Raw genomic sequence first — 60,948 nt, 5'->3', positions numbered from 1 at the left:
TAATGTTTTCTCTGTCCTTGCCAGCATGCATCTCGCTGGTCCCGATGACTCACCGCAGTTATTGTACGCTCAGAAACAAACTAAAGATTATTCCCTAACTTTTATTATTTTTCTTGCCAAATGGTATCTACTAATCTTGGCAGCAGCAAAACAGGATACATTCTCCAAAATTACACTTAAATTATTAAAATACGATTACCCATGTAATAAAAAAATGAAGAGACTTTTCCAATTATTTCTTTTGTTTATTCTTGAAATGAACTAACTGTGTAGAGATCGCATGTACCAATCAAAACACAGGTGACTTTGAGAACGAGAAAATAAATCTATGGATTGTCTTGTAATAAATACTGTATATTCTGAGTCCTTTAATATTTTACACATCTTCAATATAAAATGGACAGACATTTCCTTCATTTACAGATCATACTGTATTTGGAGCCAGCAAATCGGAAGACATTCAGTGTCAGCTGCCCTTAAGAGCTGGAAGTGCTTTTTCAGTGTGCCATAAATGTATGTGTATGACAAGGTAAGGGGGCAGTTTACTTTATAAGGTTTGTTCAGTTGAAAACTATTCATGGTCTATCCTCGGGATAGGTAAGCAATAGTAGATCCATGCGGGTCTGCCATGAAGGATCTCCAGACTGATTTACTTGTGCACTTTGCTTCCTACAGAAATCAGCTGACAACTCCATTCTTACTGCAGTGGTAACATTTGGTATTACAGGCAATGTTCCCATTGATGTGAATGGCTGCAATACCAACATTGGCCACTGCAGTGAGAACAGAGCTGTCTGCTTCCTGTAGAAATCAGCTCAGTGCATGAGCACACCAGCCCACAAACAGCTGATCAGAGAGTATCTTGGGCAGCAGACCACCACTACATCTAGTATTGATGGCCTATCCTGAGGATAGACCATAAATGGTTTACAACTGGATACCCACTTTATGGCCTCTTTCACATGGCAGTATTCTGGTCAGTATTTATACGCCAAGAATGGAACAAACACACACACACATATTATATCTATCTATCTATCTATCTATCTATCTATCTATATATATATATATATATATATATAATATGGAAATATATGCTCCTCTCCTGTGTTTTGGAACCACTCTAGAGTTTGGTCAATGTAAAATAGTGACTCAAATACTACTGTGTGAAAGATCTAAGGCTTTCTTCATACAATAGGGCAGATTTATGAAAATGGTCTGTGCTATGATTGGTTGTCCATAGCAACCAATCACGGCACAGCTTTCATTTTCCAAGAGAAAAATATGTAATGAAAATTGTGCTGTGATTGGTTGCAATGGGCATCATTGCATAGTAAATCTGCCCCTATAAGCCTCATTTATTGAAGCAGTCTAAAACGAGGAACTGTTACCCACAGCATCCAGAGCTTCGCTTTAATTTCTTAAATTGCTTAGATTAAAGTTAAAGCTGCACTGTGATTGGTAGCTGCAAGCAACAAAGTTTCATATTTTATACAGTGTTGATAAATCTGTCTCTATATTCCTTTTGTGGCATAATTGTGAGGCTTGTATAAAAAGTGGTTTTGGGGTGCTTTCTTTAAAAAATATAATATATATATATATATATATATATATATATATATATATATATATACATAAATGCAGTGGATATAAAAACATGTCTACACACCCCTGTTAAAATGCCATGTTTTTGTTATGTAAAAAAAACAGCAAAAATGAATCATTTCAGATCTCCACCTTCAACGTGCCCCGTTATCTGTACAATTCCAATGAAAAACAAACTGAAATCTTTTAAGGTGGAAAAAATAAAAAATTACAAAACTAAAATAATGTTGTTGCATATTTGTTATCACTCTCTTATATTGGGGGATGTGGTTGTGTTTAGTATTCGCCAATCATATTTAAACTCATAGTAGTTAAATAGTCAGCACTCCGCTGCCATTATGTGCAGTGATTCTGATTTCCCCCATATAAAGTTCAGCTCTTCTAGTTGGATTTACTGACATTTTCTTAGTTGCATTTTGCAGCAAAAGCCATAAAGATCTTACAGCATATCAAAGGGATCTGATTGTTGGAAGGTATCAGTCAGGAGAAGGGGGACAAAACATTTCCAAGGCATTACATATACCATAGAACACAGTGAAGATGGGCATCAAGAAGTGGATTAAATTCGGCACAACAGTGATAATACCAAGAACCGGACATCCCTCAAAAATTGATGAAAACCACGAAGAAAATTGGTCTGAAAGGCTGCTAAGGGGCCTACAGCAATATTAAGGGAACTGCAGTAATTCCTGGCAAGTACTGGTTGTGACAACCATCTCCCGTGTTCTTCATACGTCTGATTTATGAGGTGGGGGGGCAAGACAGAAGCCTTTTTTAACAAAGAAAAACATCCAAACCCGGCTATGTTTTGCCAAAACCTACATCAAGTCTGCCATAAGTGTGTGGGAGAACGTGTTCTGGTCTGATGAGACATAGGTGGAACTTTTTGGACATAATTCCAAAAGGTATGTTTGGTGCAAAGCCAACACTGAGCATCACCAGAAGACCACCATACCCGCAGTGAAGATGGTGGAGGCAGTATTATGCTTTGGGGCTGTTTTTCTGCTGCTGGAACTGGGGCTTTAGTGAAAGTGGAGGAAATTATGAACAGTTCCAAACATCACAGTCCATCCAGAATTGCAACACGTCCCTAGCGGCACTCCGCTGTCTGGTTATAAAAAACCAAAAAGTCTAATTCATCAGCCATAAAAAGATGTAACGCCTCACCTTGGGTTGGATCTGCACCCTCCGCAGTAAATCCAAATGTGTGAGAACAGAGGCAGCATCCACGGCAATATCTTTAATAAAAGGACACTTTATTCCACCGTGGTCCGTACATCGGTAAAAGTAGCAACGTTTTGATCCACTCAGGGATCTTTGTCACGCTTTGTCAAGATGCTTGACAAAGATCCCGGAGTGGATCGAAATGTTGCTGCTTTTACGTATGTACGGACCACGATGGAATAAAAAGTGTCCTTTTATTAAAGATATTGCCGTGGATGCTGCCTCTGTTCTCATACAGTTCCAAACATCAGTTCATTTTGGCACAAAACCTCCAGGCCTCTGCTAAGAAGATGAAGAGGAATTTCACTTTTCAGCATGAAAACCAAGCACCTCCAAATCAACAAAAGAATGGCTTCGCCAGAAGATGTTCAAAGTTTTGGAATGGCTCAGCCAGAGTCCACACCTGAATCCCTGTAGAGAAATCTATCGGAAAACATCTGAAAAAGAAAAACCATAGAACATCCTGCATTTGAAGAAACAAACAAAAAAAAAAATGTATGACATGAACCCCCTCCCTCCAAAAAAAAAAATTCAAGACAAGTGAGGAAAATGGCAACAAATTTGTTTCTTTCCCTTTTCTTTTTACAATTTTAATGTATATAGCAAATTTCTTATTCCCCACTAACCTATAGCCAACATCTGGTCACAGTTGGGGGGATTTTGGCACAAAAAAGATTACAAATGAAACGCTGATAAAAAATACTGCAAAAACAATGCGTTTTGATGTAAAACGCTATATGTGAACCACCCTCATGAATTCCCGGAAAAATGCGGTATATAAAATCACCCTTTGGATTCCTTCAACTTTTAGTGGTATTTTTCAAGGTGTTAAAACCGCCATGAATTTAATCTGTTCTTTCCAATAGTATTTTTAGTTACATTTTTTAATATACTTATGCATTTTTTTAGGCCTCCTGCACAGGGGCGGATTTGCATTGTGAAATCCGAAGTAGGATTCTGCCTCCAGATTCTGCAGCAAATCCAGTCCATAGCATGCTTTTGTGCGGGCTACACATTGGAGGCAATGGAAGCTGTCCATCCTGCGACCATTCTGTAATTAGTGTTGCAGTATATCCTGAGGAGCTGCTTCATTGCCATAATGACGGCACAGTGTCCGCTGCTCCGGCCAGCAAATTCGCAGCAGAGGCGAAGACGCTGGACAGGTAAGCTGGAGTCATCGGCCTGGCACCAGGACGAACTCCGCTGCGGGAATCCTACATGCGGGGTCCGACCTGCCCATATGCGCGGCCTTAGGCTTCTTTTCTTTGCTATAGGGAGGTCTATCGGAAAATACCTGAAAAAAGTGCCAACCATAGAGCATTCTGTTTGAACAATAGAACCATGGACCCAAAAAGTGCAAAAGTGTGAGAGAAAAAAATAAGACATTGCTACAAAAACAATTGTTTGGCACGTTTCTTATTACCTACAGTTAAAATCTGGTTGCAGTGTCTTTTTGCAAAAAAAAAAAAAAAGTGACGAACACACCGGTTAAAATTGCGGCATTCTGACACAAAGTGCTATGTGTGAAACCACTCCAGACAATTAAAAGGTGGAAAACCCCTTCAGACAGACTATGAAAGGTGCAGAAGAGACAATTGGAAGGATTCATGAGCTGGGACCACCATCAGTACTTTATATAAAGGATGTTTGGGAAAGCATTTTAACTCTTTATGGAGGTATTCTTCATGCAGCAGATGTTTGAAATCTCCATCCATTTTAATGGAGTACTACTACACTTTCTCTGCTGGTTTACTAAGCACTTTATGGTTATCCTTTTAGGTTGTCCCCATTATATACCAAAGGGTATCTGCCACCGCTTTAGTGCAGTGAGGAGGTAGGCTTGGCTGACATTTAGAACCTCAATTAAACTTTTGAAGCATTAATGGCTTACTGCTCTACCTAAAAAGTCGCTACTTTATACACTGTGGATCTCCGCCAATACCCCTAATACTCTGATGCCATAATTACCATTTCACACCTATCAATAGATGTCATCAGAGACACTTAGAAGTCAAATATTTGAATATGCATTTTCATAGATATGAAACATGTACTTCCCACCCAGACTTTCACCCTGACAATATGCCAGGAAATGATAATATAATGAACCTTTTGTATATTATTTTCAGTGCTCTGCACCATTGTTTAGTCTATGGAGTGTGTTACTATCGTTAGTAGTTTGCAAATAAAAGGGATGTCCGTCAACCTTCAAATGTATAGAAGATTGACGGAATCCGAGTTGCTGAAATGTATTCTCTATTGCTTTGGATTCCTGGACCGTCAAGGCACTTTGCCACCAAAACTTAGTCCTAGTTCAAATATTGCATCTGCCATCTTGTCTGATTTGGATCGGATACTGTATCCAAGCACCTCAAAAGGTTTTCCTTTTTTCCTGTTCCTTCGGCTTCCAGTACATGGCCCATGAGAAAGCAGCAATAAGCAGTAAGGAAATTAGCATTGCTGAGCACCAGGCTCCTAGAGTGCCAGAAAGTGATGGCATAAAACTATGATCCTGAAGCCATTTCTCCCTTTGATTCATATCCATGATCAGAGCTTCCATCTGAAAGTATGTTCCCATGATACCAAATACATGAAAGAGCTGATGACTGTGACCTGGGATTGAAGAACAAAGCTGTATCAGAGAGGGCTCCAAAGTTTAATTGCAAACATGTCCACGATTTTGTGATGTATTGTTATGCTAGGATTAGTGTACATCTCAGTAAACCAATGAGGGTCTTTAAAGGGGTTCTGACAGGAATAAGGTTTTTCTGCTTTAACAGCCATTGTTCCCTGGTCTGCCTAATGCACACAGGGAACCCATGATTAATGGCTGCTAAATAGAGATGAGCGAGCGTACTCAGCCACGCCCCTTTTTCGCCCGAGCACCGCGATTTTCGAGTACTTCCGTACTCGGGCGAAAAGATTCGGGGGGGCGCCGTGGGTGAGTGGGGGGTTGCAGCGGGGAGTGAGGGGGAGAGGGAGAGAGAGAGGGCTCCCCCCTGTTCCCCGCTGCTACGCCCCGCTCCGCCACGCCTCCCACCCACCCCCCCCCGGCGCCCCCCGAATCTTTTCACCCGAGTACTGAAGTACTCGAAAATCTCGGTGCTCCATCGAGTAATTACTCGAAACGAGTATACTCGCTCATCTCTACTGCTAAAGCATAAAAAACGAAAACTTACCTTTTTTTCTGTTGTTGTTCTCTGGAGGTCATCTCCCAGCAGGCTTCTTCTTCCTCCGACGGGCTGCCCCCCTCCGGGATTTTGCGCAGGCGCATAACAGAGGTGTCTTATGACAGGAGTCAGGATGGGCCACTGCTCCACTGCGCACACGCGAAAACCTTGCAGTTCAGCCAGGACGGACGGGCCGCCCACAGCAAGCACTGCTTATGACATATTAATTCTGTTTTCCTTGACAACACATTTACAGTTAAAATACGAAACCGACCATAGGGGGCAGAGCTTTTTCTTTATAGTCTCGTCTGTCAGGAAGGTCAATGGATGGGATATGTGTTACACATTGCTTTCTGTGGACCGATTCCACATATGCTACTTACGGCACACTGATGAGAGACCAAAATCCCAAAACAGCTGTAAAAGCTGACCTTTTCCCTCTGGAGAAGACTTTGACTTTGGCTTATATTCCCAGTCATTGTCACAAAGCTTTTTAAAAGGCCTGACATTAACTTGCAGGAATGCTACCTACCAATAGGTGGCAGTGTAGAGACATGGTTCCATCTTTCCATTTACATATTTCTTAGAGGAGCATGGTCTCCCACTGTCTGTCTGTACATGGTGACCTTTTCCTTCTGAAGACAACTCTGGCTTTTGCTTATATTCACAGTCATTATTACAAGGCTTTTTAAAAGGTCTGACATTGCAGGAATGCTGCCTTCTTATAGGTGGTGCTGTAGGGGCATAGTACCATCTTCACATTTGTGGATGTAGGGAAAGGAGAAAGCTGCTGCCAGACACCTTCTAGTAGCAGCTTATCTCCTGAGAATGAGAGAAAAATTTGCTAATTGGGGGAGAGTCATTGGTAGGAATTAAAGACACCCTCTATGGTCTGGAAAAAACAAAAGATGGCCACGCCGCTTCTTTGACTACCTAATGCATACTGTGTATTACTATGCATCGCTAAAGCGACCCTCGAGGCCTGGACAAAAAAAAGATGACTGCACTGCTTCTCTGACTACATGCTGATCTGACTGGCCAGAGCTGCTCATATGGGCAGCAATGGTTAATCAAAGCTGGTGCACCCATCTTTATTTGTCCAAGCCCAAAGAGTCGCTTTATTCTAAGACACTACACGTTGCTTTGATTGGCCAGTGCAGCCCACCATGAGGAGCTCTGACCAGTCAGAGCAGCATGTAGTGTCTTAGACTACCGATGCATAGTGATGTACAATGTGCATCTAGTATTCGGAAGAGTGGAGCGACCATCTTTTTTGTCCTGGAGTGAACAGTCACTTTAGCTCTCACTCTTGACACACAAATACACAGACAGTGGTCACAACTAAACTAGAGGTGTTCAGAGGTCTCTGGCAAAAAAAAACTACCAGGCAGAACCCAATAGAAGTTGGTGTTTATACTCAAGAGGGTTTAGATTTTCGAAGGACAAAAAAATAGCACCAAATGTGGCTACCTGGGGAGTATTTGACGCTGTAAGCGAATGGTATGATGTGAAATACAGCTGGTGAAAGGTTTCTGTCAACCTATTATTCAGATCAATACAGTATGACTACAGCATTAAGAGTCTGACATTGCCTGAACCTGCCTTTCTGGTTAACACATTTATCGAACATGTACAAGGCGTGAACATTGAACCATAACTATAGGTTTTTCCAACCTGACAAATCATTAAGGCATCTTGCAGTAAACATAAACCTGTTCCAAACCACAACAGTTGGCTCTGAGCCATTAATTGTTCCCTACTCCTACATCTTACACTTCAAAAGCACCGCATATTCCCCTGGTGGCAACATTTAGTACTATTTTTTTTTATTTGAGAACTCTAAAGCCCATTCCCCACTGATTATACACACCAACCTTTATTGGGTTCTGCCCATAATCAACTCACATAATGTTGCTCTTTCACAGAGAAAGAAAATCATATAACATGAGTCAAGTCATAAAACTGTGTATCTTAGGATAGTCCCGGGAGTGGCCACCAGTAGCATAGTAGGCCCGGACACACACTAGTGTGTAAATAACTTACCCACATAATCAAATCGTCCTGGGGCGAGTCTCTCTGGAAGGTGCGTCGCAAACAGGAAGCCCGTGAGGAAAGCAAAAATGGAATGCCAGATGTGCATGGTAAGTGTGGCATTGTGGGCGCAGTCATTGCCCGAGCAAAAGAATAACTGCAGGCAAACAGAGAGTCATGAATAACCAAGAGTAATGGTGGACAAACCAACTCTAGAAGCAAAGTTTTGTCAATGCATTGCTTTGTACTCAAAAGTATTTGCAGGGAATCGAAGACTATTCAGATCACATTTAGAGCCTATGCGGAGGTATACTTTGGTAGGATTCTGACAGAAGGCTGTGACATATCCCACTGCACAGGCATATATTGGGTTGTGTTGCCGGTAGGCTCTCATTGTAAAAAGGGAAAAAGTTGAAGAATAGAATTTCTTTGATACTTTAAACCTTTGCATGAAATAACTTAATTTTGAAGGCTATTCCATACATAGCAACACAGTATGTTAGTTTGAAAAAAGACACATGTTCATCTAGTTCAACCTATCCCCTCCCCCCCCCCCCCTCCCACTCCCAATGTTGATCCAGGGGAAGGCAAAAAAAACTTCCAATGAGGTAGAAACTAATTTCTACCATGTAGGAGAAAAATTCCCTCCCGACTTAAATCTGGCAATCAGAATAATCTCCAGATCACCGACCTATCAGAAGTAAATAGTAACTATGTACGAATTATTGTATCTTATTAAAAAATAAATAATTTAAAAAATTCATAACTAAAGTAGAAGATCATTTACTGACCCGACGGAGGCTAGATAGACACTCTTTCAGCCTCTGTCAGGTGAATGGAACTCTATGGATACAGTTTTGTCCAGCTTACCGTATTTATACAAACCATAGTATGATATTAAGGCTTTACGTACACGGAAGAGTGCAATAAAGTTCAAAGAAAATCAGAACTATATCGCATTTATTTTGTCTGCGATGTTTGTGCATTTGCGATGCGTTTCGGTGTAAAAAACGTCTGAATCACATCGTTGTACATGCTTCTTTCACCCACTTCCAATACTTAAAAGGGTAAAAAAAAAAACGTATCTCACTATCTTACAAATCGCATGTCAAGCAAGTGTGATGCAATTTTTTTCACATGGCTATAGGTAATTATGGGTGATTCTTACAGCGGAATTGCCCAGAAATAGGACATGCTGTGATTTTTTTTCCATCCCACACTATCGGTACGAGAGAAAAATTGCAGTTGTATATGAACTTATTGAAATCATTGGGTTCTTTTCCGTGTAAGTTCCGTCCAGGGTTTTTTCCAAGATAGACTCTTATCGCCTACCCATAGGTGAGAAGTCTGATTGGTGTGGGTCTCAGTGCCAAGACCCCCACCGATCCCAAGAATGGAGCTCCTGTGTCGCCATCTTCTTGTCACTGCGAGCTCGCAACACCACCCACAGCGATGTGGAGAGTGATGGTCACACATGTGCGGCACTGCTCCATTCATTTCAATATGGCTGACGAACGTAGCGGAGTATAAGCACTCTGCTATCTCTGTCAGCCTCATTGAAGATGACTGGAGCGGCACGGCACATGCGCAACTGCCGCTTCATTCAATGCAAGGGGTACAGTGAGCCCACAGTGCGGAGGAGCAAGGTCATGAGACTATAAGCAGGGGTGTACTAGTAGAGATCAAGAGCATTCAGTCAAAGCTGATCCGCCCATTATATGAAGTCAAGTGGGGTCATAAGTCCTGTGAATGAAATTGACATGTATTCACTTGTCTTGCATCAAACATGTATATTTACATCATAACATCCCCTCCCAATGTGTTCCCAAGCCTTTTGTCTCACCCGATAAAACAATGGAATGCTGTCAAACAGGTAAGGATACGCAAAGGCTGTTATCCGTAACACCTTGCTCAGCCGGGGACCATTCTGCTCTGGAAACCTGTAAAAATACAGAACTGTACAGGTAAACTGGTTATAGCTTTATGCAATACATAAAATATGTGCACCCTTACCATCTGGCAGTAGGCTGGGAAGTGCGTAACAGAATGAGGTTTTTATAGAATTTATAGGATTTACCCCAATTACTGGACATGTACCACAATGTGAGAGTTAACATCTTAAAGTATACCTGTCAACAAGATCTGAACTATATTGTTTGTCAAGATGACAGTCTGTTAGAGAACAATTGGTCTCCATTACCTTCAGACAATATTTGTCTGCCGTGTTGAACTATACAAATACATGCCGTATTTGTAGAAGGGTTAAATAAAATAAATCAGGTGATGCTTTGGGTATAAAAAATGGAGATGTGTCTTAGTAAATATTAGCTTAGCTTCAAGAAGAATCTATGTATCTCTACTTCAAGACCAAAAATAAAAGTTACAATGACAGGTACACTTTAATACTTGGCCATTACATGTTGCTAATTAAAATTCCAACACACAACTTACAGAATGTGGGACTTTCAAGGGGTGTTGGGTTCATCATTGGGTAAGAAACACAAACCTGAAAAGATTTGCCCCAGATTGCTAAGATGGCCATACACATTAGGTAGAATTACGTTGATGGTTGAACAAGTGTTCAACCATCAAACATCTGATGATCACAGATGCCACTACACACACACATTTTAGTCTATGTTGGTCGTTAGAATTGTTCAAACTGGCCATGTGTGTTTAATGATACCAACTAAAGGATGAATGGTCTTTCTGGGATCATTCTTTCAACGAAAGATCTTTCTTCCAGTAAAAATGTCAAGTGCAGCAGACTTCATTCCAGACAATGATGATATGTTATCGGTCAGCTAAAAAATTGTTCATTGTTGTATTTCACCTGACGTGATGGTTGGGGTTGAAATCATCCATTTTCATCAACTTTATGTCAGAGAAGTGGGTTGATGTCACAGTATCAGGGTCACCCTCATCAGGGCAAGGACTCCAATTTTTGGTAGGGTCTTCTCGTGTTAGTAGGTTGAATTTACGTTTGATTCAGACATATCACCTGCATCCAGCTCAGATGTAACAGTTTAGCCTAGTGTGTATGGCCACCTTTATTCTGAAACATCTACTTGATTACAGGTAGATTGTCAGGGTGTGGAGAGAACACTTCATGTCTAATATTTACCTTTCTATCTGGTGCTGGTTATAATGCAGAACAGGAATACCCAGCCTGTTGGTAATAGTTGAATAGGTAAGTCCTAAAGAATGGTGGAGACCTAGCATTGATTCAGGAATTGGACATGCTAAATGGACAGCAAATACCACACACCCAATCGAAGTTCCTCACTGATTTTTTCCCCCCAATTTGGCCTTTTGCTGAAGACCTCAATGATGTGAAACAAACCTGTATATTAGGATATATTACATTCCAAAGTCGTTAGCTGGTTGTACCTACAACTACCAGTTTGAGTCAAACTAGGTCCTCAGTTAAAAGCTAGATTGAAGTTATAATGCACCAAGGTAAGTTCATAGCATGCTAGGATATTGCAAAATATCCACACCTCAGAAAACACAATCTCTAATTAAGGGCCAATTCACACGGACAGGAATCTTGCGCAGGTTTTATGTGTTGCAAGACGCACAAAACTCGCATGAATATGAACTTTATTCTTTTGAATTGACTTATTTACATGTCCGATTTTTTTCCTCACAGCGATGCAGCAAGGATAAAAATCGCAGCATTTTCTATCACGGGTGTTCCCATGCAACGCCTCGCCCATTGTTTTTAATGGGACCTTTAAAGATAAAGACATTGCATAGCACTCGTATGCCGTGTGATGTGATGTTTCCTATTGAAATCAATGGGAAACACTTGCGATCCTATGGCGCGCGTGAAGTGATGCGAGGCGTTTTTGAATCAACGCATGTTGGCAAGCGCAATACTGGCCCACATTTCTTGGCCCAATATCATGCTTGCCCATGTGAATGTAGCCTAAGAGTTGTAAACTAATATTTCCTTTGGCAAAGATTTAGTTTGCTAGCTAGCCCCCTTTTGATGTACCCTGAACAAGGCAGGATGGTTGTTTCTGCCTCCTTTGGAACGTACAATCCTGTATCAGACTCACCAGCTATGCTCATGGATACAGTCTTAATCTATATGAAAACGAATAGTTATAGATAGGACAAGGATAGGCATTATTTATTCCATTAAGCCTGAGGAAGGACTGTGAGAGGTTTGGAAGCTCACTATAACATCATGTATTTTTGTTACTAATTAAAAGGTATCATATCTACAAGATTACTTGATTTCTTGGACTGAGGACAATCACATTATGCTGCAAGTGTAATGCAGAGTGTATAAATTTTATCTTGCATTGCATTTTGATTGCTGACTTCGATCTATTCCTTTGGAAATTGAATAAAACAGTCTTGGCCGGAAGTGACGTCAGACGCCAGGAGTAGCGATACGAGACGGAGGCACGAGCGAGCGGGGAGCTGAAGGGGACAGCGGAGCAGCTCAGCAGCCGAAGCAGGTGCGGGGGCAGCGGCAGCCGAAGCAGGCGCGGGGGCAGCGGCAGCCGAAGCAGGTGCGGGGGCAGGAGTGACCAGTGTGACCGGAGCGCAGCAGCCGGCGCCAAGAGGCCACCAGGAGTTCAGCGGAGCAGCTGAGACAGGAGGGCAGAGTGAGCGGCCGCCGGGACAGCGGGTGACGTCACCAGGAGGAGCGGAGGAGCTGAGTATCTACCTCTGTGTGTGTTTGTGAGCTGTGTGTCTTCTGTGTATCTGGTTAGTTGTGTCTTCTGTGTGTGTGTGTGTCTGGGGGTCTAAGTGTTTGTGAGGGGGGGGAAAAAAAAATAAAAAAAAATTTTTTGACTGTTTGCGCATAAGTGTCAGCGGGTAAGAGGTTGCGCGAGAGAGGAAGCGGGTGAGGGGTTGCGGCAGCGGGTGAGGGGTTGCGAAAGCAGGTCAGCGGTTGCGGCAGCGGGTCAGCGGTTGCGGCAGCGGGTCAGCGGTTGCGGCAGCGGGTCAGCGGTTGCGGCAGCGGGTGCGGCAGCGGGTGCGGCAGCGGGACAGCAGCGGGACAGCGGGTGCGGCAGCGGGACAGCGGGTGCGGCAGCGGGACAGCGGGTGCGGCAGCGGGACAGCGGGTGCGGCAGCGGGACAGCGGGTGCGGCAGCGGGTGCGGCAGCGGGACAGCGGGTGCGGCAGCGGTTGCGGCAGCGGGACAGCGGTTGCGGCAGCGGGACAGCGGTTGCGGCAGCGGGACAGCGGTTGCGGCAGCGGGACAGCGGTTGCGGCAGCGGTTGCGGCAGCGGGACAGCGGTTGCGGCAGCGTGTGAGCGGAGTGTGAGCAAGGCTATCTTCACTACTTCCACAAGTAAATTGTAGATCCCCATTAGGATGAGCTCCATGCCTGGCAATGTCATCCAGTGTGCTACTTGTGCAATGTATGCGGTCCTTGATCAGCCGATCGAGGGTGCATACTGTTGCGCAAGATGCATGCACGTTGCAAATTTAGAAGCCCAAATTCTGGATCTAAATGGGCAACTGGCAACACTGAGAGCCATTGACATCATGGAAAGGAGTTTGGTGCTCACTGAGCAGGCACTCGCTGGGGTAGAGGCGGGGGCGGATGGTAGTACGGAAGAGCAGGGGGAGCAGGCAGTCAGCTGGGTGACAGAAAGAAGGAGGGATAGAGGGAAGAGAACCAGGGAGGCTAGTCCTGAACTGGCACAACCCAACAAGTCTGCACGATTGGCAGATGAGGGGGATGCCATTACAGAGCCAGCACCGCTGCAGCACGACACGCCCTCTGAACGCCAGGGGGATGACTGCTCCAGTGAGACGGGGACGGGGAGCGCAGGGCAGGCTAGACAGGTTCTAGTGGTGGGGGACTCAATTATTAGGGGGACAGAGAGGGCAATCTGCCATAAAGACCGGGATCGTCGAACGGTGTGTTGTCTTCCTGGCGCTCGAGTTCGACACATCGCGGATCGGATTGACAGGTTACTGGGAGGGGCTGGTGAGGATCCAGCAGTCATGGTGCACGTTGGCACCAATGAACAAGTTAGAGGTCAATGGAGGGCCCTCAAAAATGATTTCAGGGACTTAGGGTCCAAGCTCAGGGCGCGGACCTCCAGGGTAGTTTTCTCGGAAATACTACCTGTACCTAAAGCCACACTAGAAAGGCAGCAGGACCTTAGGGAGGTAAACAAGTGGCTCCGGAGTTGGTGCAAGAAGGAGGGATTTGGGTTCCTGGAGAACTGGGCTGACTTTGCGGTCGGCTACAGGCTCTACCGTAGGGACGGGCTGCATCTAAATGGGGAGGGTGCAGCTGTGCTGGGGGAAAAGATGGCTAGAAGGCTGGAGGAGTGTTTAAACTAGGGACTGGGGGGGAGGGTAAAATGAGAAATAGTGGGGTAGCCAGTGTAATTAGTGATCTGGGTCCAAGCAAAGGGAATGGGGGACGAGCAGGGGGTGGGGTTAGTACAGTTAGAACTGACAGATCAGCCATAAGTACGAATAGCAACAAAACAAATTTAAAAAACAAAAAAAATGAAATAAATTGTATGATCACGAATGCACGAAGTCTGATCGGTAAAGTGGGCGAGCTTGAAGCGAGAATGACTGATGAAAACTATGATATGGTCGGAATTACTGAAACATGGCTTGATGATAAGTGCGATTGGGCGGTGAATTTGCAGGGGTACAATCTCTTCAGAAGAGACCGAAGGAACCAGAAAGGGGGAGGGGTATGTCTGTACGTCAAATCGAACTTGAAGCCGAGGCTACGGGAGGATATAGGGGTAGGAGACGAACAGGTGGAATCTCTGTGGGTAGAAATACAGGGAGGAAAAAACAACAAAATCCTGATAGGGGTCTTCTATCGACCACCAAAAGCAACAGCAGAAACTGAAGACTTACTACTAAGGCAGATAGAGGAGGTGTCAAAACGAAACGAAGTAATTATCATGGGGGACTTTAATTACCCAGATATAACATGGGAGAACGAAACCTGCAAATCTCACAGGGGTGATAAGTTCTTGAGAGTAATTAAAGACAATTACCTGAACCAACTTGTGCAGGAACCAACAAGAGGGAAAGCCATTCTGGACCTAGTGCTAACTAACAAACCGGAACGTATAAAGGGGGTGCAGGTTGAGGGGCACTTGGGGAACAGCGACCACAATATAATCAACTTCCAGCTGTCAATCAATAGGATGCCTTATCAAGGAGTGACAAAGAAACTAAACTTTAGTAAAGCAAAATTTGATGAGCTTAGAACTACTATCGGTAACATTAATTGGGACAACATCCTCAAAAATATCAGTACGGAGGAAAAATGGGAAAAGTTCAAAAGGATCCTAATCGCCTCATGTGAGCAGTTCATTCCCTTCAAAAATAAAAGTAACTCAGCTAAAAGGAAACCAATGTGGCTTGACAAGACGGTACGAGGGGCAATAAACGAAAAGAAGAAAGCGTTCAAACTACTAAAGCAACAAGGCAGCGAAGAAGCGCTAAAATCATACAGGGAAAAAAACAAAATATGCAAAGATACGATTAAAACTGCCAAGGAGGAAGCGGAAAGACGGATCGCAAAAGAGAGCAGAAACAACCCGAAGCTATTTTTCAACTACATAAACAGCAAAAGGATTTGCAGGGAGAGCGCTGGCCCTTTAAAAAACAATGCAGGAGAAATCATTGATGATGACGAAGGGAAAGCAAATCTAATAAACAGTTTCTTCTCAAGTGTGTTCACCAAAGAAAAGGAAATGCCACACGAGGTGCAGGGGAATAAAACGAACCCCTCACAAAATATCTCATACCTAACGCAGGAGGAGGTGCGGAAGCGTCTAAAGAAAACTAAAATTGATAAATCACCGGGCCCTGATGGATTACACCCAAGGATACTAAAGGAACTAAGTGACGAGATAGCTAGGCCGCTATACCTTATATTTCTAGACACTATCAAGACCGGAGTAGTACCATTGGACTGGCGCATTGCCAACGTGGTTCCAATTTACAAAAAAGGGAGCAAAAGTGAGCCTGGTAACTACAGGCCAGTAAGTCTCACTTCAGTAACGGGAAAAATTTTCGAGGGGATTCTGAGAGACGCCATCGATGAGTACCTCAAGGAGATTACGGGAATAACTCCTCACCAGCATGGATTCATGAAGGGTCGCTCATGTCAGACAAATCTGATCAGTTTCTACGATGAAGTAAGCTCTAAGCTGGACCAGGGAGAATCTATTGATCTTGTATATCTGGACTTCTCTAAAGCCTTTGACACCGTGCCACATAATAGGCTAATATACAAAATGAGGCAGCTCGGACTGGGCGAAAACGTGTGTAAGTGGGTAAAAAATTGGCTCAACGATAGAAAGCAGAGGGTGGTAATAAATGGTTCGTACTCTGATTGGACCACAGTCGCTAGCGGGGTGCCACAGGGTTCAGTATTAGGCCCCACTCTGTTCAACATATTTATTAATGACCTGATAGAGGGGCTGCACAGCAAAATATCAATATTTGCAGATGACACAAAATTATACAATGTAATTAATGCAACGGAGGACAATGTGCGGCTACAAACGGACCTGGATAAGCTGGGGGCTTGGGCAGAAAAATGGCAAATGAAGTTCAATGTTGAAAAATGTAAGACTATGCACATGGGCAAGAGGAACGGATGTCACAAATATTCACTTAATGGGGTACCACTAGGGAAAAGTGATATGGAAAAGGATCTGGGGGTATTAGTGGATAATAGACTAAACTGGAGTAACCAATGCCAGTCAGCCGCTGCAAAGGCAAATAAAGTCTTGGGGTGCATCAAAAGAGGAATAGGGGCGAAGGACGAGAACATCATCCTCCCACTATATAAGGCACTTGTCAGACCTCACATGGAATACTGCGTACAATTCTGGACACCGGTGCTCAGGAAAGATGTCACAGTGCTTGAGGGGGTTCAAAGAAGAGCGACTAAACTAATACATGGAATGACGGGACTGGAATACCCAGAGAGGCTATCAAAATTGGGACTATTTACTCTAGAAAAAAGAAGGTTAAGAGGCGACCAAATAACCATGTATAAGTACATGAGGGGACAACACATGGATCTCTCCCGCGATCTGTTTACACCCAGGACCACGACGGTAACAAGAGGACATCCGCTACGATTAGAGGAAAGTAGGTTTCATCACCAACACAGAAAGGGGTTTTTTACTGTAAGAGCAGTTAGACTGTGGAACTCTCTACCGGAGGAAGTGGTGATGGCAAAATCCATAGAGGAGTTTAAAAGGGGACTTGATGTCTTTCTGGAGAAGAAGGATATTACAGGATATAAATATTAGGTTAAGTGTCAATCCTGGTATATAGGCAGGTAGGAACTATTAGGGGTTGATCCAGGGAACAGTCTGATTGCCATTAGGGAGTCGGGAAGGAATTTTTTCCCCAAAAGGGCTAATTGACTTCTGGCCTTGGGGTTTTTTGCCTTCCTCTGGATCAACACAGTAGGATAGACAGGCTGGACTAGATGGACAATGTCTTCATTCGGCCTTACATACTATGTTACTATGTTACTATGAATAGACATTCAGTCTTTGGAGATGTGATGTCTTACAATATCTTACATTTTGCTGCCAACTTACTTTTTTTTTTTTTTTAAAGGAGAACCCTTTTGTGTCTTAGTAAATTTGTAGTTCGGATTACCATAAAACCTGATTCATCATAGAAAAGGGTTGCCATTGACAGCATACAGGAGACAAGTTACAACTAGAGATGAGCGAGCGTACTCGCTAAGGCAAACTACTCGGGAGAGTAGTGCCTTATGCGAGTACCTGCCCGCTTGTCTCAAAAGATTCGGGTGCCGGCAGGGGAGAGCGGTGAGTTGCGGGAGTGAGCAGGGGGGAGAGGGGGGGGGGGGGGAGAGAGAGAGCTCCCCCCCATTCCTCCTCGATCTCCCACACCGTTCCCCGCCGGCACCCGAATCTTTTGAGACGAGCCGGCAGGTACTCGCATAAGGCACTACTCGCTCGAGTAGTTTGCCTTAGCGAGTACGCTCAATCATCTCTAGTTACAACTAACAACCATCAGAGTATAAATCCCTTGCTGCACCTCCTGTTGGGCAGGGAAGGGGCAATGGACAAACCTCCATGAAATCCCCACACTCTCCACACTTGATGGATGCACTGCATGGCCAGCACTGTAATATGTGCTGCATAAAGCAGAAGTGGCTAAAATTAACACTGTAGAATTGGTATCAAACATGGAAGTAAATACTTGGAAATATATAATCTGCTTGACAGTATAACACATTTTGGTGCATGAAGTTTACTTGACTTTCCTAACTTTCTATTTTTTTTTTACCCTTCTTATAGCAGTCCTGAGTGGACTTTCTGCCCTTCTAAAGGTTCAGCATATCCACTTTATCCCCGTTGTGTTCACTGTAACGTACCTAGAGTAGCAGGACAATGCAGTGCTGATGACTGTGTTGCAAACAGCCCATGAAACAAACCACACATGGAAGGTGCTGTTCACCCATCGATCTGGGAAGACATATGCAGAGTAGGCAATAGCTGACCCTGAAATTAGAAACCAAAACTTAGAACCGAACGGAGAGCCCTGGAGCTATAAGCTAACACACCTCCCATCCAACCAATTAAAACCATATAATTTGCCTGATAAAAAGTCACATAAACATGAAACTTATAGCAGAATTGCCTCATAAAAAATATTTTTCTTTGAGTTCCAAAGAGTACAAACTTCTGGAGAAATTGAACATGAACTCTCAGTAGTAGCTATGGTCAACAAAGTATAGTCTCAGACAATTTTGATAAATGGGGCCCTAATATACTAAATAATTACAATCTGGCAACCGTTAAATAGAGCAGGATTTATCTGAAGAGAAACTTCACTAACGTGTTCATACATATTAAAAAAAACAAACTGGTTTCGAGCTGCTAATTTTGACAGGATTGCCAAATCAAATATGTATTGGATTGTGTTAGATTTCAACATGCTTGATCTTTTGTTCCTACAGGAGATAAGCAGTGGCCAGAGTAATCTGAAAAAGATTTATCTCTAGAGATGAGCGAGTATACACGCTAAGGCATATTACTCGAGTGAGTAGTGCCTTAGCAGAGTATCTCCCCGCTCGTCTCTAAAGATTTGGGGGCCGGCGGGGGGCGGGGAGCGGCGGGGGAGAGCGGGGAGGAACCGAGGGGAGATCTCGCTCTCCTCTCTCGCCCCCGAATCTTTAGAGACGAGCGGGGAGATACTCGGCTAAGGCACTACTCGCTCGAGTAATGTGCCTTAGCGAGTATACTCGCTCATCTCTATTTATCTCCCTTTCTCCATTGAAATAAAAATTCGTTGTCAGCTGACCTGTAAGGGATTAAATACCCATACATATATAATATATATTCAACGAGAGTGAAGCTGGTACCCACACTTCCTTCCCTGTCCGCTGATGACAACGTATGGCCCGCTGCACTAGACAGTGGTCTGGACAATCAGCTAATGAATAGGGGCTCAAAGTGGCAGACCCCCATCCATCAACTACTGATGATCTATCTAGAGGATAGGTCATCAGTCGAAACGAGCCTAGACAACCCATTAATTATCTAGTTATGTGGTACTATCTATACCATGCACTTATGTTACAAAAGAAGCATTATGAAAGTTGTGTAAAAGTGCCCATACATTTTCAATAGGTGCCAGCCAAATGCTCCTTTGACCGACTGCTACAGTATTTCTCCTGGCCCCCCTATACACATGAATGCTCAGTTTGACCAAGGGTTCATTTGTTTTCTATGGGCAGAGGGAGGTAAGCTGCTGCCAGACATCTCTAGTGGTGGCTTATCTCCAGGGGAAAACTAAAAGGATTGAGCATTAAAATTCAACATGTCTGATCCTTCTTTCCACCATCATCATCTTTTTGGGGATGAAGTCCAGTAGGTCTCCATACACAGATTACAGTTGGCTGCTCCTGTGAAATCCACAAAACTGGATAACTTTTCCCTAATGTGTATGGGGGCCTTAAACCTTATGAAGCTGTAGTTTAGAATATATAACACAATAAAACAATATGACTGCCTAAACAGCATCACTAAACTGACCATTACGACAGAAAAGCATCAATTGAATAAAATGTAATAATGGGCGTCTATCAGGCAAAGGTGTATCATGCCTTGCTCCTACATTAATGGTTAATGGACTTCATTAATACCCTGAAAGAAGCAAGCAAAAGAAAAAACAAAAGAAACATCTCTTAATACATACTAACTTCTATTATAGCCTGAGCTGGTTGCTAGAATAACAAGAGTTAGAACAATAATGTCCTTAGAACAGTTTGGATGACTCTCTTGGCAACGTCTACATTCACGCCCAAAACCTTCCAATAGTATTCGTGGGAAAGGTGGTGGTAGCTGAAGTGCATATTGTAACCTCTCCTTGTAAATAATGTGAAGTATGTAAGCTATGTCCCTACCCAGGCTGTATAAACTCAATGCTCCATAATCCAGGAAAAAGCAAATATGCCGTGCTTGGGTGGACATGACACTGAATGTATGAGCACAGGTGGACATCAGTGGGTAGATGCAGCAGGACATGAGGTAGACAAGCAGTGGCCACAAAAATGGATCATGTAAGGAACCGGGAGAGGATAGAAGTGCCAGGATTCGCCATAGGAAGTACCTGCAGAGATACAGAACATCCCGTAACCCAGCGATCAGCAATAGCTTTAGGTAATCATGTTAAATTAGGGAGGTGGGGGATTAGACACGACAATATTTTGTGGGGCTCCAATACAGATTTTCTAAATTATACCTCTGCACGTTGCCGTAATCTGTATCAGTAATCTTATGATATACAGGTTATAAAAGAGAACAGAGGGCTCCATCACCATTTTGTGGTGAGGCTAAGTATTTCCATTTGTGTTACTGATCTGAAATAATTTGCAGTAAGTGCATTAAACCTTAAAGGCCACAAGTAATCCTTAGGGGCCTTCATTTTGGCTTTTCAGTTGACCCCCCAAAAACCACCTTATATTGTAGGATTGATTTAAGAAAGTAAGGCATATTAAAATATCATGTACTTAGTCCTCCAGAGAAAACAAAAAGCATTTGCAGACTTTTGTATATTCTGCAATAATCTTGAAGGCAGAAATGTTATTGAATTCTAGATCAATGAGGACATAAATTAAACTCTTTCCAGCATCAATCACTGAAGAAACTTACAAAGAGAAAAGCAGAATGGTCAGCTGAGAAAATGATCTCCGGCGTTTCATTGGGGAGATATAAAATATCCAGGAAAGAGAAGAATTTAGCACAGAAGAAAAGGTGAAGGATCTGAAACAGAATAAAGCAGGATAGTTGGTGGTAGACAAATAGGTACACTAGGTGGAAAAAGTTACAGTATCGAAAGGACAGATCATCATTCTGTAACTCTGCAGCAATGTACAATCCTACCAGGTAGGTATAAGATGTGTCCATATATTTAGAGTCTCATTGGTCATTTGGAAGAGGCTTAGGACACAGGCAGTGGCGGAACTTGACGGGGACCGATATCCACAGATAATACTGTCTTCATGAAATACCTGAGGTAGAAACACAAAGTAGGCTTTGCAATGGCATAAAAGGGATACACCTCATGTGCTAGTTGCTAGCTTCATCAGAACTCCTCACCTTGGGCACCTGGTGAACATTTAGTATTCTGGGTAACTTCCAAGTCAGCATGGCAGCAGCTCTGGATTGATCCTCCTCTTGTCTTGGTCTTCAGCCGTTCCTCGCAATGAATTCTTCTAGAGTCCTGGTAACACCATTAAGACATATACAGTCCCTGGAATAAAGATAGATGCAACAATAGCTCCATGTGTGTATCATAGCAGAAGGAGGCCACTTCGAATACACTTTCATTACTTCAGTCATAGCACCGGCCCCACAGGACTTTCTGCTGTCTAAGATTTCTGCTTCTCACATGCTACTCTTCAACTTTGCAATTGGGTTTTACAGGGATCACTACACAAAATTGAAATCCATGCTCCGGGGCCCCCAGGGGCCCATGTGCCATACCATCATGTAGCACATGCATGCCTTCCTATTCAAGTATGCTATTATTTCAATACAAACCACCAGTGTTGAGTTATAGCACTGGATCAGGCTTCTTGACTATACGCTGTATACCATTAAGTAGTTTACAGTCTTGGCTTCTACTCCCTATACCACAGCTGACACTATGTGTTTTATCTTACCTGCATTGGGGGTTCAGCTTTCCTGCTTTGTTTCTGGATGGAACTGAACAGCGGCTAAGAGACCCCATTGACTATAATGGGGTTCGTTTACATTCCGCTCAGCTGTCCGGCTTTTAGCCAGAAGAAAAAGCACTGCATGCAGCGCTTCTTTTCCGGTATTTTGCACCAGATCTCCAATGGAAGTTCTAACGCAGATGCGAGACCACCTCAAAGATTTATGACCCCATAACCGAAAAAACTGACCAGTATCAGAAATAGTCTAGAGAGAACTGCAGGAAGCAAACACTAGAGGTTCGGCATCTTCACCCGACTTTAAGGTTAAGTGTGCAGACAGTGCTTGTGTGAAGTACGGCCCTGAGACATCTTGATATTGTGCACATAGAAATGAATTGTAGTTTATGCCTTTGCAATTAGATGCTGCAGAACACAAATGCTCAGATTTCCCAAGCTCCACTTTCTACACAAGTAATTTACAAAATCTAGAATATACATTCTGCATAGATTCAGGATCCGTTAACAAGAAACTAAAAGTTTTTCTTTTTTCAAAGCAGGGTTTAATAAATAAATGGAGGCACATTTACAGCGTCTTACCTTGCATACCACCCTAATGCTTCTCTAATCCCTCTTTGCACTCTGTGCCAGGCTGCGGACTTTATGAATGGAGAGCGCTCAGCACTCCTGAAGGTTTTATTGCTACAGTAAAGGTGTTCCTTCATCCCTGTCACATTAATGTGTGTCTAAGAGCCATTGTTTGTAATTCAATGTCATGTCCTTAGAGGATGTAAATCAGGAGGAACATTTTATGGGTTAATAAGTAACCGAGAGAGGATTGGCTAGTTAACGTGTAATCTGGGAAGCAGATCCTAGACTAGACCCATATGTAGCAGCACATGCCTGATGTATCCTATGCATAAGTACACAGTGTATCACTTATGAAGTCCCCAAAAGTTAAGACTATACCAAATAAAATGTAACAAGTTAGTACCATGAGGACAGGACTTAGCCATGTGCATTATATTCTGTCCTATGAAAACAGCAAGTGACAATTTACAGCCAAAGCAGTTCTGCAAAGTCTTCACCTGCCATGAAGAAACTGCATATAGCATGCATGGACGGCAGAGTTTATAGCATTAGATTAAGCACACACTCACCTGCGGTGCACAAGGGGGACATTGTGTTTCGATCTGCTCCCAAATCTGTAATTTATTACATTTACTAACTCCCTTTGTCAGGCGTGCTGTCAGTGTCTTTATCGTTTCCCTCCTCTTTTGGCATTCTCACTCCTCTAAAGTTTTGGATAGGTGTTTGTTGCCCCAAACATCTAAAGACTTGTTTGACTGGTTTGTAGGGAGACAGCTAGGAAAGCTGACTCAGTGGCCCATGGTGACAAGACCGTGTGACGCTGAGACACGCGGCGCACATAACTTTACATAATTAAATAAAGGCAATACTGTACAGAACGTTTTCTAAATAGACTTATCATAAATAGATCAGGGATTAAACAAATTGCGTGGACTAAAAGGAGAAAGTCACTGCCTGAAGAAATGGACTGGAATGGATGGCTCTGTGCCCTGGTGTATTAGGAAGAGGTTAGAGCACTATGGGGAACTTTCATGGAACTTTTTATGGCAGTTTCTTGAGTAAAAAAGTAGCAAATGGGGGTTCACGTAAACACATGCAACTTTTTGCTGTCTGTGACGCTATCCGCCATTTTTTTTTTTAAGGGAGCATGGCCGTCCTGGACGACACATTTATTAAGAATTTACGCAAAAAACTATACTACGGCGTTTCCTCAAAAATAAGACCTATCCTGAAAATAAGCCCTATCTTGATTTTTCAGTAAGGATGAGGGAGGGGGGTTAAAGATGAGGCTTGAAATATAAGCCCTACCCCAAAATAAGCCCTAGCTGAACTACATTAAAAAAAAAAACAACACAATTACATGGCAGCCGAGGTTTATGTCCAGCCACAGGTCTACGGAGCTCCAGCGCGCTTTCTTACAGTCCTCACCTGCCGACAGAAGATCGCTTCCTGAGCAATGGCTCTGATTGGTTCTTGAGTGCTGCCAGCCAACCAATGCAGCGCTTGATGAAACAATGCGATGGCTGTGATTGGTTCTTCGTGCACTGTTTGGCCAATCACAGCCATCGCGTTGCGGAGGTAGGATTTATGAATTGGCTGAGTGGCGTTAGTCTCTGCATCTCCGGCCACGATAGCGATGTCTGCTGCAGAAACTCCGCTGAGACGAACGCCGCTTAGCCAATTCACAAATCCCGCCTCTACAATGCGATGGCTGTTGATTGGTTCTTAGAGAGCTGCTTAGCCAATCAATGCAACACTCAATGAACCAATCGTAGCCATCGCCTTCTTTCATCAAGTGCTGCATTGATTGATTCTCGAGCACTGCCAGCCAATTTGAGCCATCGCTTCCTGGAGGCGGGATTTATGAATCCTGGAATCAGGAAGCAATCTTCTGTTGGTGGCTGAGGACTGTAAGCAAGCGCGGAAGAGCTCTGAAGACCAGTGGGAGGACATGGACCGTGGCTACTAGGTAAGTATAATAAGACATCCCTGAAAATAAGACCCGGTTCCTCTTTTGGGGAAAAAAATTAACATGAGACAGAGTCTTATTTTCGGGAAAGCATGATAATATATAACCTTCATTATAACTATATTATACCAGAAATTAATGCCAGATCGGATATACAGTACATTTCTGTGTAGGCGCATGGAGCTGCAGAGATGTACCCAATAGATGAAGAGCTCTGTGCATTAGGCTCATGAAGACTGGCAATTGACATGCTGGTCTAAATAAATTTTACCTTATGTTCCAAGATCTGTGGATTAGCATGAGTTGCGAGCTCCATGAGGAAGAGTTCTCATCCTTTTTTGTCATTAAAAAATGCTAAATTTGGCATAAGCCCGGCTTGCACACAAATGTAGCAACTTTCTGAGAGTTATGCCACAGAGCGCCATTTTCTCGATGGCCTCCCCAAGCAGACACATTTATGTATAATTTATGCCAGAAATTGGGGTAAATTATACCAGAAATCTTTGCCAGCTCCTAGCTGCGTAGATCTTGTGTGTGGGTGCATGGAGGAGCTGAGAGGCAACTTTTCATATATTAGGCACATAATGCGCTAATGAGGATAAGGTTAATACATTTCCCACTTTGCACTGATGTCTGTGTATAAAGGCCCATTCGTTGTGTGCATTTACATGCCAAGCGGATCGCTCAAGATTCGCCCAAAAGGCAGTTTAAGTGACAGTTTTGAGGATTCACTTTGCATACGTGTGTAAATGAAGGCTCACGCTGTATGCAGAAGACAAGCGGGGCCGCTATCTTTTGCATCCAGCTGTTGTCTTCTCTGAACGCTTAGCTGGTATACAGCTGAGCGTTTTGAGCAGGGTATGCAGAAGACAAGCAGGGTCGCTATCTTCTGCATCCAGCTGTCTTCTTCTCGGAGCACTCAACTGGCATACAGCTGAGCACTCCGAGCGGGGTATACAGAAGACAGCTAGAGCGCAGTCTTCTGCCTACTCCTGCTGTGTTCACAGAGCGCACAGCTGATATACAGCTGATTGCTTGGTGCGGAGTATCAAGAACACAGCTGGACCGCTGTCTTCTTCATACTCCGACTGTGTTCTCCGAGCGGGATACCAGCTGAAACAATAATATCAGCGGTATCCCGCTGAGAACTCAGCGCGCGGTCCTGATAAGGCTCATCGTTCTCTTTTAGCTTGCTGAAAGACAACGATGAACAGCTTGTTAACGAAAACTGCACGATGTCCGTGCAGTTAGACACAACGATTCTCGCTCAAAAGACGGCTTTGAGCGATTTTTGAACGAAATCCGTTGGGTCTAAATGGGCCTTTAGAGCTGTTCACATTTCTTTTACTACATCCCGAAAGGAGTCCAATTAGGTCTCCATGTGAGCAGTATCCCATTCATTTGCAGTGGTGTGGTTTGGTAGTTGCAGAAGTAAGCAGAGCCTTCGGATATTAATATAAGAGGTAAAAATAGTTGAAGCAATATAAATGCAGTGATGAAACAAGCACTTAAGTGACACGGATAGATCCTTCTTACCCTTCATCAGTCTTTGCATTATGGGGCAGCGCATAGAGGACTTAAAAAAAAATAAACACAGGTTGTCACTTGACAGCTTCTTCTTTACTACAACTAGCAGAAGCTGAATAGGAGTACTATGGATGATGGCATTAGATAAAGCACTGCAGTGTAGCACCCTAGAGTGAAAAGGCAGCCGTGCTTTAACCCCTTCCCCACTGCAGCCCTTTTTCATTTTGTGGTTTTCATTTTTTCCTCCTCACTTTCAAAAAAATCATAACAATCTTAATTTTCTGGTGACCTAGCTTCACGAGCGCCCATTTTTTATCAGAATGAGTTGTGTTTTTCAATGGTACCATTTAATGCACCATAAGATGTATTTGACAAAAATGTAAAAGTTTCTAAGTAGGGTGAGATGGGAAAAAACATGCAATTTCACCATTTTTTTGTGATGGTTTGCCTTTTACAGTGTTCATGGTGGGGTAAAAATAATGTTAGGCCCAATACCCACGGACGGATTTTTGCTGCGGAATTTCGCAGCCAGACGCCCGCCGCGAATTCCTCAGCAATGTTCGTCCATAGCATGCTATGTTAAAAGATTCTTCCATGCCCCCCAGCAGAAATCAACAAAAATCGCAGCATGCTATATTTGGTGCATGAAATCGCACGGACGGCTTCCATTGCCGTCAATAGAAGCTGTCCGATCCATGGCGATCCCAAAATGAATCAATTTGGAAATCACCGCGGATACGCGTCATTGCGAGTGTGACGGCGCGTCATGACCTGCACTGCGCATGAGCACCGGCCAAGACACTTGCGGCGGATCCGGACAGGTGAGTATGTGTCTCTGGCTGGACACTGGGTCCGATTCTGCTACGATATTTCGCAGTCGGAATCTGACCCCGCCGTGGGCATTCGGTCTTAGCTTTATTCTGCAGGTCAGTACTATTATCTTAACTTCAAATTTATACCGTTTTTGTTCGACTAACAGTCCTGGAATATACAAATTGAGCCACAACAATGAGCCCCGCACCGCACTGTTATGGAAGTCGTCCAAAATAAAAAGCTGTTACCCATAGCAACCAATCACAGCGCAGCTTTTATTTTACTTCAGGAGTATAACAAACGAATGCTAAACTGTGATTGGTTGCTGTTGGCAATAAAAAATTACAGGGGAAGTCTGAGTTTTTGATTTTTAATTCCACCATTATTCGTCGCCCGGTGCTGAAGAGCGATCATACAAAATTTCACTCAAATCGGACCAGAACTGTGGATTTGTGCACGACACAAACAAACAGATTGGGCGTTATATATATATATATAATAGCCCGGGTACCCGATACAGAACGCGGGCAATACAAAACGGGACATTTTAAGTAAGAAAAGAGGATATCAGAACGTACGTATCAATATGTTGAAGCCATCGATGCTGATTAATGCTATGTGACTGTATTAGCCATATATTATACGGCTGAGGTAAAAGGAGAGCTGCGCCGTGATTGGTTACCACCATATGTTATACCGCTGAGGTAAAGTAAAATCTGCGCCGTGATTGGTTGTTATATATTATACTGCTGAGGTACAATGAAAGCTGCGCTGCGATTGGTTGTTATATATTATACTGCTGAGGTAACATAAATGCTGTGCTGTGATTGGTTGCTGTAGGCAACAGCTTTTAATCCTCAGTGCTGGGATAAAATGAAAGTTGCTTATAACTAAAACACAATCTATTTGTTTGTGTTGTATACAAATCCCCAGTTCTGGTCCGATTTGAGTCAAATTGTACTTTTTTTGTTGCCAATAGCAACCAATCATAGCTCAGCTTTCATTTTTTATTCTGCTGAGGTAAAATGAAAGCTGTGCCATGATTGGTTGCTATATATTATACTGCTAAGGTAAAATGAAAGCTGCGCTGCGATTGGTTGCTAGGGGCAACAGTTTTCAATCCTCGGTTGCTCCATGTATTCCTGTTTGGGGACATATCATTTCCTGAAACACAAATTGTCAGTGCTCAGTTTGGCTCTTCTAGTGGGAATTACTTGTTGGAAATAACCAGGAATATTAAATAGAGTGCGTAGAATCCATTGGTGAAAGCAAATTTGGGGGTTGCTGCATTAAAATTCAAGGAACGGCAAAATATGCAAATAAGGTTCTGAATTTTTTTTTTCGCCTATAACCTTCTCCGGGTGGAGATTATACTGTGTGCAAAATATCACGTCAATCGATCGCACAGTTTGTGCGTAATGCTGCAACAGAGATTGACAAATATATAGAAGATAAATAGATTTATATATATAAATGAATAAATAAATCTTGTTATTTGTATAGCGCTAACTTGTTCCGCAGCGCTAATCAGGTAATTTTTATTTATTACCCCCCACCAAGCTGGGGACTCATTTTACCGAACTCGGAAGGATAGAGGGCTTAGCCAACCTTGAGTTGGCTGCCTGAACCAATGCAGGGATTGAACCTGCAACCTTCAGGTCATGAGCGAGAGCTTAGGACTGCATTTCTGCTGCCTTAGCACTCTGTGCCACATAATATTTTATAATTGCTTTCTGTTACCATCATTCGACCCCCATAACTTTTGTATTATTGCTTGTTTTTTGTGAGGTAATCTGTATGGTTTTTTTGGTGCCATTTGGGGAACACACAACTTTTTGATTACTTTTTATTAATTTTGTCCTATGACATGGGGTGCCAAAAAAATGCAATTCTGGCAATGCATTTTTTTTTCTGATAGTACTTACCATGTGGGATAAATATTGTGATACTTTACTAAACTGAACTTTTATGGACAGGGCTATACCAACATTTATTTTCTTATTTTCTGAAACAGCGACTTTTTACAAAGGTTTTTTGTAAAACTTTTTTTAAATCTACAGATTAAAAAAAACTTCATTAATGTTATTTTTTAAGTTCTCATGGGAGAATTGAACTAGTGATTGTCACAATATACTACAATACTTCAATGTTGCAGTATATTACAGATTTACAGACAGACATTCTATTTAAAGGGGTATTCCGGATTCTTAATGTTTTTTCAGGTTTTAACCCATTCACTGGATAGGTGAAAAATGATAGATCAGTAGAGGTCAGAATGATAGAACCCCCACCAATCCTGATAGCGGGGGTCCAGATGGTGTCCAAGGGAATGGAGGTTCTGCAGCTGCACCGCTGTTCCATTAGTTTCGATGAGAGCACTGGTGATTGCTGAGTTCAAGCACTCAGCAATTTCCAGCACCCTTAATGAAATGAATGGAGTGAAGGTGCGCCTCCCTTCCCTTGGAGACTAACCGGACCCACTGTTCTCAGGATTTATGGGGGTCCCAGCAGTCAAACCGCCACCAATCTATCAGTTTTCACCTATCCAGTGGATAGGTTAAAACTTGATAAAACATTAAGTCTCCAGAATACCCCTTTAGGCTCTGCCAGGGGGTGTTCACAGAGGGCAATTTGGGAGACAAAGGGGAAGCCCCTTCCTTAGTTAGGCCCTTTAAATGGTTAAATGGGCAGGATCGGAGACAGCTGGCACCCACTATACATAGAGCAGAGGCCTGCTCTATATACTGACACCACGCATCTGCTCTACATGTTTGGCGGATGTCATTTATGCATTAAAACAGTTGCCCTTTCATGACAGCGGGAGAGCGGGGAGGAACGGAGGGGAGATCTCTCTCTCCCTCTCTCCCCCCCGCTCCTCCCTGCTCATGGCCGCAACTTACCTGTCACCCGTGCCGGCACCCGAACCTTTGCTCCCGAGCGGGGAGATACTCGCTAAGGACAATGCTCGCTCATCTCTAATTCAGACCCCAAATCAGACACCATAAATATAGACATAAACCCTATATTAATTCCAGTCCCCAGACCTCTAAACTTTATTCAGACCCTAAGTTCCGATGCAAAAAAAATCAAAATAATACTACTACTATTCAGTCCCCAGATCAGATTCTGGATACTGCTATACTGGGCCTGGACTTCATCCTGATGCTAGACAGTGTCCGGACCCAGAACTGAGCAACAGCTAAAATAGGGTTACTCCCTGTAAAATCGGATGAGTTGACATGTGCGAAGTTAAAAGGGTTTTCTGGATATAAAAACATTTTCCTCTCACTTCGAAACAAATACCCCTTTGTCCTTTCTGAAAGACAAAATGCAAATGTCTGTCAACAGTTTGACAATTATGAAGTAAATCGCCTGAGGCAGTTTGTAGGACACTTTTAATAGTTCAGACACACCTGTACCTTTAGGCTAGTGCTACATGGCGACTGTCACATAGGTTATGCAGCCAAAGATCACAGTGTAGCCCTGAAAAATTGCAACATAACAGAAATCAATGCAGTCCTGTTGCAGCTTGTAGGCTGTTGCCACTGCAATCCTAACATAGTAAGACTGTTAGGAGGTGTTGGGACCAGTAGATGTGTGAGGGCACACAATGCGGCCGGGCTCAGGACCCCCGACAGACCACTAGTAGAGAGGAGCGTCTGATTGTCTAACAAACATAAGCAGCTCCAACTGTTTTGTTGTCCGCCATCCAGAGATAAGTGGTGCCATCGTTACACCCCTGTGTCTGTCGGAACCATTTCCAGGCACTTGGCTGAAGGACATTTGCACCCATTACTTGTATTGCCTTTAACAACTACCCACCATCACCTTCGTTAGCACTGATGTCATGAACAACAAAACTGGACTGTTACAGAGTGGAACCAGCAACGAATCCAGGTTTAATTTGGGCACTGATGACGTCCGTGTTCATGTCTGGAGACCAAGACTCTTTCTCCTCAGATGGTCATGTAATTGCAGTTCTGACCAGCTCAGATCTACTTAGGAGTTATGAATTCACTTTCTAGTCAATTTCACTGCCTGTGTGATGCTGTTACATGAACCCTACAATAGAAATTGTCGAGAGGCGGACATGGGCCCTCCTATCACAGTTACTGATGATGATCACACAGCTCCTGTCATACAGATATAATAGAGGAGATCATCCTCCTGACTGTATACTTATGGTTTGAAGCTTATTTATATAAATATAGAATGTAATGATAATTAAACTGTCCCCACTAGCTAATGCTGTGCTGATGCATCATGGGATACATTTGAAACTGAAAGTTAAAAAATCTGCCGTCTTTTTTTGCTTTATAAGACGCAGCAGATGATAAGACACACCCCCGTTTTAGAGAGCGAAAATAGGGGATAAATATTTTTAACTCACACAGCAACAGTGCAGGAAATAGTGATGGGTGATGGGGCAGAAGGCGCAGCAGAGGTCTGAAATACCAGAGCTCCGTGTCCCAGCGGCGCTTGTGTATGGCAGGAGGAAGGGAAGAAGCCAATGCGTGGAGGTGGGAAAGCAGCAGCAGTTTCCGCCGGCGCTCACCACCAATCAATGGCACGTATGGCAGCAGTGGAAAAGAGAGAACTGGTAACTAGTCGCACATTTGTTTGCGCAAATTTAGTTAGCGCGATCGTTTGAACTCGCGATTGCGCAAACAAATGGCGATGTGATGAATTTTAGCACGTGTGCTTTATAAGACACAGCAATTTTTTTTTGGGGGGGGGGGGGGAGAAAAGTGTGTCTTATAAGGCAAATAATATGGTAACTCATAAGATGTTGGCTGACGGGACTGCAATACAAGGAAGTGGCTGAAATACATCGAGGAGACCTCTATGACAGGCAATCAGGTGAGGGGGCAGGCATGGAAAAATGTGTTTTTGCCTGAGTGTCCCTTTAATGTATAATGAAGCGCACACCATAAATTAGGCGCATCTTAGTCTTTTCGTGTAAAGTACAAAGTCACAATTTTTTTGCACCAACATCTGCATCCATTATATACCATTTTTCCGCTAATAAATCCCTTTAAGGGCTCATTCACACAGAATGCTCAGCTATACTATAGACAAGAAATATGGACACTTCACAATACACAATTATCTCACCTGTACAAAGGACTCTCACCTTGTTGTTCAAGTTAAGCAAGTCGTAGAAGATCCATTCTGTAATTCACTAAGAAAATATGTTTAGTACATATCAGAATTGTGAATGAACCAGCTTGCAGGAAAAATTCAATTTCATTAACACTTTAAAGACTCGGAAAGTATCCTGAACATGTTGAGGCAGGAATTTGCAGCAGAAACAATACTGTGCACTGTACCCGTTACTCGGCAACAGTCATTCTGCCAAGTATGTTACTATCTTAGTAAAACAAGTACAAGTGATAGCTGGCAGGCGAAGTTGGTTTACACCCATACGGTCACATTCACACATGTTGGATTTGTCGTCAAGTGAAATCAAGGACATAATTAAAGGGAAAATTAACTCTACAGCATGGACTATATTACACATTCCTTTCAGATCTTTCCACCCAATTAATATACCATAATCAAATGGGTGAAATCCATATGCTATTTGTGGATTTTTCTGGTGCAGACATGCCCTAAGGCATAAAAAGGAACCAGTCAGATCTGCAGGCATGATGTTATTGAGCAGGAGGAGTTGAAAAGATTGATATATAGTTTTATGGGGAAAGATTCAGTAGAACTAGTATTTTATTCATTTACATCTCTGCCCATTCTGAGCTGAACAGTCCAATGGGCGGAGCTATCAGTGATTGACAGCTATCTGTGTATGACTGTGCATAAAGAGAAGTCTGTCAATCACTGATAGAACCTCTTAACTCTGAAAGAGCAGAGATATAAATGAATAAACTACAAGTTCTATGAATATTCCCATAAAACAATATCAATCTGCTCGGCTCCTCCTGATCTATAACATGTATCCTGCAGAATGGACTGCATTTTCAACACGCTAGTTTCCATTTAAAGGATATTACATTTTCAGCAAAAACCTGTGAGTTAGGAAACCATGCACCTGTGTGTCCATCACATGACCAGGACAGATTTTATAGCCTGGAAGTAAACAATGGAGGTCCCTTTTTTTAAAAAAAAAAGATCATTATACTAAACCTTTAAGATGGCTTTTCCTGGCAAAAACTACTGATGACCTATCCTCAGAATAGATCATCAATAGTTTAATACCTGTGACCCACCGCACGAGATCCCTACCAAACACCTGATCACCTGGACTAGTGTCAGTGCAGTGGGCCGGACGTGCATCACAGCAGACAGAAGCAGATGTGGCCTAGCTGGCTTCATTCGCATTGAAATCCATTGGAACTGAAGCAGCTTCAGGGAACGGGCACGAAAGTGTGAAAACATTGCTTCAGCTCTCAATAGCTCCCCTTTATTTGTTTGAGCCATGACCACGTATCCCCAATTTTTTAAAAAGAGAAAACAACTATTATTTAAAGGCGATCCCAATGACTTTTACTATTGATGACCTATCCTTAGGATAGGTCATCAATAGTTGATCGCCAAGGGCTTGTTGCTCCTGAACCCTGTCAATCAGTTGATTGCTGGCTGCGCTATTAGTGTAGATAACGCTGGAAGAAGATAGTGCTGTCCATATTGCGGTGGCCTGGTTTAGTGCTGCAGCACTGCTCCCATCAATTTCCGGTACCATACCAGGCCACTGTAACGTTAACAGCACTATCTGCTTCCAGCACTGTCCGTACCGAGAGTGGACCCAGCAATCAGTTGATTAGCAGGGATCCGATGTGGCTGTCCTTGGCCAATCAAGTATTGATGACCTATCTTGAGGATGGGTCATCAATAGTAAAAGTCTTGGAGATCCCCTTTAAGGACAGAAAGGCCATATAACCTATTGCACAAAGTCACTAGCAGTATAAAGTCATATTGTAGTCAGTTTAAATTTCTGTGAGGTCTCCCTGAATGTCTGATGATATTCTCTCCTAGAAATAATCCTTATAGAAGAGAATACAGCATGTCTTGATTTTTTGTGTTATGGATTCCATGAAACGGGGACAGTGTGAGCGCATAGGCTACTATGGTATGTGCAATATATTCAAGCATCTGTAAAGTTATAAAATTTGTTAAACCAACATTTGCCAATTTAGCAATCAAAAAAAGGAAAGTGTCCTACTGTTCACGCATATACTGTACTGTACTGGATAAGAAATTGGGCAAAGAAATGTTGACCCTGCCTATCCGGGCAGAGAAGGGGGGTTCTGGGGAAGTGATCGCTATGATGGTATAAACTACCAGCAGGGTGTACACCCCTTTATTTTACTATGAGCTTATTTTATGTACACAAACCTCCCAATATTGACATGCTCATTCATAAGACACTTAAGCCCTGCCCATAGTTTACTTGGGAACGCACAACACCTACATAGGCCACCTAGTTTTATTCAAATTTGCATAAGCGCCACACACTTTGACATGCATTTTGTGGGATAATCAAACATAGCAGGAATGCGGTTCAAACATTGCATATTCAATGGTGGCATATTTCTCTGTTTGAGTAATTGACGTCTATGGTTCCATCCATTCCCCCCCTCCCACACACACACTTTCTTCAGGCTTATGCTATCCTCATAGTCAACAGCAGACTCCCCCACCAAGGATGATGATGCACTAATCCCAAACTGCTTCAGGGGAGGCCTAAATAATACTCTTGTAAACCTCCCTCATCTATATATCTCCAGTCTTAGAAGTAAGCACTGTGATAGCTCACCATGTTCTCCCATAACAACTCAGCCTTGCTTAGTGGAACAGCAGAAGCACATTCTTCAGAGGATCAGCAGGTACAGTAACCCTCGGCATGGCTTTCTACAGGCCCACAACACATAAGCCAGCCTTCAGTCTGCTTCTGCTCCCTACGCTCAAAACCTACGCAAGCCTTTAGCACACCACAATCCTCATAGATAGAACAGGCCTACGTGTTACACAGGCCAACGGCAACTCCAGTAGATACCATGCATGGACTCGCCACACTCTGCACTATTGGCACTATTATGGCATGCCGCATTGACATCACAGGGTACATTCTTCCCCATTAGGTCCAATCACCATTCATACCTTAACTCCAAGTGGCAGCCAAGAAAAATGTAAATCCCTCAGCCCGCCACTGCATTTTATCTTAGCGGCAAGCATTGCTACCTGCCATCAAGACAGTCTGCAGAGCAAAGACATAAAATCAACACATATGCAGCAATAAATATAGAGCTCACCTCCTCCACCTTCCTGCAACATAACCTCTGCACAGATTGCAGCATGCACACAACACTTTCCTATGGATTACTCCTTTCCAGTCTATTGTGTCCATGGTTCATTATCAAGAGGGCTAGATGTTCAGCTCATCTTAATAACTAAGCTAGTCCCCTTGCCTGTCCTGGCTGATGAAAGATGAAGCTGGATTAGTTAATAAAATAAGTCAAACAACTAGCCACTATATGATGTGACAGGTGCTGAGAGTACGGCCATATTGCAGGATCGGATATTGGAACTTGGCTGGAATGGAGGTTCCGACACCATGGGTCTGTGTAACTGCTTAGGCTTCCTGTACAATTCCCTTTTAGACCACAGCAGCTTATCTCCCTAGGGAACGAAGGATTGAAATGCTAAAATCCAACTGCCTGTTCTTTCTTTCCATACAAACATCTACCATTACGGGAGAGTTGGGACATTCTTATACATAAGATAGTCCTCTAGTCCTGCTAAAATGATACCTCTCAAAGGCCCACCAGCTTATCAGTGTGAGCACCTTGTCAAATATCTCTTACATCTCAGCCTGCTCAACTCATCGGAGTGTAACTAACACTATGGAAGTGAAACAGAAGTGTTAACTACAGTTAATAGTTACTTCAACTTTCAGATTTCAAAGCGATTAACAAGAAATCTATTAAAACTTAACATGTCCTAAGCAAAAGGTGAAATTAAAATAGGGCAAATTAAGTCTAGAACCAGAGAATGTTATAAACTCATTTCTAACCAGATTAGTTAATAGAATTACAAAAGATTATTGTCCTCCAAGTAAGGGCTTATTCACACAAAGGATATTCTCCTGCGATTTTGTGCGATGTGCATAAAACTCGCATGAATATGAAATTCATTCTTTTGAATAGATTCTTTCACACAAGCAATTTTTTTTTCTTCGCAGAACCGCAATGAGGAAAAAAATTGTTTAAAAAGTTTTAAGTGTGGGGGGAGCCCTGTGTGTGCAGCCACTACGCAAAACTCGTGGGTGCTATCCGGGCCCTGTTGGGGCCATGCAGGAGGAGGGAGACTCTAAAAAAGTCATCTTAAATTACTCATGAAGCCAACAATGTTTGATGTTCAGTTTACACAAGACCTCCTACCTTCCTCGCCAATCCCAAACCCCTTTTGTTCCACCCTTCCTCCAACTTTTCCCCAAAACTTTTCTTTTACTAAGATGCAACAAGATATGTCATAAATGTTTGTTGGAAACTAAAATTGAATTCTTGGAACCAGACATATATACCATAAGACTTGAAAAATGATTGCCAAAGATCTAATATCCTATTGTACCTCTATCACTGTATAAAATGCATCTGTACCTTACCCTATATATGGAAAAAAAGATAACAACATTTTGAAATAGTTAAAAAAATAAATAAATAAATCGCAGCATGTCTATTTTTGTTTTCAATGGGACTTTAAGCGCGGCTTCACACGCACGTACTTGCATGCACAATACACACAGAATAAAACCCATTGACATCAATGGGTTCATTCACATTTCCGTATTTTTTGTACGCAAAGAAAAAACGCAGCGTGGTCTACCTTTTGTGTTCATTTGCATTAGAATTCGCATGTTGGCAAGCAGGATATTGGCCAGAAAAACTTGTCTGGATGTCATGATTGCCCGTGTGAATGTAGCCTAAAGGTTAGCAAGGACTTAAGCAAACATACTTTATTTTACACACATTTTTTCTCTGGGCGCGGACACATTCTATTTTCTCCTTCATAGCGCTGTGGACAGTTCTTTGCCAGCCACTCCTTTGTAATAGATGAAAAATTAAATCCGGCACACAAAGGATTCCAAATCTTGATTAGCAATGTGTACCTTCTATGGATTACTAGCTGAGTCTTCAGGCCACACGAGGATATGCCACAACTGGTGACGTCTGTACTATGGCACCCCACCATTACCAGAACTATACTGCTACAACTCTTGACACCAGTAGCAGTATCCCTTATTAGCTTGAATGTATCCAGACCACGGTCTGCACTATGAAAAGCAGAAAGGAACTATTTGTTTCTATAAAGCATTGCTCATGATCTCATCTTTGCACTACATCCTAAAGGCTTCTTCACAGGGGGCTTACACTCATTTGTGCACGCCTCGGTTCTTCATTTTTGCGTGATGAACTATGCTTTTTTTGCGTGTGCATTGTTATATTACAATACTTTTTCCACCCGCAGGGCATACTCATTTAGAGCATGTCCTCTTGGTGTATATGGCCGTCAAGTTAAACTTTGCTAGGTCCGTATACACCAGTAGGACTTTCTAACGTATACTTCTGAAGGATGCCACTCTAAAGGCATACAGTGGCATCCGTCTTCAGCAGGCTCCTATGTGGAAAGAAAAAGTATACTGCGTGGTAGTTTTTTTACAGGGTGACCCTGTATTAAAGGGGTTGTCCCGCGCCGAAACGGGTTTTTTTTTTTTCAACCCCCCCCCCGTTCGGCGCGAGACAACCCCGATGCAGGGAGGTAAAGGAAGCTTACCGGAGCGCTTACCTTAATCCCCGCGCTCCGGTGACTTCAATACTTACCGCTGAAGATGGCCGCCGGGATCCTCTGTCTTCGTGGACCGCAGCTCTTCTGTGCGGTCCATTGCCGATTCCAGCCTCATGATTGGCTGGAATCGGCACGTGACGGGGCGGAGCTACACGGAGCCTGCATTCTGCACGAGCGGCTCCATAGAAGATTGCAGAAGACCCGGACTGCGCAAGCGCGGCTAATTTGGCCATCGGAGGGCGAAAATTAGTCGGCACCATGGAGACGAGGACGCCAGCAACGGAGCAGGTAAGTAAAAAACTTTTTATAACTTCTGTATGGCTCATAATTAATGCACAATGTATATTACAAAGTGCATTATTATGGCCATACAGAAGTGTATAGACCCACTTGCTGCCGCGGGACAACCCCTTTAAATAGCGTAGCCTTCTGCACCAGCACAATGGGGGGTCACACGGACATTCTTAGCTTTTGAATGGGGGCCTATGACGATGTTTGACACGTGTGCTGGATGTTTTTCCAGTACACTTGCAAAACGACATTGTGAAAGCAGCCTTTCGGGGAAAAATTCTAAAGTAGTAAGTAAGCAGAAGTTAAAATTCCACTTATACTAGTTAATTAATTCAGCCAAGATGACTTCAATTAACTATTCTATTACTTTGAGTAGTGTCTGCAGCTTATGTCTCTCAACGCATCTAAGAGCTCACTCAGACAGGCGTATGTGTCCCATGTATTACATGTGTACGTTAAATCTCCATAGCAGAGGCGTAACTTGGAGCTTCTGTGCCCCAATGCAAAACCTGTAACAGGGCCCCCAACTATAATGCTTTATTCATAGTACTGGGCTCCCTATATGGAGAAGAGAGGCCTTATGGGCCCCCTAAGGCTCCTGGGCCTGGGTGCAACCGCATCGCCTATAGTTACGCCCCCACTCCATAGCCTATATTGGTGTGTAATATGCACCAAAATAGGACATGCTGCTTTTTTCTTCATGCACGTAATAAAACAGCAGGTGTGAGTGGCCCAATAGAAATCAATGGGCTTTTAGCACTGCGTACTATGGGCGACACACTAGTGAATGAGCCACGAGGGTGGGTTTACATGGACATATTTGTGCACGCAAAACATAGAGAACAAACCCATTTCCTCTTTTTGTGTGCACATTTCAACCCCCCCCCCCCCAAAAAAAAAACAATAGAACATGCATTATATTTCTGCATATTTGCTCACCAAAAGGTCCTCATAGAAGTCTATAGGGGATGCACAATTCCGTGGGAAAAAGAACACATCTGGAATTCATTAGGCTAAATAGCCATTTAAATCTAAACGTGGTTGTGTCCCGTGTGCAAAAAAGTCATGCTCTGTGGGTGCAAAAAGTTCTGTAAGGGCTCCCACATGCCTGCATTTTTTAAAATGCGAATGTCAATGAGACTTTTCAATGTTAAAAACGGATCACAAGTTTGTGCTTTGCGATTTTTGTGCAATGTGGTATTAATATTAGAAAGTCCTATTGACTTTAGCGTTAAAAAATGCAGCATTAATGCAACGCTAACAAAAAACACAAGTGTGTGGAAGCCCTAAAGTGCACAATGATTTTTGACTGCGCACGACAGCATATCTCACAGACGCGCAGTCTTCCTTGTTTCTTTTTTTATTTCCCACTCCGCTGCTTAGCAATGTTGCGTATAAACGCCGCACACATGCAATGTAATTGTGTATATACAGCATTTATTATGCGCTCATAGAGAATAATATGCCTCTGTGGCGCGTAATATGCGGTAAAATAGAACATGCTGCGTTCTTTTTTTACGTGCGTATTATATGCAATGTATGTACGCAAATGTAAGTGGATCAATGAAATTCATTGTGCTTTCATTGATTCCATTTACCACGTAATACACTGTTAAGATTATGCTTGTGTGAGCCTGCCCAAAGACAGGACTGTAGACACCACTAAGTACGTTGCTCTCCTGATACTAAACAGTTACAATGTTGCAGCTGGAATAACAACCATGAAGCAAGTCTATGATAAAACTCTAGAGTTGGGACTCATTGATCAATTTGCCTCGCTGTGTATTATATATGAGACATATTACCCAACAACATATATAACAGTATATAATAAACTCACGTTAGCCCAGATGGTGACTGAGGGGCTCCAACACTGTTCTGTGCTGCTCCCATTACCACACCCTCCTCTCATCAGGCTGCTTCCACACCTGCATTAGGGTCAGTTCTGGGTTTCCATCTCTCCGCTCCGTTTTTGGAGGAAAGAAACTTAAAGGCCGCTTTAAAACGGCCGAGAAAATCGCGGAAGATTTGTGCATTGCGAGACACATGAATATGAACCCCATTCTTTTGAATGGGGTCATACCCAAGGGCAATTTTTTTTTCCCGCAAAGCTGTGCGGAAAAAAAAATTGCAGCATGTTCTATCTTTGGGCGCTCCCTTGGAATGCCTCGCATTGTCCATTGTTTTCAATGGGGCCAGCACAGCCTCGCACGGCGTGCGCGATGCACGCGAGTCAGAGGCGTAACTTAAAGCTCCTGGGCCCCGATGCAAAATGTGTAGCAGGGCCCCTAATTATAATGTTTTATTAATAGTATTGGGCTCCCTATATGGAGAAGAGAGGCCTTATGGGCCCCCTAAAGCTCTTGGGCCCGGGTGCGACCGCATCCCCTGCACCCACTATAGTTACGCCCCTGACACGAGTGCAATGCAAGGTCTGCCCATTGAAAACAATAGGAAACATTCCGCGATCATTTTAGCCACGGTGGAGGATCACTACTTTCCTGAAGTGATGCAAGGCGGTTTTAACACAAAGATTTCTCGCATCCGCAGAGACATCTCATGTTGGTGGGCTCGATATCGGGCCGAGTTTCACAGCCTGATATCACACTCACCCATGTGAAATTGGCCAAATAAATATGATCCGTTTTTTTTCATTGATTTCAATGGGGTTTTCAAAAAAAAGGAAAGCCTTCAGTATCCTTCCACTCTGTTAGGTTTCCATTTTTTTGAACAAGAGAATAGCGCAGTCTGCAGTTTTGTTTTTACGTAAAAAGAAAACAACACGGAAACCTGACGGAATCAAAGCGAACTAAAGCCTTTCCATTTGCTTTCCTTTTTTTTTTTTAAATCAATTTGGAAAAGAGTTTTAGCGAAGGTGTAAAAGCAGCCTTAGGGCTTATTCAGACGACCGTATATCGGCCGGGTATACATGCCGGCATCCCTCTCTACAGGGGGAGGAGGCTGGAAGAGTCGGGAGCAGTGCTCTGAGCTCCCGCCACCTCTCCGCCAACTCTCCACCCCCTCTCCACCCCTCTGCACTATTTGCAATGAGAGGAGGCGGGATGGGGGCAGAGCTAATTCCCAGAACTTAGCCTCGCCCCCGTCCCACCTCCTCTCATTGCAAATAGTGCAGAGGGGCGGAGATGGGGTGGAGAGGAGGCAGAGAGGGGGCGAGAGCTCAGAGCACTGCTCCCGACTCTTCCAGCCTCTCCCCTACAGAGAGAGACGCCATATATCAGCCGACGTGAATACCCGGCCGATATACGGTCGTCTGAAGCCGCCCTTAGCCAATAAGACGAAAGGAAATTAGGAAGTGAGAGTCTTGACAAAGATTTACACAAAGAGTGAAAAGATTCATGGCATGTCCATTTCACATATGACAATTAGGATATGTTTTTAAAAGAGACGGGTGGGGAAAAAATACACCTAAGGGCCTTTCAGAAAGGAAGGAATCACGCCGCAGGATGCAGCTAAATCTGTATGTCCAACCAGATTTTAATGCGGAATTGCAGGCAGGTTTTAGCCTGCAGATTTTGGTGTAGAATTTACCGCGTCTTGCGGTGTGTCATACGGCCCATTCTGTCACAGGTGAAAGGTCCCTTACATATACCTTATTGAAAAACTACCTATTTACCCAAGATAATGCATACGGTCACTTTTCCTAATATCACAACTAGGATAATAAAGTTGCTCTGACATATCAAACATAATGCATGGGGAATATGTTTTTACATTCCATCACAGAGGCATCTAGGAGGTCTTACGATATCATGGGACCCTATCAAACACTATATAAGCTCTAGAAATTCAGTTATGTTGTAAAGGCATTTTCACATATTGCTGTTATATAATGGTTTTTGCTGCAAGTTTTCAAAATGTCTGCACTTTTCCAAATATTTTGGAAAAATTTGCCACAAACACTGTGACATGAGCACGATGTGTGAATCTACCCTTATCATCCAAAAAACCATGCTGAGATGTACTGTAAGGTTGTCTTCACACATGCTGGAAATGCTGCAGGATGTCCAAAAAGGAGTTTTCTGCGGAAAATCTGCAGCATTTGCAGTACAGGCCATATAAAGGAGATTTCAAAAATTTTGCAGAAATTTTCCACATTGAATCTCCAGCATTTTAGAAAGATGGTTGTTGTAAAAAAAATGCCTATGTGAATAGTGAAATTTACTTTAATGGATCCATGTGCTGTCCGTGTTCAGTCAGTTAAACACACAGACAGCACATGGATGGAAAAACACTAGAGATGAGCGAGCGTACTCGGAAAAGCACTACTTGCTCGAGTAATTTGCTTTAACCGAGTATCGCTGTGCTCGTCCCTGAAGATTCGGGTGCCGCTGCGGCTGACAGGTGAGTCGCAGGGGAGAGCGGGGAGGAACGGAGGGGAGATCTTTCTCTCCCTCTCTCCCGCCCGCTCTCCCCTGCTCCCCGCTGCGACTCACCTGTCAGCCGCAGCGGCACCCGAATCTTCAGACCCGAGCACAGCGATACTTGAATAAAGCACATTACTTGAGCGAGTAGTGCTTTTCCGAGTACGCTCGCTCATCTCTAAAAAACACCCGTGTGAATGGGCCTGTAGAATGTTTGTGAGTGCTTTATTTTTTCAGCATTGTTGGTGCTGCAGTAAATATCAGACTGCAGTGTTCATACGTTAATCTGTTGTGAATCACCATGCAGGTTACCATAAAATAAAGCAGTAAGCCGTGTGTATGACACAGCGTTATGGAATGCAGCAGTGCTTCATTACCGGTACATTTAGCCTTAAGATTTAGAGCCTGGTAGCTGTCTTGGTGCAGTAAATGTTTATTGTACTTGCAAGAATACAATTGCCTTTGGGTAGACAAAAATAAGCAAGAAAACCAAGGACACACACATTCTTCTTTGTGAAATTTGTTCTCAGTGGGCACAAATGGTAGAAACGCGTGAAAACTTTACATTGTCAAGTCTTGGTTAAACAAGGTTGGATCTAGATCTTACCATGTTGATGAACTTTTGAAGTGTGTACACAATTATGGACATGTCTTGCTATATGTGGCCAGTTAGTGCCAAAGTCTGTCCCAGTGTAAGACCACAAGGTGGTATTACGACTCTATAACAGGGCACCCATAGAGGTGCAGGGAGGGGCAAACACCCTGAAACAGCTGTCTGTGTATGGATTCTGACTTGGCTTACAATTCCCAGTCATTGTTACAAGGCTTGTATAAAGAGTCTAACATTGACTTGCAGGAATGCTGCCTTCCAATAGGTGGCGCTGCAGAGGTATTGTTCCATTTCCCTTATTTGTATATTACCCAGAGGAGCATGAATGGCCTTATAAGTCTCCTCACTCACCTTCTAGGTGCTCTCCCTAAGGAGAAAAGATAGCAGTCATGACCCACATCACAGGCCTCCCGCTAGACAAGCCAGAAACCTACTACACACTGATGAGGGGCAAACACCCCGAAACAGCTGTCTGTGTATGGATTCTGACTTAGCTTTCAATTCCCAGTCACTGTTACAAGGCTTGTATAAGGAGTCTAATATTGACTTGTAGGAAAGCTGCTTTCCAATAGGTGGAGCTGCAGAGGTATTGTTCCATCCCCCTTATTTGGAATCTTACTGTAGCACTGCAGCCTGCCGATTTCATAAAGAGATCTTTTCTGATGGATTCCATACAAATCCAGCCATAAAATGTGTAGCATGCTCCACTGAATATGTACAGAGCTTCTCCTCCAGAATCATTTCTTCTAAGGGAGAATAGCTATGTACTGAGCACAGACATGGCACAGTGCCACACAGGAATCTGTGAATCTGCAGAAAGCACTTGCGGAGACCTAAAAAAGAGTTCTAGTCAAACATGATCAAATTCAGTTGAGATTTTACCATATTACTGATTCTACCTCCCGTGATACTAAAATATACTGATCAGACATAATATTTAAGTCACCTACCTGATATGGTGTGCAGGTCCCTCACGAAAATGGAGCGTGCTGCGATTTTCCCTCCTCAAGCAAAAATTCCTATTGATTTACGCTTGGGAGGAGGAAGCAGCGGATCTCCATAGGAAGTAATGACAGTATTTACTGCGGATTCGCAGTGCGGATGCTGACCGCGGATTCCGCAGTAAATATCCATCCATGGGCAAGAGCCCTCATGCAGTGGGGTAAGACGCATTATCTTGCTGAAAGAGTTCACTAACATTAAGGAATAGCACTGCCATGATGAGGTGTACTTGGTCTCTCCACATCCACATGAATGACACAACCCAAGGTTTCCCAGCAAAATATTGTCCACAGCATCACACTGCATCCGCCACCTTGTGTCCTTTGCATAGTGCATCTTGGTGCCATCTTTGTCCCAGGTAAGCGAAGCATATGCATCTCACATCCACATGATGTTAAGAAGACATGATTCATCAGACCAAGCCATTCTTCCATTTGTCCATGGTCCAGGTCTGATACTCACTTGCCCATTGTAAGTACCTTAAGCAGCAGACAGGGTTCAGAATGGGCACTCTGATCAATCTGTGGCTATGCAGCAAGCTGCTGTGCATTGTGTTGTAGTGGCCCAGAGTTTGGGGTCTCTCCAGAACTTGTGAATGCATGTTATATGCATATCTCAATGTCATTAGTGTTGAATGAGTCAATTTTATGTGTATTAGCACCTGCAGGCAAGAAGGGGTTAATAATGTCTGCCAATGTCTGGTAGTGTCTGGAAAATGTATAGTTTTGTCTAGCCGTTGATTGGTTGATGTATATGTGATGTGTTGTGAGAGAGATGTCTAGAAGAGAGCTGGGTGCTGGAGGTTGAAGAGAGTTGGAGCTGGAGGGATGGAGGAGAAGGAGAGATGGGCTGTTGCTCCTTACAGAGCTCAGCCATGCTTAGAACCCTCCTTGTGAGAAGCCTGCCCTTACGGGGATTAAGAACCCGGGACATTTCGAGTACGCGTGGGTGTGAGAACGCAAGGACCGCATGTATCTAGTCAGCAACAATCGCTAGCCAAGCGAGAAATAGTGAGTAACCGCTTGATCTTCAAGTAAAGTGTGAAAGAGTTCCGTCCAGTTGAGAGAGTTTCGAACAAGAGAATGAGATCCAACACTGAGACTGTGGATGTAACTGAGACTGTGGATGTAATACCTTGGGAAACTCAAACTGCAAGAGTAACAGGAAACAGGCGATGACTGTAAGCCTATTTCTACTAATAATTCAATGTTTGCAAGTTATTCTCCTGTCAATATACAGAACGTTGAAGTAAAGAAACGGAACCGAACATTTCCGGTTCTTGTTTGAAAAGTACTGTATGTGTGTGGACTACTTTATTCCAGTTGGGTGAAGAAGGGATGTTGGCATTGATAAAAACAGGACATAAGGTAACCCAAGTTACTAAACGTGATCTTCCCCGGTAAGTAACGAGGTCGGGTTCTTAGTCACCCTTCGGGAGGAGACGGTAGAGCCACGTGACAATGTTAATTCTCTACCCTGTTGTCTCCTCGGCTGAGGGCCTGCTCCTTGGAGTGTTCTGACACCTTTCTGTTATAGCCAGCAGTAAGTTCTTCTGTGATAAAGGACCAGATAGAGTAGCCTTCACTCCCTCAGGCACTTCAAGGAGTCTTGGGCACCCATTATCGTGTTACTAGCCCACCAATTTTCCTTTCTTGGACTACTTTTGGTAGGTACTAAGCACTGTACACCAGCAACATCCCACAAAACTTGCTGTTTTTGAGACATTCTGACCGAGTCGTCTACCCATCACAATTTAACCCAAATCACTCAGATTTTTGAAGTGGTTTATTTTACCTGCTTCCAACTCATCACCTTCAAGAACGGACTGTTCACTTTCTACCTGATAAAGCCCAAACCTTGAAGGTGCCGCTGTCAGAAGATAATTATCAATGTTGCTCACTTCACCTCGAAGTGGTTGTAATGTCACAACTGATTGGTATATATGCTCTTTCCTCTAGTTTGGAAAGTTCATGACACTAGAAGGAGTGGTATGATCCACCCAGTCATGTATATAACACACACTCTCTCTGCTTGATTTTTTCAGAAGAATGAGTACATGCACCAGTTTGCAATTTGATAACTTTCACAAATAGGGAGTAATTTATGAACTCAAATTCCTCAGAATTGTGGCGTCAAAAAGTCGCAATCTTGGCACAAGCAGATTCTTGCTAAAAAAAAAGGACTTTTTCCCCCCCTGTTTTATGCCATGCCAATCATTTTTTTAAAAAGTTGGCGAATATGGCCTCCTGCAGCCCAGCACAATTACTATAATTTAGGGCGCATTCAGACGATTGTACATCGGCTGGGTTTTCACGCCCAGCCGATATACAGCGTCCCTCTCTGCGGGGGGAGGAAGCTGGAAGAGCCGGGAGCAGGAACTGAGCTCCTGCCTCCTCTCCACCCCTCGCCACTATTTGCAATGGGACGGGGCGGAGCTACGCATGGGACCATAGCCCCGCCCTACCCCTCCCATTGCAAATAGTGGCAGGGGCGGAGAGGGGGTGGAGAGGAGGCAGGAGGCTCAGTGCACTGCTCCCGGCTCTTCCAGCTTCCTCCCCCTGCAGAGAGGGACGCCGTATATCGGCTGGGTGTGAAAACCCAGCCGATATACGATCGTCTGAGTGTGCCCTTACACCGGAAAAAAGCAAATCCATGTCAGTTTATAGGTTGAGGACGGCCAGAGATACACTTATCAATTATTAGACCCCCTTCACACAAGCGTATGAGCATTTGTGTGCGCCTCAGTGCGACTTTTTTGCACATAGAACAGGGCTTTATTGCGTGTGTATAGGCATATATTACTGTAATTTTTCAGCCTGCATGACATGTTCATTTGCATGTAGCAAACAAAGCAGCACTAATTCAAATGGCTAATTTGTCTAATGAGTTCCAGATATATTCTTCTTTTCAGCAGAGTTATACATAGTATTATGCATCTCCTTGTATATTGCACATGCATGTGCACACACCCCATTGACTTCTATGGGGATCTTTGGTGTGCAAAGGCGCAGGTAAGTAGAGCATGCTGCATTTTTTTTTTGGCACAACCGAAATGCACAGGAAAAATGCACACATGTGAACAAACCTATTAAAATCAATGGATTCTATTTTCTGCGTATTTCAGACACACATTTTGTATGTGCAAATATGCCTGTGTGAAGGAGGCCTTAAGATGCACTTTGCTCCAGTGCAGCTCATGTCATGACAGTCATAGGAAGAACCTGCCTTGATAAACTCTCCCCATACTGTTTATAGGAAAAATGTGACCTTCTTGTGGTGTTTTATTTTTATGAGACACTACTGCCAAATGTTAGCTGCAGGTCAATAAGGAGTTAGGAAACACCATACAGTGTGTTTTTTTTTCTTTGTGGCATTTTTCCATTTAGTGCAATTTTTGCATATTTTCGGGGGGTGTTTTTTCAGACTTCACTACGGTAAAAAAAACCAACACATCTATGTCAAAGAAGCCACCCAAAAACATATAATACATGCTGTTTTGTTTTTTTTAAAACCTAGAAAAATACACCACAAAAAACCTGTGCATGTACAAAACCTAAATGTGCTTTCACATATAGCAGAACAACTCACCATCGGCAAATCTGCACCAAAATTTGCATCTTTTCCATACTGATTTTGATGCAGAATTGCTGCAGATTTCACCCTTTGCAAATCAGCATTAAAATATTCACACAAGACGTTGGGATTTGTCCGCGGTGGATTTTTCCAGCACATGTGAAAGTACTGAAACCTTAGATCACTTCAATTCATTGTGTAAGATTTGTTCTTTAATCTTGTGTGCAACCAGAAATGAAATTCAGCTCACCCAACAGTAGGTGGCAGCCAACATCAAGTCCACACGATTCACTTTTATTAGCAGATTATCATCCTCAGAATGTAAAAACAAAATAGTTTTATGCAGGGTTACTAGTCAAACTTGTAAAACCGGAAAAAGAGTAGGCTTTATAAACTGTTGCAGGTGACTTGCTCTGAGGTATTGCAGTGTAGAGTATAGCAAACCTTGTTAGTTGCTGCTATGGTCAGCCCCTATGCATCTAAAAAGGGCCTCTTACAGTAAATTAATCAAGAGTATATGCTGCCCCATCATGATCAGCCGTTAGTGCTGGGAGTGACTTCTCAAGGGTCAATTCTAATTTTACTGGTGGTCTACAGTAGTGAAAGGGTTGATACTAACCTTCCTGGTAGTCTGAGATTGTGAAGGGGTAAATAATAATGTCTTTGGTGGTTTAGAGTATTAAATGAGTTAATTACTAGAAGCGCCTTCTGCAGAACTCATCTGTGCTTGGACCCGGCTGCAGAATTTTGAAGTATAAATTGTATCGCCAGCTATCAGCCTGTCAGTCCAGACATTAATATACCGTAAGCTCTGTGACTGGCTGATAGAAGTTTAGTATGCAAATGGGAAATGAGATGGTACAATGCCTCTAAAGTGCCACCTATTTGGAAGGCAGCTTCCCTATTAGTCAATGTCAGACCTATGACTGATGGAAATGAGTTTGTGTAATCGGTCTATGGGGAGTGTGAGCAGGGATTTCGTATGGTGTTAGCAGTGATCTTCATAAGCAGCCCCTGTTTTGGCAGTATGGGTTATATAATGATTACTCTCTGTCATGAGGGGTGAAAAAATCTGAACATGCCGTACTTACATGTATGCTATGATGTGGGGAGAGGGCATTTCTTAACAACTTGATTTAAAAGGCTATGGCCATGTAAGGTGTTAAATATCTGTCGTGGTAGGGGCAGGTGACGCAGGAACCAGAGTACGATGTGGACACCAAGTACCTGGCTTACAAAAAAATGTTTGCTATGTGTGTGTATGTGTGTGTATGTATATATATATATATATATATATATATATATATATATATATATATATTTACACATGTGTGTGTGTGTGTGTGTGTGTATATATATATATATATATATATACACACACACACACAATAGCAAATAAACGTAGAGAATAAGGCTTCATGTCCACAGGAAAGGTGGATTTAAAAAATCTGCACGGGTACCCCGCGCATGCGATTCGCGCCCATAGGGAATCATTGGGCACCCGCAGGTAATTAAGTACCTGCGGATGTAATTTTCCCCCAGCGTGCGGATTGCACGCACGGGAAAATACCTGCAGCATGCTCCATTTTTGTGGTCAATGGAAGCTGTCCGTTGCGCAACACAGGCAGGAATAACACTATGGCTGTGCCGCGGGAAAGCAGGACACACAAAAAAAAGAAAGCACGGCAACGGCGCGCCTGGACGCATCCGCTGTGTAGAAGAAAAAAGATCCGTCCGCGACGGAGGAGACCCGCACCGCGTCCGGACAGGTGAGTAAATGTATTTTTTTGGCCTCGTGGCTGCTGGCACGGCTGGAAACCACTGCAGGATTCTTTCCCTGGAATCCATGCGTGCCTGTGGACATGAGGCTTATGTTGGCAATTGAAACCTCTGTTAATAGATAAGCGGTGTGAAGTTATTATAGAAAGGTTGGATAATCTAACTAAGGATATGCACAATTCTAATGTGCACAGAATATTATAACAAAAATCAGCAATGCACCTCAATTATAAAACCCAGGATATTCCCTCCAAACTTTTCAACCCAGCAGTCTGAAAGTGACGCAAATGTTGTCCAAGATCTTGTCTGCAACTGACAATTAAATGTCATATGTAAGTGAATATGTTTTTCTCTGGCATTGGCTCGAGCTTCCGTGTTTTTAACTGGCAGGCCTGCGCTTAAATCACTATCCGTGTGTACACGTTTTTTCCCGGAGGCTCGCCTCAGTTATGTATCTCCAGCATGTTTGGTACTATAGTGTAGCTGAAGTGTCTGCTGGGTGTCCCCCGATGCACAGGACTGCAGGACATTGTGGACTCTCTGTAGCAGTCTCTCTAGCTGTTGTCCCTGCAGCTTTGTTCTCTCAGCAATGTTGTTCCTGACGTGTTAAGCGGTCGCACTTCTTAGTTACACGCTCCCTCCTTTCTCGTGCCAATGTCAATCTCTAGCAGGCACAAAATCTCCAGGACACACCTTACACAGCTCCTTAAGCTGACTCCTCACTCCTCTTGCAGCTCTCTCTCCTTGCAATGCAGTCTCTCAAGACTGAGGACCACTGGGATCATTCTCCAGCTTGTCACTCCCTCACCCGATGTCTGGCTCCTACAGTTTCCATCCAAGGACACAGAGCCCATGCACCTCTCTATCATCCCCAGTCTTCCAGACATCCCACCTGATCTCTACAGCCAATGGGAAGTAGTATGCAATACTCCATAGAGAAATACACAAAATGCAGTAATGTATGATGGCCAGTAGAGGTCACCCCTATACCTTCCAAGGAAACATCATGTGAGAGCCTTACATATCCATGCACTTAAATCTATGTATTATATTGCTTTATATACATTCATTCTAGAACCTTCAGACAGGTCACATGACTGTGTTTTTTGCAGCCTATTGCTAAGGACTAACAGGGAGTGAGCTGCCTGTTGGTTGACTGACGGGCTGGATATAAAAGGCAGAGAGGTTGTGACTCAACAGTTCTTGCAATGCGCACAGAGCCTTGTGAGGAGTGAGCTGTTTCCCTCCGTCCGACGGCATATACGCCAAGCCCGTGCATAACATGGTAGCGTATATCGGCCAGCCGTGAAAACGCCAGCTGATAAACGCTCGTGTGAATAAGCCCTTAGCTTGATGAATGCAGGCGGCATAAAATGTATGCTGTGAATCCACATTCAACTTCCACAATGAAAGCCACAGGATTTTGTTGCAGATTTTGGAGCCGAGATAGTTGTGGATTCCACTCACTGCATTGAAATGAATAAAATAGACAGTAGACACCCCTGGCATGCCACAAATCCACTGCAGTTTTTTTCTGCTGTCAGTGAATAGAGTTTGTACATATACTCACATGTGCGTAGGCAACCAGAAGAATCAGTTACATTGTGCCGGGGAGATTTATTGCATATGATGCTATATCAATTTGGCAGCAATCCGCAGAATCTTTTTAGATTATAAGTAGTGGGAGGGTGTTTAATTTGCTTAATGCAATAATCAACCAGACAGAGTTTTACTAATTGGTGAGAATTTCAATCTGGTCATAGAGCCCTTCTTAGGTCTCTTTCACACGGGCGTTGCGATTTTCGGACACCCGCATCTCAGCCAAGAATCTCATGAATGGGAAAAAGCCGCGACCAACTTGTGGCTAAATCTTCGATTTCCTTGACAGTTCACAAGGCCGGGCTGCGGCGTATATACAGCCCGGAATTCTGTGGGCCAGGGGGAGAGACCTTAGCCTGCTAAGCTCTCCCCCTCCCCTTGCCAGCTGATAGCGGCAATAGAAGCTCCCATAGGAGCTGATGGCAAGGGGAGGAGGGGGGGACTTTAGCAGGGCTTGCCATACTATATTCCCTCTCCTTCCCCAGCCTTTGGGAGCTGCCAGCAAAAGGAGGAGGAGGGACCTTAGCAATGCGAGCCGCTGCTAAATTCTCTCCCACCTCCCTTTTCCAGCAGCTCCCAAGGCGTCTATGGGAACGGTCGGTGTATTCCTGCAAAAGATAGGACAAGTCCTAACTTTTCCGGCTGTGCATAAAAGCGTCCGGCTGGAATGTGCACCGTATGCGCTATGTGGTCGGGCCAGCCAATTTTACTCACCAGAAAATCGCCCATCTGAACAAATGCATTGGAAGCCAATGCTTCAGATGGTCGCCATTTTTGGGGTATTTTATTGTGGCTATTTTGCCATGATAAAACGCTCGTGTGAAAGAGGCCTTAGACTGATCTGGTGATAGGGTCTTCATGTCTAGGGTAGTGCTCAATTCTGTTAAAGGCCCAATGATTAGTTAATATATGGAGGATTCTGTGATAAATTAGATAGAGATTATTTGTGTTTTTCAGTACGTAATTCATATAATAGGGCAGACATATTTTTCATCTCCCAATATGCCTTGACTTCCAACTTGGGTTGACTATTGGAATCGTGCCATGGTCTGATCATGCCCTGGTGTTTTTAGATCTACTTTTACCAGGAATGGAGTCCAGGGAGGGGACCAAATGCTTGAATGAATCACTACTTAAAGATGCTGTATGCAACAGTGCAGTAACAACGGCGATCTCAAGCTGCGTAAATGGCCATGCGGCGGACCCTACCCCTGCACCAGTGAAATGGAAAGCCCTTAATTGTGTTATTTGGGGTACATTGATAGTGGAAAAGGGCGGATTTTGAGCGCCGAAACGCGTTGTATTAGGACCACTGAGTAATCTGTTTTACCTTGGAAAGTAAATAATGACCCCTTCTTAAATTATCTTGGGGTCTGTCAACTTCATTGCGTCTGGGATTATGAAGTCTCTAGGAAGAAGACTGCACTCCCTTTTAACCATTTCCTCACACCATTTTGAGGAACAGTACTTTATTTTAAAGAATCACTGTGAGCGCAAAGGAATTTTTTTTCTTGTTTTTTTCCCCAACATTTTCCTTGGATCTTGGGATTTTCCTCGCTGCTCTCCGTGACCACAGATATCCTGTTGCATGTAGGGATCTATACAAGAAGTCTACGGGGACAACGGGCGTTAGCTGGAGGGCTTCCCATTTACGCCAGATAAGTCCCATATTTATATATGCACATTGTTTCTACGGCTCACATTTGAACATCTTTCCTAAAGACGCTGTCCCACAGTTACCGGTATACTAATTGTGTTATGTGGGGACATTGATACACCACAGAACTAGACTTAAAAAGGAAAAAAAACAATGGTGTTACAGAAATGTCTCACCAAACTTTGCAACTTGGAAAAGGCACATAAGCGTTTGTCTGCATCCGGGTTCCTGTCAGAAATAACTATAGTACAAGAAATGGTTAAGGACTCTATAAGTCAGCTGTACCATAGGCACCGAACCCACTATAGAGGTTTTTTTAATGAGCATTCTAACAAGTGTGTCAAGGCTCTGGTGCACTTGCTACATACTAGAATGGGGCCACCTTGTCCTTTCCCTAAACGAGCTTTAGAAGTCCACGTGGTGGTTTTGCCCAAAACTCATAAGGATGACTCACTCTATAGTAACTATAAACCGATTGTGTTAACTGCTATATGAAAGTGTATTCTAAACTCCTTGCCAAGCGCCTCGGTCTGGAGCTTGTCGGGGTGATACAAACAGATAAAGTGGTCTTTGAGCCGTACAGGCAGGCAAGGGACAATACTATAGTTACAATCTCTGTTATCTTCTTCGCAAAGCGAAAGGTAATCCTGTGTCTAACGTGGGTTGATGCCTAAAAGGCCTTTGATAGAGTACACTGGCGGTTCTAAGGTATCGGATGTATTGATCCGATAATGGCCCTTTATTCTTCACCTATGGCTAGAGTGAGAGCTGTCTGCTGTTGGATCCATTTGACATTAGAAATGGTTCAAGTCAAGGGTTGCCCTTTGTTTCCCTTGCTGTATATACTTACTATGAAGCATGTTGGCAGTGGCCATACACAAGATCCAGACATTACTGGTATTCAGATTTGACACCACAAATTGGCGCTGTACACTGACTATTTATTGCTATATGTTTCTTCCTCACATATTTCTCTGCCTTTGGTCTTGGCTGAGTTTGAGAGGTTTATATATCTTAGCAATTTCAAGGCAAATTTATCCAATACTGAAGCTCTGAATATCTCTCTGCCCTCTGAGCTGGTCAATTCTTTACAGAATCACTTCATATTTAGATGGCAGGATCAAAGCCTAAAGTACTTTGGTGTCCAGATCCCGGTTCAGTTGTATCCTCTTAATTATCTGCCACTGCAAAAAAAAAAAAAAAAAAGACACTGGAGGATCTTCAGAGGTATAGCAATAGGCATCTCCCAAGGTTCGGTCAAATGAATGTGATTAAAATGGATATAGTACCTCAGTTCTGATACTTGTTTCAGACTAGTCTTGTGCCTATTGGATATTTAAGGATCATTTGGTGAACTAGTAGACCTAAACTTAGTAGGAGGGTTCTGACTAAATACAAACCTATAAGAGGTGCAGGGTTACCAGATCTCAAACTATTCCAAGAAGCAGCTATCCTAGCCAACTTGTTAGACTGAGTTGATAGATGTAGCACAAAATTGTAAGTGAGCTGGAAAAATCTGTCACCTAGTGATCTGTTGGGACCATCTTCGCTTGACCCTGGGGATAGTCCTCCACACGATTCTTTATCCATCTGGGATGTGTGGGAGACGGATTGCTTCATGAGCCCCATGGCTCAGCCAATCACAGCCAGCCCTTCCTGGAGGCGGGGATTTTGATCCTCCAATCCAGGCAGGGCTGGAAGAAGACTAAAGACAAGTGCCGGAGGTCAAGAGGAGACGCGCTCTGGAGATCACAGCACCTCTTAGGTGATGTATTATTATTTTTCTTTGATATAGCTAGGGTTTGGTTTAGGGCTTTTACAGTAGAGTTTGCTACTGTAAAAGTTGCATTGCAACACATGAAAAACGCGTTTTCATGCGATGCAACACAAGGGAAGCTCCATAGGGAAAGCTGGGCTACACAACATTGCAAATCGCGGCTGTATAGAGCATGCCACGATTTTGTAGTCTCACAATGTCGCAGGCTACAAAATATCGCTCGTGTGGAAGAACCCATAGGAAAGTATGGGCTCCACATACACGTGATTTGTAACACTGTCGAATTGCGACAAAATTGCGCGATAGTCGCCCGTGTGGATGCGGCCTTAAAACAAGCAGTAGACATGCTGTCTTACGTTGTGTGATTTTTGGCCCACGTTTAAGTGTTGTCTTCACCTGGTAGAATTTGCCTTTGGAAAAGTTCTGGCATTGCTTTCAAAACAAGCTGCACATCTGCTGTCTTCCTTGATGCAATTTGTGATCTATGTGGGCCTTCTTTTGTTTTCAGAGACACCCATGTGCTATAATTGACCCCCTGCACCGCTGTACACTATTTTAACCAATTGTTGGGAGGAGCATAGTATTCCCAGATCTGTGGCTGTAGTCCAATGATTTTTTTTCCGGGGAGGGGTTGGCTTTGGCTATATTGGGGACCTTTCTAGAGGGCAAATTAGTGAACTCAATTTTTACTCCCATTGACTTTAATTGAATTCTGTTTCTATGCTCCAAAAAGGGAGGGTTCGACGCAGGTGTGAACGAGCCCCAAAACGTTTCTATTGTATGCCATATCATGGATCTATATACCTATAACACAACATTGTATATTGCACCGTAGTACAGTTCTGTAGTACAAATATATATATGACTTAACAGTAAGAATGGCTGCTCAGGGTAGTGAAATACTGCACAGACCAAGGACAGTTTTATGTTTGGCGCCCTGCAGCAGGTATGCCGATATGGATGTGAAATACTGAAGGTAACCTGCATTGTTTTACCGTCACGTAGTACTATATGAACAATTCAATGCAAGCGTCCGCAGGGACTATTATTCTGACAGCAGGGCACTTCTGGTCAAAACACTACATACATAATTTAGACCACTGCTTATTTTATAAATGCTGTCAAGGTGCCAGTAGCGGTTGACACTCAGATCAATGATCTCAATGACAGCTTTGCTTGACATGAGGCATCTTGTTGGAGACTGAATGACAGGCAGCACGAGAGAGGCGGTTGATTAGTAACATAATAGAACACTGCAGCGCTGGAGGCTCCTGCATACTTGTTCAAAGTCTGCAGACACATTTGTACACATATATAAATGTATGACTATGAAAAGCCACATGTAAGGTTCATTTACATGGGCCAGTTCACATAATGTCCGTAAAGTCAAAGGCAACAAACATTGGAAAGCACATGGACGCCCATCTGTGCGGTTTCAGAATCTCACATATGCCTTTACATTTAACGGGCTATTCTCCGTATTAAAAACAAGTGCATGATGTGATCTTTTGCGTGTGCATAGCCTAACTGACTGTTATTGGTTTGTGTGAAATCCATTGGATAAAGATAGCCAACAGACCGTGAATGATGCCCGTCTGAATAAGCCTTCAGGCGTTCTCTACAGTGGGGCTGCATGTTTCCTGGTCTGAGTTGTGTCATACTGAACCACTTGCAAGGGCTGCAAGGGGATTCCCATCTAAGACAATTATAGTATCGTACAACCAGAGAATATGCCATAATTGAAGTACGTTCCACTTCCAGAACTCCTACCTATTGGGAGAATAAGGGTATCCTTCCCACCCAATCAGCTTTTCAGAGAGGAGAAGACAATGCATGTGTCTCTCTCCATTGTAGATGAGGGATGTCAGGGTAACGGGCTAGCATTTTGTAAGTCCTATAGACGAGAATGGAGAGAGCTGCCTGCATAAACTATGCCTCTAACTCATATACTCATTTCTTCAGTGCCAGCAGGTCAAAATACTTTATTCTCCTAATACATAGGCTGCCCAGACATGGCTACACAGTGCACCCTTAGTACTTGTCGTAATATATAGGGTACCCAGACATGGCAGTGCATCCTTAGTACTTCTAATATATAGGGGACCCAGACACGGCTACACAGTGCACCCTTAGTACTTGTCCTAATATATAAGGGACCCAGACATGGCAGTGCATCCTTAGTACTTCTAATATATAGGGGACCCAGACACGGCTACACAGTGCACCCTTAGTACTTGTCGTAATATATAGGGTACCCAGACATGGCAGTGCATCCTTAGTACTTCTAATATATAGGGTGCCCAGATATGGCTACACAGTGCACCCTTAGTACTTGTCCTAATATATAAGGGACCCAGACATGGCAGTGCATCCTTAGTACTTCTAATATATAGGGTGCCTAGATATGGCTACACAGTGCACCCTTAGTACTTGTCCTAATATATAAGGGACCCAGACACTGCTACACAGTGCACCCTTAGTACTTGTCCTAATATATAGGGGACCCACACATGGCAGTGCATCCTTAGTACTTCTAATATATAGGGGACCCAGACACGGCTACACAGTGCACCCTTAGTACTTGTCCTAATATATAAGGGACCCAGACACTGCTACACAGTGCACCCTTAGTACTTGTCCTAATATATAGGGGACCCATACATGGCAGTGCATCCTTAGTACTTCTAATATATAGGGGACCCAGACACGGCTACACAGTGCACCCATAGTACTTGTCCTAATATATAGAGAACCCACACATGGCAGTGCATCCTTAGTATTTCTAATATATAGGGGACCCAGACATGACTATACAGTGCACCCTTAGTACCTCTAATATATAGGAGACCCAGACATGACTACACAGTGCACTCTTAGTATTCTTTACCCTGACATGGAAACTACAGGTGAGCAGCCACACAGATATTTCAGTGTCTAAATCATTCTACCGCTCCACCTCCATACCAGCAGCGCTATGAGCGATCCAGCGATACTGGCTCCTTTGACAGCACAGCAACGAGCATCACTGGGATGGCGCTGTCAGGCATCATTTGCCTGACAGCTCATTCCGTCTAAATGGGGCATTAGATATCAAATTAGACCACGTTTTTAGTAAATCGATTGAAAAATCCAGATGGTTCCAAAAGGGTTTACCTACTTTTCTTTCAATTGTAACACAGCCAAATGTGTGCCACTTTTATGCTCATACCTCTTGGCCTGACCAGAGGTCTAATGACCTGAACTGGCTGATCGAATGTTATCAGTTCAGATCATTAGACCTGCAGCCATAATGCGGGAATGCATTTATATTACGTTTGTATTAAAACTGGGAATAGTACAAGTGCATGGAGCCCCATTCACCGAAAGCAGAAAGATGACCTGGCTTGTTCGCGAACGACCTGGATCCTGTCAGTGAGCTGGAAGCGGCTTTTTTAACCTCTTTTAATGGGGGTTGAATGTTAACTTGCTCAGGCAGTTCTGCCGTCCTCTAATCTGTGCTCTCTAATCTTAATTCTGTAGAGTCAAGAGGAAGGCAGAAGAGCGGACAGGCAGCTCCTTTACCTTTCACTTCATGGTATGGCTCAGCTATTCAGCTGTAGCATAAAATGAAAGGTGGAGAGGAGGGGTTGTTCGTTCTTTGTCTTCTCCTCCTTTCATCTCTGTAGACTACATATTAGATTGCAGAGATAGGAGGATGGTAGAAAAGCCTGTGGTGTTACAGAGAGCTGTTCAAAAGCTAAAAGAGCCTGCTATCTTCAGCATGCTAAAACAATCCAGCTAACCAAAAAGCCAGAATATCCTTCACTATTCGGGAGACAGGGGCCAATGTACAGCACAACTGAGCAGTGTAGATGTGAATAGCAGCAGATAACCTACCATTAGCTCCTGCAGGATGTTCTGTGTGCATCTCTCCCTTTTCCTCCCCCCTCCCCTCACCGAGCGCCATTACTTATCCACTTCTTGTTTTCCCATGGTACGATCTCCAGTAACACACCAGACACCAGGCAGTGGACAGAAAGTTAGGAGGAAGTGGCCAGCACTTTATAGAGATTTAAGCACAAATACATAATTTTAGGTAAATAAAATAGCCAAATTGATAACTAGCAAAGCTACTATCATATAGGCTCAGATTGTTTGAAAACTCAGTGACCACTGAACGCTTGTATTCTATTGGACCAATAGGGAACATAGATGAACATGTAGTCACTCAATGTTTTTCCACTTAGAAGCGTGAAAGTTGCAAAGGGGTATTACAGGCATTTACTATTGATTTCCTATCCTCAGGTCATCAATCGTCGATCAGCTGCTCTGGATCTCCGCTGATAAACTGATGCTACAGCCCACTGTCAGTGCCATTGGTCTGGATGTCCACATTGGTGCTCAGTCCCAGAAGTGTAAGACGGCTTCAGTCCCATTCAGATGGCTTCAATGGGAATGATGCCTTCTATTACACTTCTGGCTCTGACTGCAATGAGGAGCTGAAGTATAACATAAGGCATTGCTCCTATTGATTTCAACGGAAGTGAAACAGTCTATCACACTTCCGGCTCTGACCACCAATTCAGATATCCGGTCCAGCTGCACTGTCAGTGGGCTAGACCAGTGTTCCCCAACTCCAGTCCTCAGGGACTGCCAATAGGTCATGTTTTCAGGATTTCCTCAGTATTGCACAGGTGATATAATTATTGTCGTTGCCTCAGACATTGCCGCAGGTGTTCTTACCATAGGATATCCTGAAAACATGACCTGTTGGTGGTCCCTGAGGGCTGGAGCTGGGGACCCCTGGGCTAGACAATCAGCAGGGATCCTAAGCAGCATATCTCCTCTGACTACTGATTGCTTATTCTGAAGAACGGTCATAGTGAGTAAATGCCTGGAATACCCCTTTAACTGTGCGATTCTAATCCCTGTGAAAATAGCATGTTGGACTTCATATAAGAAAAACTTTCCGCGTACTTGTGTTGTCTCTAGCACCCAATCACGTCACAATTTTTAATTCTCAAACCTGCTCTGAAAAATGAAACGCTGGGATCCGATTGGGTGCTCTGGGTAACCTGGATATTTTATAGTAGTTCGAACCATTTGATGCACAAGGGCGATGGTCACTATGTGTCCCCAGTTTATTGGAATTTCTACCACAATCCAATCTAAGATTGTAGTCATCCATCTCGGCAGAAGCTATAACTTTCTGCCTGGTCCCATTTGACAGGTTTGACCAATCGCTTGTTGGAAAAGCAAGGAAGAAATCAATACTTTGATTTCAGAGCAGCCATTTCTGAGAAACAGGAGATGTCTTTAGGGCATAGTGCCAGTCCTATATATTTGCCCTTGTCGCCAAGCAGTAACTTCACATTCTTTACACATATGAAACATTCAGTCTCTCTTGGTATTCGACTACAGGAAGGCAAAAAAAAATAAAAAATAAAAACCAGATACGTGTCATTCAGAAGATAAAAATTTTTTATTGTACAATCTTATAAAGCAGCTTACTGAAGCATGATGCTGATCCGTCTTTCTTTATATAAACATAGCAACAGATACCTCTTTATTTTCTGCAAAAAAAAAAAAAAAAAATCTGTGTATAAAATTATCATGGGCACATTGTGCTTAAAATGCAAAGTCTATACAGCATTCGGAAGGACCACCTCACCACAAGGGATCCAGTAAACAAAGTATTGCATATATAGGTGTGTACACGTGCTTTATATATGCGCACACACACTCACAAACACATGGCATAAACCCACATGTTCAAGGTCAGAGAGGGAGAAAAACCATAAAACCTTTGAACCCCCAATATTTTTTCAAGGGAAGAAGAAGAATCCGGTTTTGCTCGCTGGGTCACTCCGCTTTCTAATCCAGATCCAGGGGGCAAAATAACTTCCGAGGACATCTATCCAGACTTTGAGGAACCAGCATTCATATTGCACCAAATCCACACATTATAAGGTTTTACTCTGTTATATAGAAAATAGGTTATTACTATTGAGTTTTACAGGAAACTTGTATCTTACTTCCAGGAGAGCGAACAGGATGCGTAGAATTTTAGTAAGATGAACGGTCTTGTATGTACTAATGGTGGACTTCTACTTAGTAATAGGGATACTTAGTAACATTGGTGTGGCCGGTAGTCCAAGAGCAAATTACAAACAGGCTCTTGCCATATCCTTTCTGCAGGCCTGGTGACGTAGAAGGGTCATACGAGGGCAAAGATAAAATTGAAAAGCTGCTGACAATGCTGTGCAAAAAGCATACAAAAAGTAACCATGTTCTCCTCTCCTGATCCCCCGCTGACCTTCACTGCTGCAAGCCAACCATGACTTCAGTGGCAGAGGAACATGTGACCGTCGCAGCCAATTACCAGCCTACGGT

General features: G+C 43.4%; 2 protein-coding genes across 5 annotated transcripts in view; both read right to left on the bottom strand.

The window, feature by feature from the left end:
* Positions 1-4,229: 4,229 nt before the first annotated feature.
* Positions 4,230-23,555, bottom strand: PAQR5 (progestin and adipoQ receptor family member 5). 3 transcript variants are annotated; one of them, XM_066592955.1, is made up of 9 exons: positions 23,367-23,555; positions 21,650-21,803; positions 21,434-21,561; positions 20,455-20,660; positions 18,421-18,547; positions 11,155-11,199; positions 9,874-9,970; positions 8,043-8,187; positions 4,230-5,442 (listed from the first exon to the last, which is right to left on the bottom strand). In XM_066592955.1, exons 2-9 carry the CDS (start codon positions 21,698-21,700, stop codon positions 5,201-5,203), a joined length of 1,041 nt encoding a protein of 346 aa, XP_066449052.1. In that variant the 5' UTR covers positions 21,701-21,803; positions 23,367-23,555; the 3' UTR covers positions 4,230-5,200. The 3 variants fall into 3 exon arrangements, with proteins under 3 accessions (XP_066449052.1, XP_066449053.1, XP_066449054.1); XM_066592956.1 differs by lacking the exon at positions 11,155-11,199 and having other exon boundaries at positions 23,367-23,554; XM_066592957.1 differs by lacking the exons at positions 21,434-21,561; positions 21,650-21,803; positions 23,367-23,555 and adding an exon at positions 21,203-21,383.
* A 36,463-nt stretch (positions 23,556-60,018) lies between these two features.
* GLCE (glucuronic acid epimerase) overlaps positions 60,019-60,948 on the bottom strand; it is a 78,056-nt gene continuing 77,126 nt past the window's right edge. For both annotated transcript variants that reach the window (XM_066592952.1, XM_066592953.1), the window contains exon 4: positions 60,019-60,948. This exon is cut by the window's right edge. The gene's annotated coding sequence lies outside the window, so the exon portion shown is untranslated.

The sequence above is a fragment of the Eleutherodactylus coqui genome, chromosome 2 (assembly GCF_035609145.1).
Source record: "Eleutherodactylus coqui strain aEleCoq1 chromosome 2, aEleCoq1.hap1, whole genome shotgun sequence".
Classification (NCBI taxonomy): Eukaryota; Metazoa; Chordata; class Amphibia; order Anura; family Eleutherodactylidae; genus Eleutherodactylus; species Eleutherodactylus coqui.
Note: the sequence above shows the minus strand (reverse complement) of the source record. Positions and strands in the feature narration are given on the sequence as shown.

Coding starts and splice junctions, on each gene's coding strand:
- PAQR5 (XM_066592955.1), bottom strand. CDS start 21,700: ATGCTGACTTGGAAGTTACCCAGAATACTAAATGTTCACCAGGTGCCC. Junction 8,188..9,873: donor GCATTCCATTGTTTTATCGG/GTGAGACAAAAG, acceptor GTTTGCCTGCAG/TTATTCTTTTGCTCGGGCAA. Junction 5,443..8,042: donor AGGACGATTTGATTATGTGG/GTAAGTTATTTA, acceptor CTTCAATCCCAG/GTCACAGTCATCAGCTCTTT.